At 39.4% G+C, this 72,089-nt stretch overlaps 1 protein-coding gene and 2 non-coding genes across 3 annotated transcripts; all 3 read right to left on the minus strand.

Annotated features, from left to right (window-relative positions):
• Nucleotides 1–13,925: 13,925 nt before the first annotated feature.
• LOC110899036 (phosphoglycerate kinase 3, cytosolic) lies at nt 13,926–18,021 on the minus strand. The gene is made up of 6 exons (XM_022145899.2): nt 17,293–18,021; nt 16,349–16,426; nt 15,931–16,191; nt 15,513–15,830; nt 14,880–15,038; nt 13,926–14,346 (listed from the first exon to the last, which is right to left on the minus strand). Exons 1-6 carry the CDS (start codon nt 17,707–17,709, stop codon nt 14,134–14,136), a joined length of 1,446 nt encoding a protein of 481 aa, XP_022001591.1. The 5' UTR covers nt 17,710–18,021; the 3' UTR covers nt 13,926–14,133.
• Nucleotides 18,022–44,985: 26,964 nt separating this feature from the next.
• On the minus strand, nt 44,986–45,092 carry LOC118486027. Its single transcript, XR_004877884.1, has one exon. It is a non-coding gene; the product is annotated as a small nucleolar RNA R71 (small nucleolar RNA).
• Nucleotides 45,093–54,810: 9,718 nt separating this feature from the next.
• LOC118485988 lies at nt 54,811–54,917 on the minus strand. The gene has a single exon (XR_004877845.1). It is a non-coding gene; the product is annotated as a small nucleolar RNA R71 (small nucleolar RNA).
• Between the last annotated feature and the right edge of the window lie 17,172 nt (nt 54,918–72,089).

Consider the following 72,089-nt stretch of genomic DNA (forward strand, 5'->3'; position numbering starts at 1 on the left):
GGGCTTAGTACCCGCAGTCGATCCACCCGCACCCTCAGAAGCACCTGGAACACCCAAACCCTCAAGGGTGTCAGACACTACTACGTAATCTTCATATTTGCATAAATGAGTATGAAGGATACCTGCCACCTCCGGCACCAAAGAAGGAACAGAAATCGCCTCGTGAGTCTTCTTCTTACGCTGACGCTTATCACTAAACTTTAGCACAGTCTCTTTGGGAACACCCGTTGCAGCAGGTTCTCTCAAGGCCCCAAGATGCCCTGCATTTTTTCATCATAAAACAATCATCAGGGACAAGTTGCTCAAAAACAATAAAAGAAGAATAAATTACTATACCTTTGCCTCCCGGCAATACCGCATTCAATGCGGCTTCAACAGGCATCTGGAAGTTGCCAATAATGGTGCGGTTCCATCCTTCCTCACCCGCGCCGCACTTCACTATATGAACCTTGCCCTCGAAGTCAGGGCAGACCATCCTCCACAAAGGAGCTTCAACTGCCAACCCATCTATAATGATTATTAATGCAAACAAGACGAAAAAATACACACAAATGCAAAGACACTTACCATCATTCTCCTCCCGCAGAACAAGCCTTGCTTTCCTATCCAGCCTGCCAATCATCATCCGCAGCACCCACAACTGCCTATTATCCAACTTAACAGACCCAATGATATGCAATTGTGGGAACCAATCCACCGTCTCCGCTTTGGGGACACTAATGTTCTCAGTTATAATCGTCTCCGTCACATTCCTAAACTGCAACTTTGTAGTAATCGCCGCAGCCTTGACATAGAAGAACTTGGTCTTCTATTTGGTCATACCCTTGGGTGGGAGCATCAACTTGGGAGCATGGTCCCGCTGGCGGAAAGAAAAAAAACCCAGTTGTACAGTTAACTGATAAAAACGCCGGAAATCTCCTACGGAAGGCTCTATGCCCATAGCACGAAATGTATACTCAAAATTTCGAACCCGGATCATTCCCAATGGACTGTGTTTAGAAATATGAAGTTTTTAATACTCCAAAACTTCAACCACAAAAACAGTCAAGGGCAACCGGAGATTACAGTCCCCAAAAAAGTCAGCAAACATGGTGACATATCCCGCCGGAGCATCACCAGCGGTGTCACCTTCCTGGGGATACATAGTCCCGTACTCTGCAGGCATTTGAGTGTTCCTAACAATGTTTGGAACGCCGACTCCGTCCATCGCAATTCTGGCAGACTCTTGCTAGGGGCATTCACTTCAGCCTCCTCCTCCACCGCCGTTGGGGACGACGGTTCAGGATTTTCAACGGCGGTAGACACAGGGTTGGAAGGTTCTGCCATTGAAAAAAGAAACAAACAGACGAGTGCAAGAAACTCTGAAAACTCTCACCGGAAAATCAAACTTTTGATCGGAGAAGACAAAGGAAATGGTTTTTCTCTCACCGGAAAATTTTTGAAATTTCGAAAAGTGAGGGGAAACCCTAAACGGTTTCCCCTTTTATACTCATCGCAATTAATGCGATCACAGAAACCGAACAAACGTGCAAATTCGGAGCCCGTCATGCGTCGCCACGTGTCGAGCGACGGTTTCTTTGACGGTTATCAGGCGCACGTGGCCGCCCACGCGCCTGACAGAAAGGACCTTTTACACTCCTGCTACAGTGCATTTATTACCTTGGGCAGTGCAAACGTCCTTTCATTTCAGCACATGCCAGCTGAATCTCACCAACTTCCACCAACACACACGTGCGGTCTACCACGTATACAAGAAGCAAAAAGCGACAACAACCTTCAGTTAAGCGTCATGCGGCTTCTCTGGTATTCCGCACCATAACCCATACCGCATGTCATTTTTTACATACCCCCTCAACAAAGAATATATATATATATATATATCATGTAAAGGGGGATAACCAACACCTTCATATCTCTACTACCACACGTGGAATATGTGGAGATGACACACACGAGCCCGCACAGGTGTGTCAGATACTCAGAACCAGCAATGTTCTTTGAACTGCGAAAACCGCTTCTCAGGAACAGGCAAACTGCATTGCTTTAAAGCTTCTTCAAGCTTCAAATACCTCGTGTTCGGTTCACAGCCACAGAGGGGACACAAATAGCTTCTCCATAGTGAAATGTTAGGTATGATGAGCCACCGCACATCAGCAACCCTGACTCCTGAACCTTCAAGAGCTACATCCAAGTATAACACTCTTTTAAAGCGAGTCTTCTGTTACAAACCGCAGACACTCATGAGTCGCTGTGGCTACATGTAACCACGCGAACGGTAGCTAAGGAAGAGCCACAACTAAGTCATCACACAGATGATCAAAGCTACTTCAAGGAAAACTGCTATACAGCTTCCCATGAAGGAAATGGCAACAGAACGAATGCGAACGAGTTTCACCCAGATTCCTATCTATCCGCGGTGATCTCATTGAGCAGCAAGCCAAACAATAGTGGTAACAAGTTTGCTTATGACTTTGTTTACCCACCAACGGGCCGCATAGAATAAACAATGGTGGGCACAAACATGCCTATGACCATGTTTATTTGCCCATAGTTTAACTGAACTATTCGCATTGTTCGACCAAACATGGCCAACAACGTTCAGGAACGAGGTAACCGCAAAGGACGTGCGGTTACTTGAGAGCTAACCTGGAAGAACACGAATACCCCATAGGATAAGGATCATCGTTTCATGTCCAGTTCACAAACATAAAGCGCCAGCAAGGCACTTACCGCATTGCATCCGTAACCGCAAAGGTTACAGCTAGAGTTGCGGATACTGACATCTTCAGTCACCGTCTTAAAGGTTGGTTCGGCACACCAACAGGCAGCAACCAAGCCTGATGACATCAGAAAAAGGTAGAGCACACTACCTAAGTCATCGGTTGATGTTCCAGCATCAGCCCGAACTTGCTCACCGGTACGGAAGAGATGTCACACGAATCTACCAGATCTCCGATTTGATTTACTTGAAGCAGGAGCAACCGACCGGGCCTAGAATCTTCTCTACTCCAACTCCAAAAGTACCCACTTGACCTAATAGTCCAGTATTCCTCCCACATGCAACTTGCATGAGGAAACAACACTGGACTGGGGGACTTGAAGGGGTATGGTCCCAAATCTCGCACCAACATGGTCGCGAGTGACCATTACCCTTATCAAATACTCCCACCGGTAAGAATTTATCTGCGTCCGTGGGGGCACACGCGAACGTATCGGTCGAATCTAATCTGTCAAGTGATGAGAAGACTTACCTTGTGCATGAAAATGGGTGTTGCACATAGTGATGCGGCTTAGCACCGCATCCTATGTACATTTTCGTCACGACAAGGGATAGAGAAAAAACAGTTACCAAGTATGGCGATGCGGCTTTGCACCGCATCCCATAAATATCTACGTCAAGCCAAAGGACGCGGAAACAACCGCGGTTACCACAGGCAGCGATGCGGCCTAGCACTGCATCCTATCGACAACGCAAGTGGGACTGACACTTTGACTCAGGTAGCCAAAACAGCAAGTGGCACTGGTGACAGTCATCTGTCAGCCCATACGTAAACGACACTGGCACACAGACTGACACCACAGTGGGACATGGCATCACCTCCATGACCGACAAGCCTGACACACCTGCAAGTAGCTGCGCGTTGTCAGTCTAGCCACTCAATTACCCTCCTTCACTCCTCGGCTATAAATACCCATTCCGGACCAGGTTTGAGGCATCGTTTATCAAACTCTCTCACTCTTACTACTATCACACACTTCGCTCTCAAGCAAATTACTGATTCTCACGCCGTAGAGTGGTAACAAGGAGCACCACCCACCCCATCCTCCTTGTTACGAGTCACGGTGTGTTTTCCTTGTGCAGGAGACAGATCAATGGACGATCCAGCCACTGATCCTCGGAAAGAAGGGATTAACCCTACTTGACGAGACCAGTGAATTAACCTCCCTTGGTTAACCACTGTTTCATCAACTGCCAACAAACTAAAATGAACCCTAACCCGACGGTGGTGGTTTCAGAAGTAGTGAAATTCAAATATTTGATATTCGTCAAAGTTTCAAGACACAATTTAGGAAATTACAGTAACACCATGCCAAATACAAATTCTTAAACAATGAGAATATCATAGATATCCCACCAAGTTCATAAATGAATCAGTCCAACTGTTTAAATTGACTTCTATTAATATGCTTTTCCTGATAATCATGTTATGGATAAGATAGAATGATAATAACCAACTTGACCGTCCTTATCCTCTGCCACCACCGCCGTAGTCTCCGATGCAACAGATTTACACTTCACCTAATCAAGCATACGCTTATTGATCTCATCGATGGGGGGTTGGATAAGGCGTTTGATGACGGCGTCTTGCACGGCGGTGTCTGAATCTTCTCCGGCGGTGACGGGGTGACGGTTACTGTTTGTTCTTCGGTTTTGGTCCGTCATTGTTGTTTGACGGAGTGAAAAGGGGATGTGGTAGTTGTTGGATAGTGGCGGTTTCAACAATGGTGGTTTTAGCAATAGTGGAGAGGTTGGTAGTGGTGGATTGGTGCCTTGGTGGTTGTGATGGTGGTGACTGGTTACAGACTTAGACAGAGAGAGATGGATGGTTGAGAGGTCTGGTATTTATTTATTTATAAAAACATATGTATTTTTTATTTTGGTCCAAAACTTGAAAGTAGTTACACAAATAGTCCCTATAATAAAAGCTTTAAATAAAATAAAAAGGAAATGACAAAATTACCCCTTGACTAATTGAGGAGCATGGATGGGGTTAAGTTAGTTGGACTAAAATGGCAACGATGAAACATTTTTGGACCCAAATGCGAAAAATGAAACCTTTGGACTAAACTGGCAAAACGACCCAAACCACAGGGACTAAAATGGCATTTAACTCTTTTATAAATGAAAAAACAACCCACACCCCACCCTCACCCACCATCTCCCTTTTACCATTGTTCTAGGGTTTCCCTTTTCACTTCCACCCAATCCTGGGTCTATTGCAGGCATGCGACGGCGGCACCACTGGATGTCTGGTCAATCATCACCTGAGTCCCCCTACACGCCTCTCAATCGCCCACAACTTCGCTGCCCCAAAAGTCGTTGACACTTCGATGCAATTCTTTGGCTTACGATGGAACGTCGAAGCTAGCCAACTTTGAAGTAATAGGAATTAGGTAAAAAGCAAGGACCGATTGAATAGCGAAAGCCAAGCCCAATGATTGTTTCCGATGCAATCACAAACAAAACCTTAATCAGACCCTTGGACCCCATACAATACTTAGATTGATTACATTGGTGATTTGGATGATCTGAACCGAATGAAAAGAAAAAGAAAGAGAATGAACGAGATTGGAGATAAAGATACAAGTGATGCGCGATTGGTGATGGTGGTTTGATTCGAGAAGAATTTGGTTCAATCGGTATTAGGTAATCTGTTGGAAATAATGTTGGTTATTTGATGATTTTGGAATTTGACGGCTGGAGAAGAAAGGTGGAGGGTGCTGGTTATGGTGACGGTGTTGTTACAGGTGGTGGTTTGGAGGCGGTATGGTTCAAGGTGGTGTTTATGGTGGCGAGTGGTTGTTATGATGACGGTGTTGTGGTTAGAATGACGATGTTGTTGTAGATGATGGTTTGGTGGCAATATGATTTTCAGGTCGTGGTGGTATATTTCTTTTATAGTGTTTATGGTTATTTTTTTAATAAAAAGGGTATTTTTGTCATTTCACAGCCATTTAACTGAAAAAACTAACATCCATTCATTTTATGGACTATCCGACTAACAAAAAACAAACCACAGAGAGCAAGAGTGTAATTTCCAAAAGTTGAGGATTATAGGTGCTATTTTACCAAACCACATGGAGTATCCGGGTATTTTACGTTTAATTTTATGTCTTTGTTTCGGCTCATCTAGATATAATCTCTCTAGAAGTTGTATTGAGTGATAGTTTTTTTTTCTTATTTTATGTTTTGAATATTTTAATTCCAATTACAGATGGTTCGGTTACTTGGTTATTGTTAAAAATGATTTGTTGAAGTCAGTTAAATATTGGCTACCACTAATTCTGGGTGTTAGATCAATTTAAGTCAGAGACGTCTCTGAGAATTTACGTACTCTGTTTGAACTCGAAAAAATGTACCCTCCCACAATGTTTTATTAGTATTTAAAAAAAAATCAAATTAGTATTGGGCTCAATAAACATAATGCTAAGTGGGCTAAATTCTAAACCATAAAAAATGATTTGTAGATGGGCCTATATTGGAATTTGTATGTGCTTGTTTACTATTTAAAAAAATAACATATATATATATATATATATATATATATATATATATATATATATATATATATATATAGGGGAAAGATAAATCGAAAACCCATGTGAGTTGAGAAAACCCAAATATACCCTATGTAACATTTTTATTTTTTTCTAAAAAAAATAGGAAATGTAATATAAATGTACACGGACCTATTTATGAAAAAAAATGAAAAAAACGCTTACTATTTTTTTTTTAAAAAATGTTGAAAATTTATATGTTACATTTTTTTTGGACATACATATTATGTAACCTGAAATTTTGTAACATTTTTTAAAAAAAAACTACTTGGTGTTTTTTTGTGTTTCTTTTTTTAAAATGTTCAAATATATGTATATTACATTTCCTATTTTTTTTAGAAATGTATCTTGAGTTTACATGGTTTTTTTACTTGGGTTTTCAGGGTTTAGTCAACTCAAGTGGGTTTTCGATTTATCCTTCCCCTATATATATATATATATATATATATATATATATATAGGGGAAAGATAAATCGAAAACCCATATGAGTTGAGAAAACCCAAATAAACCCTATGTAACATTTTTATTTTTTTCTAAAAAAAATAGGAAATTTAATATAAATGTACACGGACCTATTTATGAAAAAAAATGAAAAAAACGCTTATATTTTTTTTTAAAAAATGTTGAAAATTTATATGTTACATTTTTTTTGGACATACATATTATGTAACCTGAAATTTTGTAACATTTTTTAAAAAAAAACTAAACTTGGTGTTTTTTTGTGTTTCTTTTTTTAAAATGTTCAAATATATGTATATTACATTTCCTATTTTTTTTAGAAATGTATCTTGAGTTTACATGGTTTTTTTACAAAGGTTTTCTGAGTTATATATATATATATATATATATATATATATATATATATATATATATATATATATATATATATATATATATATATATATATATATATATATATATATATATATATATATATATATATATATATATATATATATATATATATATATATCGGATTTTTTTAAAATCGCGTGCCCCTAGAAATAACGGGCCTTGTGCGGAGGTCCTCCCCGCACACCATCATAGCTGCCCATGATTCAAGTAATTAAATTATTAACAAGTTTTACGTCAAATAGCACGGATCTGTTGATGTATAAAGGATTCGATATTTTTCCCAGTTTTGTTAAACTGAGAGATTCCTAGGAACCCCGAAAAACCCTCTGGATCCGCTCATGTATATTTGGTTACATGTAAACTGTGCAGGGAGAATGAAGAAAAATTGCGGATCATCTTTTTATTTCTTGCTTTTATGCTATTCGATTTTCTATCTCACTACTACTTATGGTGTGCTATCTTTCTTTTACATGTAGATTTAGATATTATCCATACATACTATAAAATACAACTTTGGAATATATTAATCAAAATAAAAGGTAAGCAACTAAAAGTATCCAGACTTTCTCCAGGAGATAAGTCTCGTTTGTAATAAAATATCATGCGTGAGTCAAGAGTTTTACTACAGTGAATCTTCGGACGGTGTGTTTTCTCAGGAATTGATGACGAACCGGATCATCAATGCTTTCTGTGATCGTGGGCTTAAGTAGCCTTTTGTTCATGGGTATACTCGAATGATCAGAATTGATTGCACGTTCAATAGGAATGATATGCAATGTTTGGAAATTATGTTTGGAAAATTATAGAAGGTAGAATATATATAAATAATAAGAAACTCAGTTTCAATAAAGAGTATATGATACACTCGGAAATTAAATGCTATGATATATGCAGCAACCAATAAGTCATTCATGACGTTCATAACATTTATTTTGTATCCCCCACATATCTTTAACACCTATAAATAGAATGTTTGGACAACACCGCCATTTATTTCTATACGGAAAACAATTTTTTGCTAATAAAATTGAAACGGTGGTAAAAGAATGACATCACCACCTCCTACAACTTTCCAAGTTTCAACAATGATCGACACAAAAATATTAAAAATAGGGTGTAAGTTGTTAAATGGTTGATGAAACATATTAAAAATATGTTTAGATTAAATACAAAGACTTCTAAAAATAAGAAGTCGTACAAAGGGTATTAAACGGATTCCGATTGATCTTATTCAAGCAGCATTGAAACCGTCTCATTAAACTATACGATGTGAGATTTTAGGTTTCCACTTTTGGAATTGTAGGTTGTAGATTTTAATTTTTTTTGTTTATTATCATTGTGTCTTTTATTTATCAGTGTGTTTTTTCTATATTTGTTTCATTGTGTCTTTTTTGCAACTCATTGTGTCTTTTTTTCCTCGGCATTGTGTTATATTTTCGGCATTGTGTTATATTTTGCTCGATAGTGTGTCATCTTGTGCGATCCATTATGTCTTTGTACACTTCTTATTTTTAGAAACCTTTATAGAATAACTTAACCCATTAAAAATAGGGTGTAAGAGATAAATAAATTAAAAATAGAGTGATTCTGTCTAGGAAGCCATGGGTTACTTCACTTGTTTCTTTAATCTTTTACTATTTATATATAAAATTTATTTTTATTTTACAACATATAACATATAATACTTAATTTAACATGTGTTCATTTTTTATTACGTTTTGATATATGTTTCAACAAAGTGAGTTATATAAATACGACATGTTGTATCTGTTATGAGTTATGACTTAGATTGTGATAATATTTTTATCAAAATATAGACTTAAAAGTGTATAAATCGAGTATAGTTGTAGATGGTGTTCTTATCAATGTTACTAATTAGGTCAGTGTTAAATTTTCAAATTAAAAAATAAATCCCCTTAAAACATTCCTTACCCTCATTTTTGGTTTTGGCGTTTTTTAGCCCACGTAAGAAGATAGTTACTCGTTCGGATGAGAGAGAAGAAACAAATGGACGTATCTATGGAGATGAACACCATGAACGCCAATTGTGAGAATGGGAGGAGAGGGGGAGGCATCCATTCCCACAAATGCTCTCGGATGCACGACGTAAGGGAGGAGCGGAAAGGGTTAGAGAAGGAAATGGTCATCATCATAAACTAGTGGTATTCGAAAAATGGCCCATTGAAACAAGAAACATCCTTTCTTTACTAAGGGGGTGTTTGGCCTAGCTTTTTTAACAAAGCTTATAACTTTTTTTAGCTTTTTTTTACAAAATAAGCTTTGTTTGGTGTTTGGTTTAGCTTTTTAAGCTTATGCTTATTAGCTTATATAAGCTAATTTGAATAAGCTTATTTGATGATGGTTTTTTAGCTTATTTGAAGAATCTTCTTTGTGTAAGGGGCAAATGATATAAAATAAGCTATAAGCTAATCCAAACACTTAAAAAGAGCTTATCAAATGATAGAAAATAAGCTATAAGCTAGTTTAAAATATAAGCATAAGCCAAAAAATAAAAGCTAGGCCAAACACCCCCTAAGTTGATAAATAACTTCCACAGCAAAAACATTTTTTCGTTTCACCCGGTATCTATAACATAAGTCCACCTCGCTTCTACCTATATAACTAAATATATGAGTCTCTTTATCTGCCAATGAGCTAGTGCTGGAGTGGTAAGTGAGAGACCTGATGTTCCAAGTGACCGAGGTTAAATTCCTGCCCCCAGCATTAAGTTTCTGCGGCACCTGATGATGATGGGAGACTAGGCGAGTAGACGGCGATTGCTAGTTCGATTCTTAAACTGAGCGGGTTTACTTCACCGCACTGTCGTGCCTTCGAGCGAGTGTTCACGGGCTTTTGCCCTAGGTGATGGTTTTCCCCGGTTCGGAAGACGAGTGTATCCCGGTGTGGTGAATTTCGCCAGTAGCCCATTTGGAGGATTAGTTGGCCGTTCAAAAAAATGAGTCTCTTTATCTGTATTGTTATTCATGTTAATATTTTCATACATAAAACCATGGTTGTAAAAATCCTGACTATGCACTGATTAATCCCCAATTAATCTCGATTAATTACAATTAATCCCGATTGTATCCGATTGATCCCCAGTTAATCCCGATTAATCGCTAGTCCCCACCCCACCGGTCAACTAGCGACTAGCAATTTCTATAACCATCCATAAAACTTTGTCAATTTAGAAATGAAGAAAAAGCATTGAAAGTCTCTTCATTAAATTTGTGATCCAAAGTCTGGGTTAGGAGAACCTAACACATAGAACCACTTCTACCATTGTACACCTACCTTTTGACATTGTCTTTAAAACTTTCAGCTAACCATGAAGTAAGGATAGATCATAATGGGTGGGGGTTTGGTATTTTCATCCTCATGATCATTTATTGTTATATTAAAAATGATATCTAAATTTGGTCCATCGGGCTCATCTATAATTCTCTATCCGTACATTGATCAATTGATGGGTTAATGGTTTCCTTGTTGGGTTTCAAGATCCTATGATTCAGTTCATCTCAGTTTTTTTTAGTTTTTAATCGCCTTAAGTTAAGTTAGGGGTATCAATTTTGTCGGGTTGAATTCTTCAACCTAACCCGAAGTTGTGTGTCATATCCACTAAAAATCGTGTTGTACTTCGTGTCGACCCGTTTTATTTTTAATAATGATTTAAATAATTAGTTACACATGATTGAGTGAAAACTTTTTGTAATTGGTGTCTTTTTAATTGCTTTTCTTTCTTTTTCACATTTCTATAGTTAACAAACTTGAGTTTATATATTTAGCTCAATATTAGAATAAGTGGAAATGATTCGAGAAAGGGTAATTAGAATTAATAAAATAACAATGTCGAAATCGAAGAGTTAATGAAAAGGGTAATTAGAAGATAACTGATAATTAAAGAAAAAGTTAAAAATCAAAATATCTAACCTTAAATTTGAACACTTTCACTATCTAACACTGCACGAAGTGGGGCTTGGGTTGAGAGCTTTGCTTGACACGTGGTGATAATGAGGTCCACCGGACCACCCAAAAAAAGTGGGGTGTGGAAGCGGCGTGGGTTAGCGGCGTTGGGCAGCCATATTGGCTGACTTTTTTTAAAATAGTTGAGATTATAAAATAAAATAAAATCAAACTTATATTATTTAAAAAAAATTACATAACATCCTAAAAAAACTACTTAATAAATCCTAAAAAAATAAAAAAAAAAGATTACTTATTAAATTCTCAAGAACAAAAAAAATGTAGTTAATAATTCTTAAAAAAAATTCTATAAATATTAAAGTGGGGAACCCACTTAAATTCTGGATTCCCGTCGTGCCTCCACTCGATCTTCGCGATCTCCATTCGATCGTCGTGGCTTAGGTTTCCCGCAGGGACACGATCGAAACAAATTTTAAACCGATCCAGCTTCGGTTTTAGTTTGTGCCACTTGTGTTGGCACGCATTTAGATTGTGGCGATTGTTACCAACATGTTGTTGGTATTGTTGGAACGCCTGTCCCCAGTACGCTGTGCGTCGATGATCGAAGTGACCAGTGGCGAAGCTTGAAATTTTTTACGGGGGGGTCGAAAACGTATATACCCAAAAATTTCTATAGAACCGGGGGGTCGAAAACGTTTATACCCAAAAATTTCTATACAAAAACTACATATATAACACTACTGGCCGAAAAGTTCGGGGGGTCGGGCGCCCCTCCCGGCCCCTTCAAAGCATCGCCCCTGGAAGTGACGAGAGCGATCTCCTCCTCCTCCGTCCAGTTCACCATTTTCGATTTTGTTGTTTGGTTGAAAAAAATTGAGAGTTTTGTGTGAGAGTGGGTTGAAGAATTTTGTAAAAAAATTGAAGGGGGAGGGGGGTATTTCTAGGTAAAAATGTGTAAGGTTTTTTGAAAAAAATTAATTTTTACCATTAAACCGCCATGCCAAACGGCTATGGCTAACGGTCAAAAGTGAAGCTCCAATCCTGGCTAGCCAGCTCACCCTCCCCCCCGCCCCCCTCCCCGCGCCAGGCTCCATAGCGACGCTGGCTGGACAACAGCAACACCAATGCTGGCACGGAGTGGCTTAGCCAGCGTTGGTTGGCTTCCCCCACCCAACCAACGCCACCACTCCCCGCAGTCTAAAATCTAAATGCTAACTTTTTCTACATAACTCTAAACCGGTTACTAAGTCAACTCACTTATTAAACGAGTCGTTTTCGAGTTAACCTATTTTAACAAGCAGGTCATGTTAACTGACCAGAACCTTATTTTTTCATGTCAAGTTTGAATCGTGTCAGAAATTACCACGTCTTCAGTGAATGTAAATATGATACATACCATTTATCATAAATTTACGGTAAACTATACAACCATATTATGTTAAGAGTCGAAACCCTAAGAACTAAAAAGACATATTTATATATGTATCAAAATTATTTATTATGGTTTCAATATTATATAATATATTAATATTAATATATCCGGTTTTAGTACAAATGGGCTTAGGAATCGTCTAATACTATTTCTAGACCCGAAATAATGGAAACATGTAAAAGTAATCACATGCTCAATTCGGTCTTCACAAAACCCAACCCGATTCAAGATCACAAGACAACACACCAAAATCCGTGCTGCGTTATCAGCATCGACAGTTAATTACTTTGGTGCAATGTAATTTATGACTCCAATCGTATAGCAAGCAGTGGCGGACCTACCCTTTGGCGAGGGTGGGTGGCCGCACCCCTTGAAAAAACAAATTTAGTGTATATTTTAGGCAAAAAACCTGACCGCACCCCTTGAAAATATGGTTGAACACCTCATCCGCGCCCCGCAGTAAATGATTTCTAGGTCCGCCACTGATAGCAAGTCAACTCAATCTGGTGTACGTTGTAAAAGAAAAATGCAAGAATTCGTTTTTGTTTCAAAATATACATATCCACACACTTAAACTTTCATGGACCATTAAGCAAATTAAACTACGTATATATTTAAAGATGAAACTTGATGGGATAACTTCCGCAATCGACCAGGAAACGTTAAGGGATAAGCCCCGGATTGCTAACTAATAATCGTCACATCTCTCGCTACAATATGTTCTGGATACCAAAGCGCTTGTAGCCTATCAGTTCCAGGAATGTAGCAAGGTGTTCCTCTCCAAGTGGTTGAAAGTTCTAGTCCAATGATGGTTATCAGTGTAGATTTACGAGTAGGTTTATTGGGTGTGTGAGTTAGCCGTTAAAATAAACACTATGTTCCGCATGGACAAGTCGTTAGGACGACCTAGTCCACCCACAGGAAAACCCGCTCAGACATGGATCAGGCGTCAATGGAACGAGACAACGTCGAACTAAGAAATTAAAGATAAGTGAACGAAGGAACAAATCAGGTTGGGCCTCATCAGCTTGCTCAGAAGAAAACTGAAAACTGATAACTCGCAAGTAATAGACCTTAGTGGTAACCCATACGGAACAATACCCAATGGATAATGGTTTCATCTCCCAAGTATTCATGTGAAGCATTTAAAGGGCATTCAATTCACAAACTACTCATTCTCTCTAGCAATTACTGTTTTCTACTTCCATCTCGATCCACACTTATTCTCAAGTTGAAAGGTAGTCATAACAAATATCTCCGAGTGCTAACTATGATGACTTCCAGTATATTACAAACGGCTTCTTGTTCTGCAATTAACAAGGACCCATACAAATTTTACAATTACAGTACTAACAATTTAATTTCATCTACTCATAATTCATCAGATATTTTAATTCATTCCGAAAAACCAATATATTAAGATCTTGAAACGCCCTTTGTTCTTGGGTACACAACAACAGGACCTTAAATTTATGATGAAACATCTACAACAAACTCGTCTTCTTGTTTACAGACTCACTTAACCATCAGCATGGTGAGTTAACATTAAAAAAAATATCAAATCACGATTTAGAACTACGTCTTACGCAGAGACAGTTGCGACCGCTTCATCAAGAGCATCGACACCCGGGAGAACCTTGCCTTCCAATAACTCCAAACTTGCCCCACCACCCGTTGAGATGTGACTCATCACATCCGCCACTCCAACCTTCTCTACTGCTGCCACGGAATCACCACCTCCGATGATTGTAGTCACCCCCTTTCCGCTAAGTTCAGCTAGCTTCTTTGCAACCGCCTGCAATTCGCAATCAAATGTATGGTTTCATCATTTGTAATTGAGTAAAATGCCATTTCGTCCCTGAGGTTTGGTCAGTTTTGCGACTTTCGTCCAAAGGTTTGTTTTATCCGCATTTTGATCCAAAAGGTTTAAAATCTTGCCAGTTCATCTGGCTCGTTAACTCCATCCATTTTTCTCCATTAAGTTAGGGGTATTTCCGTCCTTTTGTTAACTTAAAGGGCAATTTGGTCTAATGGATTCGGTCGGGGCTATTTTAAATGCTTGTACATAAAGTGAAAAAGACCGAATTCCCTTTAAGTTAACAAAAAAGACGAAAATACCCCTGACTTAACGGAGAAAAATGGATGGAGTTAACGAGCCGGATGAAAATGGCAAAATTTCAAACCTTTTGGATCCAGATGCGGAAAAAACAAACCTTTGGATGAAAGTCGCAAAACTAGCCAAACCTCAGGGACGAAAATGGCATTTTACTCTTTGTAGTTTTTCGTGATTTGAGAGATATAGAGTTAAATGAGATAAACGTTATGCACCTCAGTTCCAACTGCGAATTTGTCAAACTCAAACACTCCCATTGGTCCGTTCCAGATGACAGTTTTGGTGGTCTCCAAAGCTTCATTAAATGTCTTGACGGAATCCGGACCGATATCTAATCCCATCCATCCATCTGGGATAGCAGCTGCCGGCACAACCTGCGTAACCATAAACAAAATATTACATCTTCATTCGGTTTATAACGGGTATGATACTTTTATAACTAAAAAGAAAGAGTAAATAGCATTTTACGTCCTTAAACTTTGAGTCAAATCACAGGCATTGTCCTTTAACTAACAAAACTACAATGGATGTCCTTTATATTACTCTTTCTCATCAGGCAATGTCCTTTTGCCCTAACTCAGTTAACTTTTTATGTTAACTCTTAACACATGCCACTCACATGAAGGCATAATGGTCATTTTCATTTAATAACTAAAACAAAATTAAATAAAAAACAATATATATTAACAACAAAATAAGTGAAAGTGGCCATTATAACCTCATATGAGTGACACATATTAAAAGTTAACAGAAAAAAAACTAACTGAGTTAGTTAAAGGACACCGCCTGCAAATTGACTCAAACTTAAAGGATGTAAGATGCAGTTTACTCAAAAAGAAATAAGCAACCTTGCTGTTTGCATCCGGTGCAAACTTATCTGCGACCACCACATCGGTTGGTAACAACAGCGATACACCTTTTGCTTTGGCCTTTGCAAGGAGTGTGGTTGCAAGATCAAGTTTGTCTTCTTCGACCAACGAAGATCCGACGGATAAACCTTGTGCCTTGTAAAATGTGAAAATCATACCACCACCCAAAAGCAAAATGTCACACTTTTCCAAAAGGGATTCGATAACACCGATCTTGGATGACACCTTTGAACCACCAACAATGGCGGCAAACGGCCTCTTTGGGTTCGAAACGGCTCCATCAAGGTAATCCAATTCCTACATCAAATACAAACAAGTTGTAACTGTTACTTAGTTATTACAATGGTAAAAAAACTAAAAATGGTTAATAGGGTTAGTAAAAGATGAGCTATTAAACCTTTTGCAAAAGGAAACCGGCAACAGATGGTTTTAAGAATTTTGTGACTCCCTCAGTGGAGGCATGGGCTCTGTGTGCGGTTCCGAAAGCATCATTGACGTAAAGATCTGCGAGTGATGCAAGCTTTTCTGCAAACCCAGGATCGTTCTTTTCTTCCTCTTTGTAGAACCGCACGTTTTCAAGGAGAAGAACACCACCATCAGGAAGTGAAGCCACCAGCTTTTCAACGTCTGGACCAATACAGTCATCAGCCTTAACAACCTGTTTATCAGTAATATAATTAATACTCAGTTATTTCAAAACTCTAACAGGTAATTGTTATTTGAGATGATTTACATAGCAAAACAAAAGAACCGACTCTTATAAATTTCACATTATGAGCAAAAAGGTTCATTTAATCTGGAACAATAAGAAGTACCTCAACACCGATGAGTTCGGTTAGTCTGGGAACGAGAGGAGCCAGGCTGTACTTGGGAGTAACACCCTTTGGTCTACCCTGGAATTTTCAAAAAAGTAAGATATGAGAAAATATGCAAATTCAAAGTAGCCTTTATCAATATTCTTTGCAAGAAGAAAAGGTATACCCGAATAAAATATACATACACTTGAAATAAAATCCACTCAATGATCATCCGTCCCCATTACAATTTTCTTCAACAAGTTAATAATGATAACTAACAACAACCAAGCCTAGATGTAAAAACTCAAGAAACCAATATTTCTTTCAAATAAGATAATGATAATAACAAGCAAGCAACAAACAAACCTACAAGCAAAACGACGAACACCTTGTGTACAAAATCAAATGATCAGCTAAAGGGCGTCTTAAGTCACAATTTGTTAGAGGCAAAACGTCGAATACCTTGTGTGCAAAATCAAATTAAATAACAACAAACACACCTAGAATAAAACGCAAGAAACCAAATACACACAATAATTAACAACAAGCAACGCTAGAATAAGAACTGAACAGATCATCATATGGTGCACAATGCATGCTTCCTACTTTATGCTGCAAAAAGATAGATCCACATAACACAATAAAGGACGTCTTAAGTCAACACTTTCTTAGACACAAAAAATCAAACACCTTGCGTGCAATATCGAAAAATCATCCATTAATTCGTTAGAGGCAAACCGTCAAACACCTTATGTGCAAAATCAAACAATCAAAACATGCAGTCATCCATTAATTCGTTAATAGGCAAATCGTCAAACACCTTGCATGCAATAAAACAAACAATCAAAACAAAGAGTCATCCATTAATTTGTCAGAGGCAAAACGTCGAACACCTCATGTGCACAATCAAAACAAACAATCATCCAAACAAATGAACTTATAGACCAGAAAAACAAACATACCAGATGACTAGAAAGAATAACTTTAGCACCATTACTAATCAGATGCTTAATAGTAGGAACCGCAGCTCTAATTCTCGTATCATCAGTAATATTCTGGTTATCATCCAACGGCACATTCAAATCCGCCCGTACAAACACCTTCTTCCCCTTCAACTCCGCCGGAGACAGGTCACCAACACTCTTCTTCGCCGCAAAAACACCGCGCGAGATAGGCTTCACAGAAGTGGAGCACGATCGGAGCTTCGACGCCACGTGTGCGGAGAAAGCCGTATCAGCGGCAGCAAACCCTAGGCCACGGAGTGGAGATCGGAGGAAGCGAGAGTGGAGGCGGACGGTGGGGGTACGGGAAGTGGTGGTGGAGGAGGAGGAGATGGTGGGGAGGAAGGAGAGAGAGGCTGGTGATGGTGCAGACGCCATTGTTGGAAGATTTAGAGTTGCAGGTTTTTTGTTGGAGTGAGTGATGAGGAAGAAGATGTGGGGGTTGTTATTATTGTTGGTATGTGGAGGTGAGGGGATTTAGGGATTGGGTTTATCGTTGAGGAGAGGCCGAAGATGTTTGGCATTGGATATGCCTCCATATTGTTTTATTGAGTTTTTAGTGACGGATGGTACCGTCTCAAATGTATATTATGATCGTCACTAATATTTAGTTGTTGACTGACCAGCTGATCATGTGAGATTGTTTGTGAACCAATGAGATTGTGAGGTTCGAACAAAATGTGAAGTTGTGAACCAAAAATGTTGACTGGTATTTGTGTAAATTATAATGGTCACTAATGTTTTTGTCTCGGAAGGTATAGACGAAATGTGAATAAATCCTGATAGACGACTAGACTAGACGGTTTGATCACTAAAAAGGTGAATTCACACGAGTCTGGGGTGTTAGGCCAACTTAAGTCTGATGTATTTCTGTATGACTTCATAGTAGTTAAGGAGTGTAAACAAGCCGAGCCCGAGTTTGGCTTGTCATGCTTTTATGAAGCTTAAGCTGGGCTCAGTTCGAGCCTACTATTTTGAGATTGAGCTTGGCTCGAAAGTAAAACTCAAGAGCTCGAGTTCGGCTTGGCTTGGTTCGATGTAAATTGAGAACAACTTTAAACGAGCTAAAGCTTGGCATTGGCTCGCTTCAATAGCTTAAACGAACCAAAGCTTGGCTAGAACTCGGCTCGCCAATATTAAACAATAGGTATATTAGCATGCATGTCAGGTTGACAGATTGATGCTTGATAGGAAGTCCACGACGTTAATTGAAGGCTCCCCTAGCATGCATGTCAGGTTGACAGATTGATGCTTGATAGGAAGTCCACGGCGTTAATTGAAGGCTCCCCTACTCATCGAACTGACATCCTACTCATGGCCGGCCCTGGGGGTGGGCGGAGAGGACCACCGGCCAGGGCCTGATATTTCAAGGGGTACATTTTTTATGAAATAACCTGATATGTATATGTAAAATATTTTTTTAATCGGGTACATCCATACAAACACCAACATAGGCTCCCTTACAAAACTATTCTTATGGTTTAGATTAGTTATTAACCCCTTTGGCATTAGGTTTAGATCTTTAGTGAGCCAAATACCCAATTTCGTTAAGGCCTAAGGGCACATTTTTTCGAGCTCGAACAGGGTACATGAATTCTCAGGGCCGGCCCTGATCCTATTGCCCATACATGACCCTTTTATGTTGTTTAGATGTTTCTTTTGAACTTAACAAATTGATGCACTTGGTACTTGATAATTCTTTTGTTATTTGTGACATTTATCAGTTTAAGGATTATGTATTGTTTAAAAATTATGTATTGATGCAATAATACAACTTATAGACCCCTCGTGTTTGGGGGCTTACAATTTACATGTAATAAAATTTCTTAAGCTTTGTTAGTGATCTCACATATTGATATGGTAAACTGATTCGGTACATAGAAAATAAACAAATAAATATCAAATAATGCACATACCAGTTTAAAGGTAAAATACCTAAAATTAGTAACTACACAAGTAACAAGCAAGCGTACTAATCATTTGCATAGTATAGCTCAGGTAAGTTACCAATGATATATCATAGGACACGATAGCTTTTAATACTAAACCCTTAATTAATATCTAACCGTTGTATTAGTGAGTTTTAGGAAAAGAAAACTACTAAAAAGAAATACATGAAAATCTGTTTTTCGAAATCAAATATGTAAAAGATAACTAATTATTATCATAATCTTTCTAGCCATTTGAAAAGCTTGTCAGATTATATATATTTATGAAAAAAACTCAATTTGTTAGAAACCAAAATGATGTGTGAAGTGCTAATATACTGACCATATAATTTCGAATACCTAAGTTATAGACACACCTAGATTATTGAATTTTAAGTAGCTAAGTAATTTATCAATCCTTTGTGATTTAGAGCCTCTTAATTGTTTAAATGTATAGATTAACGAACAGAGTGAAGTATTATCTATACGACTCAATTTAAAGCAAACCCTAACTTGTTTCCAGGTCCATTCATTCCCATAGGTAGCCCATATACTTTACCAACCCTTGAATAAATTTATCCATAACTAGCTAAGTATCCACCCACTTGCCATCCGCGCATGGGAGCAACACTGGACTGGGGGACCTAAAAGGGTATGGTCCCAAATGCTGCCTAAGTTATACGCGCGTTGGGCCCTAACCACACTCAACCGCCAAAACTCAGCCTGTTCCAAAACTCATGCACGAGACCTAACACGTATGCGCAACCTTGACAAGCTCATGGTAATGCGCCAGTACAAATGACAACTTACTGCAACTAATCAGCGCGTGCCAGGTTTGCCCAACCAATTTCCATGATGAACAATCGTGGGATATTCACTGCTCCATTATCTCTACTCACAGCTAAAGACAGACGCAACAAGCGTGGCCAGCAACTTTTCTGCACCCGGGCGACAGGTAAGCCTAAAACTCAATCTTTACTTCCGAGCATTCCTAACAAGTCTAGTACTCCTCCCATGCTTACGCGGGAGCGGCACTAGACTGGGGACATGATGGGGTATGGTATTAGCCCGAACGATCGGATATATCCGTTACTTATCGCCATTTATTATAATATTTATTATTATTATTGCGTACTAACTCGCGAAGCCTAGCGCGTTGTAGTTTACACTACACTAGGTTGTGGGCTTGTAGAGATAACCCCTAATTGGGCCTGGCCCATTGAGGTTAGGGGAGGCCCATGTCTCCTATATAAAGAGGTGTTCACCTTATTATTAGGGCACAAGACATGGAGCTGCCACACTTTTGTTGCTAGAAATAAGAGATTCTTCTCTTACCGGCCATCTCTACATCCCCATGTTTCTCTCTTCCCCATTGCAGATCTAGGTTCAAGAGGAAGAGCAAGGTGTGATTCTCCATCCTCTCAGAGAAAGCGGTCCAATCATCCCGACGGTGATTCCGTGCTTCTTCGGATTGTTAACACCCAAACACCTATTAATTAGGTGTTTGAATGAGTAAAATTTAAGAAAAAAATCAAAAGATGAAGATGAAGATTCTTGTATGGATCAAACAACAAGTGTTGTTTATCTAATCGCAACTGATATAATCACTAAAAGCACCTGGATATTTTGATTTACCACAAGAAACAGAATCACAACACAAGAGTCCAAGAACCTTGGACTAGGGTTTTCCATTAAGCACATATATATACATGTCGGACTGTCTGGCATATATAATAAATACGCCAGATACTTAAATACGCCGTGTCTGACTATGTTTTACATATTGCACTTTTGACCCCTGAACTTTCTAGAACATTATAAACTATAACTAAACAATCTGAAACCTAATAAAACCAAGTACCAACAATCTCAAAAGCTTTAACAGGAAGTTCCAAGCAGTTTCTTTCGGTAATAAAACCAAGTACCAACAATCTCAAAAGCTTTAACAGGAAGTTCCAAGCAGTTTCTTTCGGTTAGGTTAGAATGGAGATGGTATAGCACTGCGATGGAATAGTCGATGGAGTTGTGGTGGCATACATTGGGTTCGGGAGCCACGGTTTAGCAAAAAAAAATTGAAGGCATTCGATATTTAAAAAAAATTAGTAGCCATGGTTTAGCAAAAAGATATTTAAAGGCATTCGATATTTAAAAAAAAATAGTAGCTACACATGTGCATTGTGGACAGAGGAAATCGAATGACAACATATAAATTCTTTCTTTTTTAAGCGGCTGAATACTAAATTTGGGAGATGATCAAATAGGAAGTTTATTTTCGCTAGGAATGATAGGAAGCAATAGGACTATGACATGTGGCAAAATCTAAAATAAAGAGGAAGGGTATTTTAGTCAGTTTTATCAAATTTTCTTCCTTCTTCTTATCACACCCCGATATTTCCACATATTACCCGTGGGCCCGGTGGGGAGTATCGTGACGTAGTTGATATCATCATAGTAAATATACACAATATTAGCACAGCGGAAGTCTTGGATTATAAGATATTATTACAAACCCAAATGTCTTAAAATATCAAAGTATTTATTATAGACGAGCCTGTAATATCAAATCCACGGGTGGATCTTTACAGAATGTATAAAATGAAGTTTAGCAGACTTTAAGGCATCTTTAAGGATTTGCAAGATCCTCTATTTCGACACCGAGCAACTTCCAGCCTATTACGAGTGGTACCTGCCACTTAGTCTTTTGAAAATACGTCAGTTTTCACTGGTAAATACAATTAACTTACTCTTTTGAAAAGAGTTTATGAAAATTTATTTAGGCGCACAAGGCACAAAACCATTTATAAATTGGGACAATCTTTATTAAAATCTTGTATACAGTTTTACATGTTTGTTATACATATGGGGCCGGTTTGGAAGCCGGTAATGATTAACCGACTCACCACTATAAAACCCACAAAGGAGTTATCCCCAACATGTGGGTTATTTAGCATTTGCATCTGTCAGGTGTATGCCTACACCCCGTGCATAGGTTGTGGTCATTTACAAATGAAATGAGCCAAGGATATCCAGGACACGGTCGTATTAACCCCCAATGTTTATGTTATCATACAAAACATATTAAAACGGGTTATGCAAATTTATTAATCACAATCCAATTAAATGATTTCATACCCGACCAAGCGGTATTATTATAATATCGTATCCCAAGCCCGTATAACGGAAAATAAGTTAAAAGTATTTACCTGAGCTAATACTTGATTCACAGCAAAATAACTCAGTCGTATCCAATCTATCTAAATGCAGGTAGCTTTTACCGGGTGGCTCTAGTCTGGAGTGATGGTAATATATAACCAATTCAGAATGCTAACGGTGTTATTTAGGTCGTAGACTTAGACCGGTTAGCTTAAAGTATCTAAAGCGGTACGATACGCTAGATTAAGCGATGACCGGTATAGAATGTTATTTAGACCCAAAAAGTATGATGACTTGTATAATATGGGTAAACTAAGTACATTCTGGATTTTGAAGCAAAAATGATAAGGTTAAACCCGTTTCGGCAAACTTACGTAAACTAGTTACATAAACCGATCCGAACGCGTAAATGCATAACGGGCAACCAAATGAACCATATACAAGTCCCTTATGTTATTATGCTTAAAATATGTTAATACATCAGTAGGATGTTAACATATATGCCCAAAAGGAATTAAAACCAAATTAAGTCCTGTAAGGGCATTTTGGTCATTTAATATTTATAAAAGAGATTTAATAGTAAACTGAGGTTCTGGTCTAAAACATTCAGTAAAAATATTCATTTTATCAAGTTACATCAGTAAGATATCATACATATGTAAGGGTTACCATTTATGGCCAAACTATGCACCGTAGGGGCATTTTGGTCATTTCACATATGTTTTAAAGACAAAATATGAAGTCTGAGTTCAAGACTTATACTTACTGTTATGTCACACCCCAACCGATGGCAGAATCATCGGGGCGCGACACTGACGAAACAGATTGTCCAGAAGTTTCCATAACAACTATAATTACCAGTTATTTAAAGCAACATGTCCCATACCATGTCATAAAAGATAACATAATTATTACAGACAAGATCTAGTCAAATTGTTATGTTCCGACAACTCAGATTTCAAAATACAGATAATTGTTTATTTGTTTCTAGACCTTTCCTAGCCTCGATTTCACAGCAAGCAAAGTATATAAGCATCCTAAGCACCTGTCACATACGTTAAAGTAAAAGTCAATACACAAAGTGTAAAGGTGAGCATACAAGTTTAATAGATATAATAGAGTTCGAAATCGTTACGCATAACCAGCACGTACACAGTGTAAAATGAGGCATGTTAGTTATCGACATGAACCTATCGATACCACCGAAGTCTATGACACAAGAGCGAAGCATGTCTTCCAAAGTACGGATCGTTCTTTCAGGCTGACCATCGGTTTGTGGATGGAATGCGGTACTCAGATTAAGCTCAGTACCGAGTGCAGCTTGAAACGTTTCCCACAAAGGCGAGGTAAATCGTCCATCACGGTCAGAGATGATGTCGCGAGGCATACCGTGTCGACAGATAACTTCGTTTATGTAGATTCGGGCTAATCTTTCTACCTTGTAGTCTTCTTGTATTGGCAGAAAGTGAGCTAATTTGGTCAAACGATCGACGATAACCCAGATGCTATTGTGACCAGCGGTTGTACCTTGGAGTTTGGTTATGAAGTCCATGGCTATGCTTTCCCATTTCCACATCGGGATCACGGGTTGTTCAAGTAAGCCAGAGGGTCTTTGATGCTCGGCCTTAACTTTCGAGCAAGTCAGGCACCTTCCAACGTAGAGGGCGATATCTCTCTTCATGCCCGGCCACCAGTACCTGTAGCGAAGGTACTGGTACATTTTATCGGGACCGGGATGAATAGAATACCGGGATTTGTGGGCTTCGTCCATCAGAATCTGTCGTAAATCGTTCCGCTTGGGAATCCAAATTCGGTCCAGATAATGGAATATCCCATTCGATTTATTCACTAACTGGGCTCCATCGTGATGAATTCTTTCTTTCTTCAAAGTACGCTCGGTAAAACATGCATGCTGGGCTTCATGAATGAGAGACTCGAGATGATGCTGGGCTGGAACATTGTGGGTACTATGCAAATAACTTCGTCTGCTGAGAGCGTCGGCAACGACATTTGCTTTGCCAGGATGATAACGAATCTCACAGTCGTAATCATTGAGAAGTTCTACCCATCGGCGTTGACGCATATTAAGTTCTTTCTGGCTGAAGATGTGTTGTAGACTCCTATGGTCGGTGAAGACCGTACACTTTGTACCGTAAAGGTAGTGTCGCCAAATCTTCAATGCAAAAACAACTGCACCTAGCTCGAGGTCATGGGTTGTATAGTTCTTCTGGTGGATCTTGAGCTTACGAGACGCGTAAGCGATAAGCTTGTCCCGTTGCATGAGAACACAACCAAGACCAAGGTTCGAGGCATCGCAATAGATAATGAAGTCATCGTTTTCGTCGGGCAGAGCGAGAATGGAAGCATTGCAAAGCATGTGCTTGAGGGTTTGGAAGGCAGTTTCTTGTTCAGTTCCCCAAACAAAGGATCTGTCTTTATGCGTGAGAGAGGTAAGCGGCACGGCGATCTTAGAGAATCCTTCGATAAATCGACGATAATAGCCCGCTAGTCTGAGAAAAGAATGGACTTCAGACGGGTTCTTAGGTGTAACCCAACTCTTAACTGCTTCAATCTTCGCGGGATCGACATAAATACCTTGACTATTGACAATGTGACCGAGGAATTGAACCTCCTCCAGCCAGAATTCACACTTGGAGAACTTGGCATAGAGTCGATTTCCCTGGAGTAGCTCGAGAACCAAACGTAGATGCTGCACGTGTTCGGCTTTCGACTTGGAATAGATCAGGATATCATCGAAGAACACAATGACGAAGCGGTCGAGAAATGGTTTACACACGCGATTCATCAGATCCATGAAAACCGCGGGTGCGTTGGTTAAACCAAAAGGCATAACCACGAACTCATAGTGGCCGTAACGGGTACGAAAAGCGGTTTTGGGTATATCCTCCTCTTGAATGCGAAGTTGGTGATAGCCTGAGCGTAGATCGATCTTCGAGAAACATGAGGCACCTTGTAGCTGATCAAATAAGTCATCGATTCAGGGCAGGGGATAGCGATTTTTGATGGTAAGCTTATTCAGTTCCCTGTAGTAGATGCACATCCTGAAGGACCATCCTTCTTTTTGACGAAAAGAACTGGCGTGCCCCAAGGAGAGGTGCTCGGGCAAATGAAGGCTTTATCAAGTAATTCCTAGAGCTGGCTTGAGAGTTTACGCATTTCGGATGGAGCGAGACGATAAGGTGCTTTTGCAACAGGGTTGGCTCCAGGAATGAGGTCGATACGAAAATCGATATCACGACTTCGCGAAAGACCAGGAAGATCATCAGGAAACACATTAGGAAATTCACGAACCACAGGGACGTCTTTCACTTCTGTCTTTCCTTTCTTTTCCTTCTCCGCTACTACAATGTTAGCCAAGAAAGCTCTGTATTTGTAACACCCCGAAATTTTAAAACCTTATATTTCCAATATAAAGTATTAATCAACAAGAACCAACTAACTAGGAATTTGTAACCCAGTTAGTTATGAGTCTTGAAGTGACTTAAAATAAGGTTAAACACCTAAACTATAGCAAAAGAAAAGTGAGGGGACCAAACTTGTAAAAAAATTGAAACTCTAGTGTTTAAAGTAACAAATAACACACCAAACACACACACATGTGTGTGTCTTGTCGAACAAGAACCCAGGGGCGATCAGGGGTTTCTTTTCAAACCCTAATTTTCACCAAATCTCACAAATTGGAAGCCTAAATCAAGTCTGAATAAAAAATTGAATACATATTAGCGATCACCTCGACGAAGGGATCGTAAGGTATGGGAAATTTTGATATTTGGTTCTTCTTCAAATTTTAGATGAACTCATGAGTTTTGAACTTGAACTTGCATGATTGTTGTTTAGTTGAAATTAGAGGTGATATGATGTCTAGGGATAAACCCTAGATGATTTCTTGTAAAAACCTTGCATCATACTTGTAGGGTTTATAATCACCATTGTAGGTGATCAATGGGTTTGTAGAAATTAGATGAACATTAGGATGGATTATGTATGGATTTTGTATGAACACTAGGATGGGTTTGTAAGGTTTAATCACCATTAAAATCAAGTGTTGATGTGCTTAATTGAAGTTGATAGCAATGGAAATAACAAGACATGAACTTAGTATGGATTATGTAAATTCTGAACCACTAGGTGTTTGTTAAAACGCCTAAATGAGGATTAAAATGTTAAAGAACGGACAAAAACGCAGATTCGAATATCATAATGAATTGTGCGTTATTAATTATGAAAGAGTTCTAAATTGGTTGTGAATGGAACTCTTTAGGTAAAGAATCCGGATCGTCAAGCGGACAAGACGGAGGTGATACACGTTTGAAGGGAGTGCTTTAAAGGTACGTGACTTGTTGTCTCGTTACATTTATATAGATAAACTTAGTCGTAGAATATGTTTAATATTGATATGGCGAAAATGATGGCATGAAGTGGTGTAACTCACTCGACAACCAAACGGGTCAAACTAGTTAAATAAGTATGTTGTTAATGTCATTGTTTAAAATAGCCGTGTTGGAATGTCAATGAAGCGATGTAACTCACTCGACAAAAACCCAACGGGTTAAATAATGGTCGAATTGTTAGTGCTTGAAGCAATTTAAAAATCATTCGTTAAGTTTGGGTTATAAAGTTTAAACCTTGGAATGGAAGTGATACACTAAGGTTGACAAGCCCGGGAATGGGTAATTATGTTAAGAAACCAACATTAATGAATTATGTAAGTACACGACTTATAATTTCGCTACATCATGATTAATTGTTGGTCTTACTTTGGTATATTGAAATTTGGTAAACAAGGAAAACCGTTAAGTCACGGGAGTGACAAAGTGACTTAGACAAGTAACGGGTCAAAACAAGTTGAGTTGTAAAAACATGAACCTTTGTAGAAGGATCAAAGTTCAGAATATTTGCTTGTCAAATGATTTCGAGAAGCATGGTTAAATCCTTGGAATTAAGCATGATAGTTATTAAATAAGCACCCTTGGGAGGGGAGCGAAAAGCCATAATTGGTAAACACGAAAACGGGTGAAGTGGCCTAAAACAAGAGATGTCAATAATACAAGTTGTGGAACTTGTAAACAAATGGGTCGAATAAACAAGAGACAAATTATAGGACAACTGTTTTTTAAATGATATTTTTATGCAAAACATGTTGACAAACGCGTCCGTAATTAAATTACGATCGCGTAGGAAAAAGAATCGGCTAAAACGGATGCCCGAGTCAAAAGTTATGTCGATTTAAAGTTTGGAATTGAGAAAAAGGGTGCTGGGCTGAATTGCAGCTCCAACAAACAAACAATCTGTCAAAATCAGACCGTGGTGCTACGCCATGGCCAAACATAAAACCTGTCGCGTAGCGCGACGGGTGGTGGCGTCACGCGACCATCGGTGGTGGTCTTCGTCGCGTAGCGCGACGGTCCCAAACGCATGGAAATTGTTGTTTTTGCATTATTTTAAGCATGGAACCTAACTAGACTTTATTTAAGATGTCAAAACTAATAATTTTCATGGTTTTGACCGTAGGTGAGGTCGGATGAAGTCCGGATGGTGATCAAGCAAATGTCAAGAACCGAACGCAGCAGTTAAAGCTTCCGCACTTGATCTATTTTGTTTTTAAGTAATACTAGGTTAATGTCCACGCGATGCGCGGCTTCATCCAAAACCGTATTATTTACTTATAATATTTCAACAACAACTTCAGCATTTTAATATAAAACACAAAAGATTTCAATAAAGCACTCCATAACCCTTCGAGAGGATGCAAGTGACCGTCTATTCAATTGAAAGGAATCATTTCATTACATCCCTGCACGAAAAACAAAATCGATAAATTTAGGGAAAATGGGATTGAAAGATGATAACCCAACAGTGAAGGATCTCATTTTACAGCTCCGATAAATGCAGGCGTGTTTTCAAATAATGCTTCCGAAATGTTTGAAGACCGACAAATGTCCAAATAAGTGGCACTGTGAACATTTGTCGTGCTTTGGACAAATGTCCACAGTGTTGCTTCTTTGGACATTTGTCGGTCTTCAAACATCTAGTAAGCATTATTTGAAAAAAAACCCTAATTTATCGAAGTTGTAGAATGAGATCCTTAACTGTTGGGTTATCATCTTTCAACCACATTTTCCCTAAATATATCAATTCTGTTGTTCATACCTCCCAAAGCCACTTATCTGCCTCCAAAGAGATCAAGACAGCTTGAAGCATAATCTGTACTTGCAAGTAGACAGGTATGCCACTCTACCCATTCACTGTCACCATGATAAAAAGGAATCATTTTGAGATTTAACCAAATGCTATGATTTATTTCAAAAACATGAATGATAAGTGAAAATGTCAAAAAAAAAAAACAAAGAAATAGAAATACCTGCAAATATGACACTATATAAGTGATAATAGCCCCATGTTCAATAAGTTTGTTTGCTATACATGTCATGTGCCAACATTACCTATCCTAGGTGGCATTCTTCCTTCTGCAGGGAGTATCGGCTGCAACATTCACTGAAGTTGATTAACTACGGACTAATATTATTCCCTTCAAGCATCATGAACATTTATAAAAACAAAACAAAAAATGATAATTTTAGAAATATGCAAAACAAAAAAACTACCTCCTCTAATCCAATTTACCACAACATAAAGTGCTCTAACCTAAATATCTAACAAAGCCAATACACAATATAGAAATTATCAATAAGATACCTTAAAAACAACTTCCATCGCATCCGATACTATCTTATAATAATAACAACACTATAGTAAAAGAGATATATCAATTAAGGATTTATATAATTTAATAAATGACTACTTAACATATAGATTAAACTTTCAACTAATAACAAATGAGCGGTTAAAAGCACAATTAAGAGATGCAAAAAATGTAATAAATTGAAATTGAAAACCATAACGAATGTCATAAACCAACAAAACCATATAAAATGTTGATATCTACCATATGAAAGGCAAAAAACATGACCTAAATGTCATATAACTAATGACTACACCTAACGTAAGGTACAACCAGTTCAACACTCAACACCTGCTCATTTTCATCAAAAGAATAATGAACCCTGTCACGGACGTTAATTCAAGCTGTTTTCATAAACTTCTTCCACCTGGTTAACGCGTATCGAAAACCTCCGTCGGTTTTTCTTTCACGTCTGGTACCGTTAGTAAATTGTTGTGGGGGATCTAGATGCATAAGCCTAACGGTGATATCTTTCAAACCTTCATCAAGTCTAGCCATCCGTGATACAGGATCAGGAATCCTCTGTATTGTTGTAAAAATAAAATTAATAATAAATATGAAACTAAAAGAAGAATGTTTATTAAGTAACAAAAAATAGTAACACTTGTTTTTTAGTGGTTTGTAAAATGATATTAAAACTTACAAAATAACGTTCACAAGCAGTACGAACAAAACGACGAACACCACCAGGTATTTGTTCATCAACTTCATTTTCAGCATCGATAGGTGCAACGTCAGCCTGCAAATTAAATATATAACATGTATTAAATTAACATATATAAAATATATATTTAAGTACCAAAATGTAACTTACCTCATCGACATCTACATCAGGAAAATTCATTTCAACACCATTTTTTCCAAAAATTTTTAAATGGAAAAAATTACCAAAAGGTTTTGTAAATAACAAAAAACAACCAGCCTTCAACTGTAACTGATTGACAATTACGTCAATACCAACAGTAAAACCGACTTTACCGTCAGACGTTTCAATGACAACGTTAAACGTTTTGTTATCTAAAAGTACAGTAGAGATTACGTCATTTGATGAATAATCATAATATTTTGGCAGGATACATTCAGGAATGACCTGTGAGAATAATAAAAAAAAAGAAAAAAACAAATTAGTTTTAATATAAGTAAATTAATACATCAACACATTAAGAAAAATAAAAAATAGAATTTATCTTACATAAAAATTAGATGATGGAGGAGCAGATACGTCCAGAAAGAGCCACGACTAACCCCATCAACGAAATATGTTAATTTAAACGTAGTACAATCTAGAGGATTAAATACTACCAAACAGCCTTTGATTAGTCGCAAATGTTCTACAACATTGGACCAACCATGAAAAAAGAATAACTTTCCTTTAGCAGCGCTTAAAGATAAATTAAATAATCGACCATCTTCAATGTGTATAATAACATTTGTAGGGCCTTTATCTACACCCCATAATTTGACCGCAGCATCATCTGGAATGGACTAATAAAACAAAAAATTGCAAAGTTAATTATAATTACAATGAAAATATATAAACTATTCAATAATAATAAACTGTATTTAATAATAAGAAAAATAAAATAACAAAAATAACTTATGTAATCATTTATCATTTACCAGAATAACTTCATCTGCTACATTCATTAGCCTACAGAACCAGGGTCCTCTGAAACTGACTAAAAAAATTTCGATGTTAATAAAGTGTAACATGTTAATGTTAGTGTGATAAAAAAAAAACAAAAAAACATGAAAAAAAACACAGATACTACATATGAAATGTTACATAAACTAACAAAATGAACAAAAAATACCTTGATGAACTTTCTGCCATATGAAATACCTAAAAAAACAGGTTACATAAACAAACCACATCAGATGAATGATTTAAAAAATTATAAATAACAACATAAAAAACAATGTGAACGACATGTTATAATAACAATCTATATATAACAAACCTCATCAAAAGTATCTTTTATTAAAAAATCTATATTAAATGGAGGCAACCGATGATATAACCATTATGATACATCATAATAAAAAATCGTGTAGAGGGATACCATTATTAAAGAAGGAATTTAAGAAAAACAACTTACAGATTTGTAGAGGGATATGTGAAATTCAGAAATCGAATCAATAAGTTCCAAATGTAGATGAAGACGGTAAAGAATGTAAAAGCATCTATATATGTAGATCCACTAAAGAACATCATTGTTATATGGAAACCGATGGTATTCTTGGAAGAAGATTGGAGTGAAGATCAAGAGTTATTTGGAACCATACCTACAAAGGAAGTAACTATATTTTTTAAATAATATAACGGCAACCTAATTATAGAAAAAATGTCTAATTAAAGAAACATATTTATATTATCAAATTCATAAATTAAGCATAAAAACATTACTCTGTTCATAGAAAAAAACAGTTTTAAAAAAGAAATTAAATTTCATAAATTAAGTAAACTGCAATAAAAATCAATATCAATTAAAATAAATTAAATAAATTATTAATTAAAAAAACCATAACACAAAAAACAATCAGAATATATTATTAATTAAAAAATCTGAACAGAAAGCATAAATATAAAATTATATATAATAAACTTTAAAAAAATAATATGGTGGGATTAAAAGTATAAGATTTAACTAACCTCTGTTGCTTGACGAATGGTGGGATTCAGCTCGTTATGACGGAGTTAGGGATTCACATGAAAAAAAAATCAACAAAAATTAGTAACTTCGATAAATATGATCGGATCTACAGAAATCAATAAAAATCAAAAAGTTTATTTTGTTTGAAAGAAAAATCAACAAAAACCTCTGATCAACAAAGAACAATAACTTAGACAACATCACTGATAGCTCGACAACATTACATACACTCCATCAGCAAAACCATTGACTATTACAGACCATATGAAAGAAAAAGTACAAAGGAATTAAACACCTAATAGGCTACAAACAACAGTAACATCAATAAATAACAATACATGAACAAATATTTTAATACCCTAAATAACAGAAAAAAAAAATAAACCAAACATCAAAATGGACAATTAGAGACCATGAAAAAGAAACTGTACAATTGAGTTAAAACCCTAATCGGCTATGAAAATCAGTAACATCAACAACTCACAATAAATGGACAAAGAATTTAAAACCAAAACACACAAAAAAAAATTTGTTCAACATCGAACACATACACAACTCTAAGAAACGAACAATCTAACAAAACCATTGAAACTGAAAATCAAATAAAAAAAAGAAATAGTATATAACTGATGGGTTTATCGGAATCAAGCATAAATACCGTCTATGAATACCAGCACGGTAAGGCTCAAACAAAGGTCTCAAGCTATCATAGCTGCACCATAGGTTGCAAGCATATAAAAATGCACCTGCCATCCTCTATGATGCCACGTCAAACAATGATCAGACCTAGAACATCATCGCCAACTAAAATAGCGAAGGCAACAGTCAACGGTTTAATCAGTTTAAGAGAAAAAGAAAGGACCAAGCCAGAAGCCACAAAGCTGCAATAGGGGTTGTAGGTGCTAACCTGCCATCCTCCATATCTGCCATGCCATGGCGACGTATTGGCTTTATTTTGTTCAACATCAACGACATACACATCTCTAAGAAACGAACAATCTAGCAAATACATTGAAACTGAAAATCAAATAAAAAAACGAAATAGTATATAACTAATGTGTTTATCGGAATCAAGATTGAATATCGTCGATGAATACCAGCACGGTAAGGCTCAGACAAAGGTCTAAAGTATCATGGCTGCACCATAGGTTGCAAGCATATAAAAATGCACCTGCCATCCTCTATGATCCAACGTCAAACAATGATCTGACCTACAACATCATCGCCAACTAAAATAGCAAAGGCAACAGTCAACAGATTAATCAGGTTAAGAGAAAATGAAAGGACCAAGTCAGAAGCCACCAAGGCTGCAATAGGGGTTGTAGGTGCTTGCACCTGCCATCCTCCATATATGCCACGCCGTGGCGACAGATTGGCTTTATTTTGATAATTCATCACAGCCTCCGTGTAACAACCGTCCATATAAACCAACCACAGCCAAACAGAATTTTCCGATTAAAGCCTTCAATAACCTTTTATATCCTCCCAAATCTTAAAATCTGCATATTCGGAACCAGATCAAAAGTTAAACCTGATCTAATAACTTGTAATGCACATTTTATTTTTTAAAACCGCGTTTAACACGAGACCAGCCAGTGATGTGATCCTTCATGTTCACAACATCCAAAAACTGGCCATAGATACTGAAATACTCTTTTAGACGCGCTTCATTTGTCTCCCATTATATCCCACAAAAAAACTTGAACTTGCCCATATCAGATTGCATTTTGTAAACCCCAAATTAAACCAGAATTACAAACAATATTCACGTTTCATTCAGTTCAAATGTGGATCAAGATAATCAACATTATTAAACCGATATACCCCTGATTATAATTTGTGAGATAGATTTAGAGATTATCGAATAAAAAAAAACGAAATCTTATGTAACTGATGGGGTTATCGGAATGAAGCATGAATAACGTCGATGAAGAAAGTTAACTAAATAGATTGGTTATACCTCTTCACAAAATCACCGATTTGATGCGGCCGATGTGATTTCCGGCAAAATTAGCCATATGAAAACATATAATCGATCATGAAATACTATAATTAAATAGTACCGTATACGATCTGACTTCAAATCCGATGAGTCTAGAACAAAATTATTGGATCGATTATAGTTCCTGTGTTCGACGTCTTCGTTCAGAGAGGAAAAAGAGAGAGAGTCCGATTTAGGGTTTTGAGATCAGAGAAGGTTTAAGCGTAAATGAGAAGACTTGGTTCAATCCTCAACTATGAGGTGTGCCACATAGATGCTGACATGGCTTGCTGAGTTGGCTTGCACCATTGGGTGACATGTGTCCCCCAATGGTTTGCTTTATTATATATATAGATGTAAACACTTGAAGTCATATTTTGAATGTTTAATTAGTAGGGTTATAACTTGAATAGTATAATCATATATGGTCTTAAAACTAGAACATTTTGTAAACTCGGAATTTTTGTACTAAATGCATGTTATCTATCTTTAATCCTGTGATTCTAAGTTGGGTCTTACAAGTTGGTAATCAGAGCTAAGGGTTGTCAATAAAGTGTGTTCGGTTCAAGCTTGATCAAGCATCCGGTAAGAGCTAATTGTTGTGAGTAGACTTAGTAAATATAGAAAATGAATACGATTAGATGTGCATAGGAAAAGTGTGTAATACACTCAAACCCGGAAAGTGCACCAAACATGAATGGTTTAAGAAAGTTGTGAACTTGGTTAAACCAAAGCGAAAGATGCAAATGATACAAAATGAAATGTTTAACAATTAATTCAAACATCCAGATTCAAGATGACTAATGAAGGCAACAATGATGATACGGTGCCGAAAGTCACCGAACAAATGAAAGAAATGTCCGGTGTAACCGGGGGCGAATTAGCATCTCAATTAACTGAAGAGATGGAAGCTAAAATTTCTGAGGAAGTCGGAAAGGCAATACAAGCCAGTCTACCGTAGTTCGCCGAGAGATTTCAACATCGAACGTTGAGGGGAGATGGGAGCGCTTACGATTAAGGAGCTTTTCGAACTCAAACGATATGAAACAGTTATCGGCTCCAGTATCAAACAAACACGAAGCATAAATACCAAACGTACCATTGACCACCTTGTTGTCAGCCTGGGTTTGGCGCACATTGATGTTGAAAGTTCTAGCGCGGGAGGCTTGTTGCTGTTGCTGTTGAGGCTGTTGTTGCTGCTGTTGTTGAGGCTGCTGCTGCTGGGGCTCTTGTTTCACCACCCTGTTCGGGCTTACGTTTGCGAAGTGGTTAGGATCACCACACGCAAAGCAGACTCTGGCGTTGATCGCGGGTGCCTGAGCCGCTTGTTGGCCTTGAGGAGCAGTGAGTAGAGCTTGTTGAGCAGCAACAGGAGCTGTGGTGTTGCGGGGGCCGGTTCGACAATTGGCGGTGAAATGGTCATACATATTGCAGTGTACGCAAAATCTGCAAGCAATACCCACCGGGTGATGGTAAGTGCATGTCGGGCAGGCAGGGTGAGGACCGGTATACGCGCGCTTTGCAGGCGGCTCATAGGTAACTGGTGCGGCTTGGCGGTGTTGCTGGTGTTGCGGTTGCTGAGCTGGTACCGCTTGGAGAAGAGCAGCGGTAGTGACAGCACAGTTCTTTTTGCTGGAGTTGCTGTTGTTGTTCTTCCTCTTGCGATGAGAGGACTTTGACAATTGCGGGGCAGCGGTGGCGGTTTCAGCAGATGCGGCGGTGGTAGCTTGGCGCAAGTTCTTCGAAGCTTTATCCCAAAAACCAGCTTTGACACGCTTGTCATTGATTTCAGCGGCAAGCAGGTAGGTTTCCTTGATTGTTGCTGGCTTTGAAGCATGCACAAAATCTGCGACATAGTCCGGCAGAGCTCGAATGTACTTCTTGATCGTCATGTCAGTAGTCTTTACTTGATCAGGACAGATAATACTGAGCTGCTTGAAGCGAGCAGTGAGAGCGGCGTTTTCACCATTTTTCTGCTTAATATGTCAGAATTCGTCCTCCAACTTTTGGCGCTCATGGGGAGGGCAGAACTCTTCGAGCATGACGTTCTTAAACTCATCCCACGACAGACCATAAGCTGCATCATTTTTGCATTTGTTCTTCTCGGCCGTCCACCAGTCTAATGCGCGGGACTGAAAGACACAGGTAGCATTCAGAGTGCGGAGATTGTCAGGACATCCACTCTGACGTAGGGTGACCTCGATCGAATCGAACCATTGAAACAAAGCCGTAGGGCCTTCTTCGCCAGTGAATTCTTTCGGTCCGCATGCCTTAAACTGCTTGAAGCTAAACCCAAACTTTGGCGAGTCTGTCCTTGACTCTTCAGACGATTTGCTCATGTTTTCGTACAGTTCACTGACAACTTGAGGTACGTCCTTCGCCATTTGCTTGGCAAACATAGCGGCGAGGCGTTTATCTGCCTGCTTTCGGCGAGCAGCTTGAGTAGCGCGAGATCCAGATGATGACATTGTCTGCAACAGACATCGCCATAGGACTCAACACAATATAATCGAATCTCACCTCACACGCCTAATTACTAAAGCTCAGGAACACGTATAATCATGTAAACACATAGGCATATTTCACATAAGCAAAGAAGCACATAAGCACATAACACGTATGCACATAGGACACGTAGGGCACATATAGCACATAGAGGCAGTCAGAATATAGAAACCTATCATTCAAAGTCCGCGAGCGTTCGAGATTAGCGATTTCGAGTAACATATCGGTTAGTATAGTATGAGCGTGTAATATAGCATGCGATTATCCACAAATAGCGATTTGTTGGCGTTTTGAGATTGAGGTGCAGTGCGAGTCGTGTGTGTTGATCAATAGAAATCGAAATTCATAACGGATAACATCATATAAACACATAAAATCCATGTAAATCGATAAATATCAGAGTCGGCAGCAGCGAGTTCAGAATCGAAATGCATAAAAATCGAGAATTAGATTGTCTGCGGCTGATAGACATTGACTACCCAAGGTGATTCGACTATTCACAAGAACTTTTGGTACACACTTTGGCCTTCGGGACTGTGCACTCGCCTCGAATTTGGGCGAATGGCACGCATCCTTCCAGTTACGGTGCGACTTCAAGTCGTTGGAGTCCGTCGAGACCTTGGTGAGGGTTTTGTAAAACGAAATATGGCAGAATAGGTTGTCAAGGTTCGGGTTTTACACCTAACTTTATAACTTTGTTCCTGTTTTGGTGAGAAAATAGGGACGAAAATCCACGTTAAAGTACGGATTTCACTCCTGATTCAACGCAAATTCTCTTGTTTTATAGATAAATACAGATCAAATAAGTGATTTAATCGAGAGTTTGCGGTTTTCCCACCTAATCTCAACCAAATCACTTGTTTATTTTCGAATAATAATGTGCAGTGATAGTGTAGAGCGGGCGAGAATAGCGAGATATAGCAAGTAAGCTCGTACCAAACCCCTAGGGATTTGTACAAGTCGGTCTGTTGGTACTTAAACTATAGACTAGGTCGTTTCTAAGACATCGACCCGGACTAGGTCGAGTCTGGCCTAATTCCCTATAGTTATGGCTCTGATACCAATCTGTCACACCCCAACCGATGGCGGAATCATCGGGGCGCGGCACTGAGTGAAACAGATTGTCTAGAAGTTTCCATAACAACTATAATTACCAGTTATTTAAAGCAACATGTCCCATACCATGTCATAAAAGATAACATAATTATTACAGACAAGGTCTAGTCAAATTGTTCTATTCTGACAACTCAGATTTCAAAATACAGACAATTGTTTATTTGTTTCTAGACCTTTCCTAGCCTTGATTTCACAACAAGCAAAGTATATAAGCATCCTAAGCACCTGTCACATACGTTAAAGTAAAAGTCAATACACAAAGTGTAAAGATGAGCATACAAGTTTAATAGATATAATAGAGTTCGAAATCGTTACGCATAACCAGCACGTACACAGTGTAAAATGAGGCATGGTAGTTATCGACATGAACCTATCGATACCAATGACTGCAGGTTGACTGCCCAAGGCAGTTCGTAATACACACTCACCACTGTGAGCCATGTAACAATTCGTCCTTAACAACCCCTGAGTGAACAGGTGCTGAGTCTAAACAAATAGTACTATCGTTGCTAAGGCAGGTAGACATCATTCCATGTGTAAACATAACAAACAAGTATTCATTAAGTCACGTATAACATGCGGTAACGGTTAGCGTTAAAGTGTTGCGTAGTGTGTTCGATGTGATTTAGAATAAGTAACGTATGTAACACCCAAAAGTGCGTAAAGCAAAAAGGGATCGAGTATACTCACAGTGATGATGGATTGAATGGAGCGCTTAGAGTGAGATTAGCCTGATCAGAACGATAACATAACGATAAGCGATACGTAAATGGGTGAGAGGTGTCAAGGATCGGACGGTACTCCGATTGGATGGCAGTCCGATCGGGTAGCCGGTCGATCGGGTGACAATCCGCTCAGATGGTCATCCGATCGGGTGACCTTTCGAGTGGATTGTTTCTTCGTTTGGGAAGGATGTGTTTGTGTATGATGGCTTGACTTTTGAGGTTTTTGTTGTAGCATTTTGAAATCATAGAAGTGTCTCTATCCTTCAGGTCGATCGATCGAATGACCATTCGATCGAGCGACAATCCGGTAGGTTGGACACTTAGTGAGAACAAGTTCACAGCAGTTTGTCACTCGATCGGATTATAGTCCGATCGGGTGGCACTCTGTTTGTATTGAACATGTTTGAAAATTGGTTAAGTGTTGAAGTTCCAAACATCACATAGTCGAGTGGTAGTCCGATCGGGCAGCAGTTCGTTCGATGCTCAGACCTCAATCATGAAGACAAAGTAAAAGTTGAGCGTAGGACCCAAGGTGCAAGCCGATCGGGTGGCAACCCGGTCGGGCGGCAATCCGATCGGACGACAGTCCGATCGGGCGACACTCCGTTCTGGCTGATCGTCTTCTTCCTTGGTTGTTTTGGTAGTTTTGCAGTTTTATCGAGACGGTGTGACAACGTGCTAATCAACATAACCCCATCTTGACCCCAGTAGCCGAATCGAATAGGAATCACCCAAGTTCAACCAGTTAACCGGTTCAAGACGGTTGTACTTGGTTAACCCGAAATCGGTGGTCTCGTGGATAGAATCCAGATCTTTGAACCAACACAACACTAAGAACGAGTAGAGGTCAGAACGAGATCCGATTCCATCAGTTTTGAGTGCATCGAGTGTAAAAGAGTTGAAAGAAAGTTAGAAACCATCTTTCAATCCTTTTTCACCATGAATATGTTTAGATCTATGCAAGATCTTTGTTTATTTGTGTGAAAATCGATTAGATCTAAGTTGTTCTTGGTGGATTGAAGTCAAAACATGAAGTTCATAAGAACACCATGATGACATCATCCTAGAACACCTCAAATCTAGTGATTTCATGGTTAAAAGATAAGATTAAAAAGACAGAAAGGTGTAGGAGTGCGTGTAGATTAAGAAAGTACAAGATTTAGGATGAGATCTTACCGGAATCGCGAGAAATCGAAGAAAAGGTGAGCAAAAGTGTTGGTTGGACGAGGGAGTGTAGAAAAGGTAAGTTTGTGATGTTGACAGGGGTATTTATAGGGTTTCCATAAAAGGAAGGGGAGAAAGGAGCCGGTCGATCGAGTTGGCAGACCTGGTCGGGTGGCAGCTCGATCGAGCGGCACCTCGATCGGGTGGCAGCTCGGTCGGCTGGCCACTCGATCCGAGTGCACGGTGCGACGATTTTTGCAGTTTCGTTTCGCGTGAAGAGCGTTGCGATGTGATGGGGTTTTCTATTCAAATTACTTTTAATCCCAACTACTATATCTAACATACAATCATCCTAATTAACTTGCGTTTAGCGTTTGCGATTCGATTGCGATAGTGTTTCGATTAATCACCACAACATAAACATAAATAACCATGCACAAGTAACACATAAGAGGTACACACACGTAAAACAATAACCAGAACACATACTTCGAGTTGCGAGCGCGATTGCGATAAGCGATAAAACATGCGATAAACATCGATAAATAGCGAGTAAACCTCGATTATTAATAAATACTCCACATAATACAACTAACGCAACAATTAATTAGACAAACTACAAGTCAAAGAAGTCAAAACAGGAATTGAGCATGGAGTGACAGATCGCAATTAGCAATCTTTTCTTCCTTTGACTTCATTCTTGACTATGACTTTGACTTTCGAAACATGGGGTGTTACATGTTAAAATGTTAAAATTCATTAATAAAATCAATAGGTATCAAGTCTTAGGTGTTAAATATGGTTTTAAACCATACTATGCGCCTATTTTGCGAAAAAGTCGATAATTGACGATATTTGAGGTGTTTATGGAAATCTGAGATTTTGATAAGCCTTTAAGGTTTAAAATATTTTATTTAGCATATAACATCAGTAGGAAAAGGTTTGGCATGTTAATCATGCGTAAATCTCATTTTATGAATGAAAAGGGTATTATCGTCATTTATCGAATTATACGAGAACTCAATGATATGGTTAGTTTATAATCTGACCAGAAATTTTGAAAAATCTCTAAAATAATATCAAAACAGTAGGTAATGGGTTTGGTGCTAAAATTTGGGTTTAAACATGATTTATGCTAAAAATGTAATTTAATTAACAAAAAGTTTCGTTTTACGATATCTTGCATAACTTTAGTTTGAGACCTGAAACTGATGTCAAATTTATTTGACATAATTATATACAGTAATAAAGCTTTTTGTCCTCTCACATTTTCAAAAATCTCATTTATATAACATAAGGGCATAACGGGCATTTATAAGCATAATAACGGAAACAAGCATATAATTCAATATATAAATGACCAGGTAATATAACCACGGAGGGTTATCCTACAACATAATATGGTCCTAATGGAAGCTTAAAACATAAAGGATTTAAGCTTAATCGGGTCAGAACTGAAAGTCAAAGCAAAAGTCAAGCTTTTGCGACTTTCGGTTGCGAACCGACCCTAAACTCAGAATTGTCGGGTTGAACATTCTTAGACATGTTCTAATAATATTTACCAAGTTATTTAAGTGACAAAACATGGTTCATAACTTCTACATTATCAGTTTTAATTATCTTATGAAAATAGGACTAGTTTGACTTTTAGACTAGTTTCTTTGACCCGACAATTAACTAAGTAAACGTGATAATTAGGAGGTGCCCTTTTGAGGGTTCAACACCTACCTAATTACGATCACGTAGCCATGTTCGTTGCGTACAATGGCTTGATCGTTTACGGTCTAACTAAAAGTCAAAGCATTTATCGTAAACGATTGACTTTTCGGTTTTAAGAGCCAAATAAAAATAACTAGCCATGAAAGGAACACTTACAAGTGTTCTAAGGGCTGAAGAGAACTTATTGGTATGCTCCAAAAGCTCAGGAGCTCCCAAATGAGAAGTATAGAAGGATTTCAAGGAATGGTGTAAGTTGAACAATGAAACCATACACCTATTTATAGTGCTTGAGAGCTTCCTAGGATCATGCCAAGTGTTTAGGGGCTCTCTAAGATCATTCCAAATGTATTACCAGATGTTTAAAACCATTAACAAGCACCAGGTTTCGAATTATGAGTGTTAGAGTGGTTTGATTGGGCTGCAAGGAAGAAGAAGGACAGCTGCAAGGAGAATCTGTTCAGATCAAGTGCTCGCGTCGCGCGACCGAGAGGGAGGGGGGCTGTCGCGCAGCGTGACCCCTTAAGGTTTCAGCAAAACAAGTTTTAAACTTGGCACATTCAGTCCCTGCACCTTTATATGTAATGCATCTTTCATATTTAGCACATTTGGCCCTTCAAGTTGATATGTAGGTGACCTAGGGAGTATCACCAAACCCCGTTAGGTCCGGTTTCGTTAAACGGTCACCAAAAACACCAGTTTCATCAAGTTGACGCTTTTAACCCTTATTCTTGGGAATTTGCGTAAACAACACATAACGATATCGAAACCTCGTGAAATTGTTATCACTTATTCTTGAGAGTATTATCGAACATTACGAAGCCTCGGGTTCGTTAAAAGGTCACTTTATGGTATAGTTTCGCTAGTTGACGTTTTTAGTCCTTTTAATGCACAAAGGTGTGCATAATATCGTTTAACGACATGAAAGCCTTCCTTGGCCCATATTAAGCATTCCTGAGTGTATGATTGCATATCTTAATGCTTCGGGTTCGTTAAAAGGTCATTCTAAGGTATAATTAAACATGTTGATGCTTTTAACCCCTTTAACTCGCAAACTTGCGCGTAACTTCACTTATTGGCATAATGGCTTTGAATAGCCAATATTAGGCATTCCCGAGAATATGATCAAACATTATGAAGCTCTCGGTTTGTTAAAAGGTCACTCAGAGGTAAGAATTAACATGTTGACACTTTTAACACTTCGACGCGCAAACTTTCACAGAATTACGCAAACGGCTCCTCTCGTCCAACAAGTGGCTCATTTGAGAATACGGACACCGTATAAGGTCACTCGAAGGACTAGTGATGTGCACAAAATGCAACATATAAATTACATTAATTGTGGCATAAAACTAACCCTTTTTTAGTACTAATGTTAGAAAAAGTGTGTTTTTGTCTTCCTTTTGTATTTTCAGGATTAAATGAGCTCACATTAACAAAAGAAGCAAAAAGGCAGCTAAATCTAACATAAATACAAGAAAAGGAATAAACGTGGCATGCTTGACCTCCCCGACAGCATCTTCCCAAGCAAAACAAGAGAACAGAAGGCTGAACACGCCCTGTGCTCAATGAGCACGGGGGCTTGCCCAAGTGTCAGCAGAAAAGACAAAGTTGTAGAAGCTTCTATCGCCCACCACTGGACACGGGGTCGTGGTCAACTCTAAGATTCGCAGAATCTAGGGAAATCTTGATAGTACAGATACGCTTCTGCACACGGGGTCGTGCTCAGCGAACACGGGGGCGTGGTCAACTAATGCAGACAAACTGCAATTAATGAAGAAAGAGAAGGAGTATGGACACGGAGTCGTGCCCAATGGAGATGGGGCCGTGCCCGAGTTGCTGTTCAGGCTATAAATAGGGGTGCTTGGCTCATTTGCAAACCATCCCTTGGCACACCACCTCTCTCACACTTCACCCACCACCCACCACCATCACAACACCATCATCCACCACCATCATCCATCATAGAGTGTGTGAGTCATCTCGGGATCCAAGATTGATCGTAAGAGTTCTTGATAATCAAAGGCCATGTTTGCCTAAGTCTCTTACATCACTTGGTGAAGACAAGTGTTTAGTGTAATATTTTTTATTTTTAATCTTTTCGCACTTTTTATTTGGTTATGTATTAATGACTTTAAGAACTAGTTTCTTATGTTGAAGGTGATTCTTCCTTATCGTTTGTCCGTGGTGTCTTGGCATTATTTTACTGTCTATATAAAATAAAAGATTTTCACCATTCGTATCTCCACGGTCTATATGGAGATATGTTGGCTACCTGGTCGGGGGTTAAGGGAACGGTTTGGTAAGAGTCTTGCCATTGTTCAGTGTATAGATCCTGCAAAGGACTTGGGTCAAATTTAGTAGGACCTCCTTCAATACCCACCGGTATTGGATGGCGGGGGTCCAAACTCTTTGATCCCCTCATAAGTAAGCTACTATTAAAACTTTAACCCGGCTACTTAGGACTGTATCCCTGCTGACTCAGACTACTTAGCCAAGGGTAACGTCACCTTCAAAAGAGGGGCCTACCACATTATGCATTAATAACTTAATTAATTATCTTTCAATAATCCGACCCTTTAGGATTGTATCCTTGCTGACTCAAACTACTGGGTTGAGGGTAACGTCCCCTTCAAAGGAGGGGCCTACTACAATAACTAAGATAATCTCTTAAAAAGTGCAAAAGTGCGGAAATAATCAAAGGTTACACTACACACGAGTCGGATCCAAGTGATTCATCTTGTCTATCTTTTTTTACTTTTATTTTATTTTTCAGCATTTTAGTTAGTTTTATTTTTCTAGTTTAAAAACCTTTTTCTAACTTTTGATTTGATTAGACGTTGAGGATAAACCGGTACTAAAAGCTTTTGTGTCATTGGACGACCTCGGTATCTTACCAACACTATACTACGTCAACGATGGGTGCACTTGCCCATATGTGTGTTTACTGTTAGTAAATATCGTGTTTTATAAATTTAAAACTTGTCTAAAAAGTGTAAAAGGGCTTAAAATATACATTAAAAATCTATTACACTACACGCACATAAAGTTTTTGGCGCCGCTGCCAGGGACACAAGGATTTTAAGAAAGTTAGGAATCAACGGCCTAATCGTTTTTTTTTCTAATTTTTCTGTTTTTTTTAGGATTTTATTAGCTTTTCAATTTCTGCAAAGCTCAGCACGGGCCGTGCCTGGTCGGACACGGGCCGTGCCCAGCATTGTTACTGGCAGTTTTTATTTTCCGAGTTACAGAGAGTTGAGCACGGGGCCGTGTCGGTGCAACATGGGGCCGTGTCGAACTCCCCAGTAACACGGATCCGGAAAACAATCACTGTATTTCCAACCACGGGCCGTGTTCATCTGAGCACGAGGCCGTGGTGAAGCTTCTGACCAACGTTCTTCTTTGTTTTTATTGCAGGACTTGGAACTCAGGCGCCAAATTTTCATTTTCCACGTAGTGTATGAGCTCCAGTTCTAGTAGAGACAAAAAGAACCCCTAGACGAACCCGAACGCTTTCTACGAAAGAGATTTAAAGCTAAAAACCAAGAGAAAGTTTCGGGGACCCACTTCCAATGGCGGACCAACGTACCCTCATGGATTACCTACGACCCACCGTAGATAATCTCGGCGTCGCTATCAATGCACCGAATGTCGAAGCCAACAACTTCGAACTTCGGCCACATTTGATACAAATGCTTCAAAACTCCGCAACCTTCCATGGGCTTGCGGACAAGGATCCTCATCTACATATTACTAATTTCTTAGAAATATGTGATACCTTTAGGATCAATGGAGCATCAAACGACGCCATCCGCCTTCGAATGTTTCCATCTCACTAAAAGACCGAGCTAAGGCTTGGCTCAACGCCCTCCCAGTTGGCTCGGTAAACACCTGGGATGAACTAGCCCAAAAGTTTCTATATAAGTATTTCCCTCCTGCTAAAACGGCTAAATTAATGACTGAAATTAATACATATTCACAAGAGGATGGGGAATCCTTATATGAAACTTAGGAAAGGTTCAAGGAGCTACTAAGAAAGTGTCCTCATCACGGTCTTGCGGTATGGCAACAAGTATCCACTTTCTACAATGGGTTGTTGCCACACACAAGACAAACACTTGACTCTAGCTCCGGGGGACTCTTAGGTAATCGTCACCCAAATGAAATATATAATCAAATTGAAGAAATTGCTCAAACCAATTTTCAGTGGCACACTCCCCGAGGCAATAAATCTATTGCCCCGGGCACCCATAAGGTTGATGAAAGCACTTCTTTACAAGCCCAAATCGAGGCCCTTTCTTCAAAAATCAAAAAGCTAGAAATGGCAAAGACAGCCTCGATCATGGCTTGTGAAGGGTGTGGTGAGCCACATGAAAATTGGAGTTGTATGAAAGAAGTAGATGATCAAATAGAAACGGTAAACTACATTGATAATAGACCTAGGCCGTCGGGTCCTCCAACGAGTACCTACAACCAAGGATGGCGTAACCACCCTAACCTTGGTTGGAGAGAACCCGGCAACAGTAGTAACCAACAAAATCTAAACCAAAGAACAAACTTTCAACAACCAAGAGTCGAGTCACAAAATTTCTCTCAACAACAAGGTGGAAGAGAAAGGCTTGAAGATACTGTATCTCGCCTCATCTCCGACACCGAAAAGAAAAACTAGGATAGATTTCAACAATTGGAATCGAATTTTAGAAATCAACAAGCTAGTATACAAAACATTGAAAAGCAATTAAATCAAATAGCTCAGAATTTCTCCGAGAGACCACAAGGCGCGTTACCAAGTAATACCGAAACCAACCCAAAAGCGCAAGTTCATCTCATAACATTGAGAAACCGTACCGTGGGTTTCGAAGAGGCTCCATTACCACCAACTGAAAGAAGCCAAACCACAACTCCGCCCTAACAAGAGAAGGCTTCTCCACCAATTCAAGAGCCTACTAAGACTCCTCCGGTTCCATACCCCGGTCGGTTAATTCGTTAAAAGACCGATGAGCAATTAGCAAAGTTCAAAAATTTACTAAAACAATTGCATGTTAATATTCCATTTATCGAAGTCCTAATTCAAATGCCTAAATATTCAAAATTCATGAGGGACTTCCTCACTCATAAAAGGAAAATTGAATCATTGCAATTAGTTAATTTAGGCGAAGAATGCTCCGCCTTACTACTCAACAAACTCCCGCAAAAGAAGCTTGACCCCGGAAGCTTCACAATTCCTTGCTCGATTGGGGAATCCCCCATTCGTAATGCGCTAGCCGATCTCGTGGCAAGCATCAACCTTATGCCCTCTTCAATGTTCAACCGAATCGGCTTAGGGAAAACAAGCCCTACAAAAATAAGCATACAACTCGTCGATAGATCCGTCAAATATCCACAAGGTGTCGCTGAAAATCTATTGGTCAAAGTAGGCGAATATGTCTTTCCGGCCGACTTTGTCATACTAGATATGGAGGAAGATGCTGAAGTACCACTCATCCTAGGGAGGCCATTCCTAGCTATGTCCCAAGCAGTGGTAGATATGAACAACGGAACATTAACATTGCGGATTGGGGACGAGGAAATGAAGTTTGGAGTTGGAAAAAGAGTAGAAGACGAAGACCCGGTCAACTACGTGAAGGTCATCGACTCAAGTTTGGATGATGCTCTCCGACGGTGTAGCATGGGATGCAAAACATCCTACTTGGGTAACATATGACCAGGCTTTGGGTCTAGCCAAGGTCCCTTATAAACGTGGCGCACCACGGAGGCATTCCGCGGAACTATCCTTAGTTTAGATTAATTTTTATGTTTTCTAGTTTAGTTTTAATTTTCAGGAATAAAACACACTCAGGATGATGAAGGATACAAGGGAAACTTGAACCAGCACCCCATGCACAAAAACAGAGCCATCTGACAAAATTTTCTTCATTACAGCAAGTTCAGTACGGGCTGTGCCCGCCCAACACGGCCCCGTGCTACACAATCTGCAGAAAATGCCCAGTTCAGGTAACTGGACACAGGGCGTGCTCGCTGAACACGCCCCCGTGTCCAGGCTTCTGTTTCTTTTTAACAATTTCTGTTACTGGCAATCTGAACACGGGGCCGTGCCCGGACACCACGGGGCCGTGTCCAGACGCCCAGTAACATAAATTTTGCTTTTTCACACCTTTTTACACATTCAATCAACCTAAAAACTTATTTTTGGGACACATTGAGGACAATGTGTAATTTAAGTGTGGGGGGGGGGATGCTAAAACCTTGAATCTTGCAAGTCCTAATTAACAAGTCTTACACAAAACTCTATTGGAACCGCTAATCACCCCAAATTTTTTCAAAAATTTTTCATTTTTTTTACTTGTCTAGGTTTAATTTGGGAATTTCAAGTTCTAAAAAAATGTTATATTTTTACAAATTTACAAACGATAGCGTCGTGATAAAAAGAACCAACATAAGAAAATTATGAAACGGCATGACAAGTTTAGTTAAAATTTGATTAAATATACTTGATCATATAAAAACCCATTCCCACAAAAAGTGAGTTTTGAGCAATTATTGAGCATACAAATACATATCTTTAAACTAATTGCTCATTTTTCGTTTCTTATGTGAATAGCCGCTTGGTTCTTACGACCATAGAACTTGCCACGACAATACGTTCCCGGTCCTTACCAACTTAAACCCGAGTAAGTAAATGATGGAGGCATTAGGACTAACCCTTTTTATTTCTACACCATTATTTTTCTTTTTTTTTTACCACCTACCCAAAATCCCCCTAGTTAACCCATTTGAGCCTAAACATTTTCATTTCTTAACCCAAAACAAACACTCTTTACCCACCAAAACCCTTTTTCATTTTAAACCCTTTATTTTAGTAACAAGGCTCGGTTTTCTTATGACTTGCTTATGAAAAAAAAATTATGATGATGAAGCCCAAAGAAATAAACAAACAAGTTTATCAAAAAAATAACTTTGTTTGAAAGAAATGCTTCATCAAAATAAGAAGTTATGAAAAATAAAAAGTCTTCCAAAAAACCGATGCTTTTTATGCCTTTCGCCCTTTTTTTCTAACCACTAACCCAACCACCCACCTTTAGCCCAAGCCTAACCCTTCACCCCAAAAGTCCTCTTGATATTTACAGAGGTGTATAGTTAAAAAGGAGGAGGATTGATTGCTTGGCAAACTTATGGTAGGAGTAAGTTCCATGCCGCTCTCGAGTGATTCACTAAAAATATATCTTCGGCCGAGTGTTGAGTGATCCCCCGTGAGGTATGTGAACTTGTATATAAATGGAATTTTAAAAAGGCATGTTATGCCCTTATAAGTAATTTATCTTATGAAATGTTTTAAATAAATCATGATGAATAGGATTGTAAATAAATAAAAATAAAACTTAATAAAGAATCTTGGAAATCCCGACACTCTATGACAAGCCCAAAACACCTTCTCTTCTACCCATTCCATTTGGGAGTGTAAAGCCACATTATAAAGAGTTTTGCTTGAGGACAAGCAAAGATTCAAGTGTGGGGGTATTTGATGTGCACAAAATGCAACATATAAATTACATCAATTATGGCATAAAACTAACCCTTTTTTTAGTAATAATGTTGGAAAAAGTGTGTTTTTGTCTTCCTTTTGTATTTTCAGGATTAAATGAGCTCAAATGAACAAAAGAAGCAAAAAGGCAGCTAAATCTAACATAAATACAAAAAAAGGAACAAACGTGGCATGCCCGACCTCCCCGACCTCCCCGACAACATCTTCCCAAGCAAAACAAGAGAACAGAAGGCTGAACACGCCCCGTGCTCGATGAGCACGGGGGCGTCCCCAAGTGTCAGCAGAAAAGACAAAGTTGTAGAAGCTTCTATCGCCCACCACGGGGGCGTGCCCACTAGACACGGGGCCGTGGTCAACTCTAAGATTCACAAAATCCAGGGAAATCTTGATAGTACAGATACGCTTCTGCACACACGGTCGTGCTCAGCGGACACGGGGGCGTGGTCAACTAATGCAGAAAAACTGCAATTAATGAAGAAAGATAAGGAGGATGGACACGGGGCCGTGCCCAATGGATACGGGGCCGTGCCCAATGGACACGGGGCCGTGCCCAAGCTGCTGTTCAGGCTATAAATAGGGGTGCTTGGCTCATTTGCAAACCATCCCTTGGCACACCACCTCTCTCACACTTCACCCACCACCCACCACCATCACAACACCATCATCCCCCGCCATCATCCATCATCCATCATAGAGTGTGTGAGTTATCTCGGGATCCAAGATTGATCGTAAGAGTTCTTGACAATCAAAGGCCATGTTTGCCTAAGTCTCTTACATCACTTGGTGAAGACAAATGCTTAGTGTAATACTTTTTATTTTTAATCTTTTTGCACTTTTTATTTGGTTATGTATTAATGACTTTAACAACTAGTTTCTTATGTTGAAGATGATTCTTCCTTATCGTTTGTCCGTGGTGTCTTGGCATTATTTTACTGTCTATATAAAATAAAAGATTTTCACCATTCATATCTCCACGGTCTATATGGAGATATGTTGGCTACCTGGTCGGGGGTTAAGGGAATGGTTTGGTAAGAGTCTTGCCATTGTTCATTGTATAGATCCTGCAAAGGACCTGGGTCAAATTTAGTAGGACCTCCTTCAACACCCACCGGTATTGGATGGCGGGGGTCCAAACTCTTTGATCCCCTCATAAGTAAGCTACTCTTAAAACTTTAACCCGGCTACTTAGGACTGTATCCCTGCTGACTCAGACTACTTAGCTGAGGGTAACGTCACCTTCAAAAGAGGGGCCTACCACATTATGCATTAATAACTTAATTAATTATCTTTCAATAATCCGACCCTTTAGGATTGTATCCTTGCTGACTCAAACTACTGGGTTGAGGGTAACGTCAACTTAAAAAGAGGGGCCTACTACAATAACTAAGATAATCTCTTAAAAAGTGCAAAAGTGCAGAAATAATGAAAGGTTAGACTACACACGAGTCGGATCCAAGTGATTCATCTTGTCTATCTGTTTTTACTTTTATTTTGTTTTTCAGCATTCTAGTTAGTTTTATTTTTCTAGTTTAAAAACCTTTTTCTAACTTTTGATTTGATTAGATGTTGAGGATAAACCGGTACTAAAAGCTCTTGTGTCCTTGGACGACCTCGGTATCTTACCAACACTATACTACGTCCACGATGGGTGCACTTGCCCATATGTGTGTTTAATGTTAGTAAATATCGTGTTTTATAAATTTAAAACTTGGCTAAAAAGTGTAAAAGGGCTTAAAATATACATTAAAAATCTATTACACTACACGCACATCAACTAGTTTAGGCATGTTGACACTTTCAATCCTTCTATATTCAAGGTTTTCGATTTTTGACGAAATTAGTCACTCATAGTCCACGTTTGACTTTCTTAGGGTTTATTACACGTGTCAATACATTGTTGGACACGATTTTACGAGGTGTTACATCCTCACCCCCTTAAAAGAAATCTCGACCTCGAGGTTTGCTAAAAAAGATGGAAGTACTTTTTGTCGTGTAATGCACTTAACTTCCACAGTATATCAGGGGCCTCTACGGGCATCCCAATTGACCTATACAATAGGTACATGATTCCTTCGGAGCTTTTTAACCTGTCGATCCTTGATCGATATAGATCCTTCAATAAACCTCAGGCTTTCATCAATCTGTACGTCTTTATGAGACATTGCTAGCGGTTTATCAGCTAGACATTTCTTTAAATTACAGATGTGGAACATATTGTGAATTTTACTAAGCTCCTCAGGCAATTTTAGCTTATAAGCTATACTGCCGACACATTCGATGATTTCGAATGGTCCTAAACATCCAGGGCTCGACTTGCCCTTTATACTGAAACGTATCGTACCCTTCCATGTTGGTATTTTTTTAATAGTGTCTTGTTCCCTACTTGGGACTTTAAGAGATTTGCGCCTCTTGTTCGCATTGCTAATCTGCTAATTATTGACAGCTTTCAGACGATTACGGATTCATATTATTATATTCGTCCTTTTTAGGACAATCTCAGATTCTAATAATTGGATTTTTCCAACTCCTGCCCAACAAACGGGCGTGAATTTTGCAAAGCTCCTCAGGCAATTTTAGCTTATAAGCTATACTGCCGACACATTCGATGATTTCGAATGGTCCTAAACATCCAGGGCTCGACTTGCCCTTTATACTGAAACGTATCGTACCCTTCCATGTTGGTAATTTTTTAATAGAGTCTTGTTCCCTACTTGGGACTTTAAGAGATTTGCGCCTCTTGTTCGCATTGCTCTTCTGCTAATTACTGACAACTTTTAGACGATTACGGATTCATATTATCATATTCGTCCTTTTAAGGACAATCTCAGATTCTAATAATTGGATTTTTCCAACTCCTGCCCAACAAACGGGCGTTGACACTTTCTACCATACAAGGTCTCTAATAGAGCAGCCTTGATGCTTATATAATGCTATTGGTTAAAGGAGAACTTAATTAGGGTGAGATAGTCATTCCAACTACTTCCCAAATCAATCTTAAGGAATTAACTACCCTCATGGTTAGTCGAACAAATCGACGATCCTGGGCAGCTAATAACGATTCTTAATCGTTTCCTAGTTAGGTTGCAGTAATCAATGCACAAGCTTATTGCATCGTGCTTTCCTTTATCAACAATAATCGGAGCTCCTAAGATGATGAGCTAGGCTATGCAAGCCTTTCTCTATAACCCTTCTGATTGGCACTCAGTTCTTCCATTTCCGTTGGTGCTAACCGATATAGAGCTTCTGTAACAGATACAGCCCTTAATAGGATGTCAATCCTAACTCCGCTTTGCCTCTCAGGAGGTAAACAGGGTTGTTCATCACTTGTGCCATGCAAATGACACATCTGTTTTATGAGTGCATGGATGTCTTAAGCAGAGACGCCTACTTAGGCATTTTTATAATGGATATCTTCTTTGAATACCACTAGCTGACTTTAGTACAATATAACCATTAGAATATCTTAGTGGTTCCATGCATTAAACTTCCATACTGATTAGGCGTGGACGCAATCTATGGAACACATTGGGATACGCCAATCCTCATATGGTGCTTTTATCAATCATAGTTGGCACTCGCAGTTAAGAGAAATCAATGAGAAAATAATTAAAATAACGTATATTGTCGTACTCTATTCGAAGAAAGAGTACTTGATATGCACAAAATGCAACATATAAATTATATCAATTGTGGCATAAAACTAACCCTTTTTAGTACTAATGTTGGAAAAAGTGTGCTTTTGTCTTCCTTTTGTATTTTCAGGATTAAATGAGCTCAAATTAACAAAGAAGCAAAAAGACAGCAAAATCTAACATAAATACAAGAAAAGGAACGAAAGTGGAATGCCCGACCCCCCGACAGCATCTTCCCAAGCAAAACTGAGAAAACAGAAGACTGAACAAGCCCCGTGCTCAGTGAGCACGGGGCCGTGCCCAAGTAGCAGCAGAAAAGACAAACCCATAGAAGCTTCTACTGCCCACCACGGGGCCGTGCCCAGCGGACACGGGGGCGTGGTCAACTTCCTGCAGGCGCATTTATCGTAATTGCGAATTGCAATTAATGAAGAGAGAGACGTGGATGGACACGGGGCCGTGCCCAGCGGACACGGGGCCGTGCCCGAGCTTCTGTTCAGCCTATAAATAGGAGTGTTTGGAGCTCTTGCAACTCATCCCTTGGCACACCACCTCTCTCACACTTCACCCACCACCCACCACCATCATCCACCACCATCATCCATTATCCATCATAGAGTGTGTGAGTCGTCTCGGGATCCAAGATTGATCGTAAGAGTTCTTGACAATCAAAGGCCATGTTTGCCTAAGTCTCTTACATCACTTGGTGAAGACAAGTGTTTAGTGTAATACTTTTTATTTTTAATCTTTTGCACTTTTTAATTGGTTTTGTATTAATGACTTTAATTACTAGTTTCTTATGTTGAAGGTGATTCTTCCTTATCGTTTGTCCGTGGTGTCTTGGCATTATTTTACTGTCTATATAAAATAAAAGATTTTCACCATTCATATCTCCACGGTCTATATGGAGGTATATTGGCTACCTAGTCGGGGGATAAGGGAATGGTTTGGTAAGAGTCTTGCCATTGTTCAGTGTATAGATCATGCAAATGACCTGGGTCAAATTTAGTAGGACCTCCTTCAATACCCAAAGGTATTGGATGGCGGGGGTCCAAACTCTTTGATCCCCTCATAAGTTAAACTACTATTAAAACTTTAACCCAACTACTTAGGACTGTATCCCTGCTGACTCAGACTACTTAGCTGAGGGTAACGTCGCCTTCAAAAGAGAGGCCTACCACATTATGCATTAATAACTTAATTAATTATCTTTCAATAATCCGACCCTTTAGGATTGTATCCTTGCTGACTCAAACTACTGGGTTGAGGGTAACGTCGCCTTCAAAAGAGGGGCGTACTACAATAACTAAGATAATCTCTTAAACAAGTGCAAAAGTGCGAAAATAATCAAAGGTTACACTAACACACGAGTCGGATCCAAGTGATTCATCTTGTCTATCTGTTTTTATTTTTATTTTATTTTTCAGCATTTTAGTTAGTTTTATTTTCTTAGTTTAAAAATCTTTTTTCTAACATTTTGATTTGATTAGACGTTGAGGATAAACCGGTACTAAAAGCTCTTGTGTTCTTGGATGACTTCGGTATCTTACCAACACTATACTACGTCCATGATGGGTGCACTTGCCCATATGTGTGTTTAGTGTTAGTGAATATCGTGTTTTATAAATTTAAAACTTGGCAAAAAAAAAGTGTAAAAAGGGCTTAAAATATATACCTAAAACATATTACACCTAACGCACATCAAGTTTTTGGCGCCGTTGCCGGGGACACAAGTATTTTAAGAAAGTTAGAAATCAACGGCCTAATCATTTTTTTATATTTTCTTTTTTTTAGGATTTTCTTACTTTTCCGCTTCTGCAGGGCTCAGCACGGGCCATGCCTGGTCGGACACGGGCCGTGCCCAGCAGTGTTACTGGCAGTTCTTTATTTTCCGAGTTACAGAGGGCTGAGCACGGGGCCGTGTCGGTGCAACATGGGGCCGTGTCAACTTTCCAGTAATAGGGATCCAGAAAACAATTACTGTAACTCCGACCACGGGCCGTGTTCACTGAGCACGGGGCCGTGGTGAACTTTCTGACCAACATTCTTTTCTGTTTTTGTTGCAGGACTTGGAACCAGACACCACCTCTGAACCTTCTACGTAGTGTATGAGCTCCAGTTCTAATAAAGACATAAAAGAACCTCTAGAAGAACCCGAACGCTTTCTCAGAAAAAGACTTAAAGCTAAAAACCAAGAGAAGGTTTCGGGGGACCCACTTCCAATGGCGGACCAACGTACCCTCATGGATTACCTACGACCAATCGCAGGTAATCTCGGCACCGCTATCAATGCACCGAATGTCGAAGCCAACAACTTCGAACTTCAGCCACATTTGATAGAAATGCTTCAAAACTCCGCAACCTTTCATGGGCTCGCGGACGAGGATCCCCATCTACATATTACTAATTTCTTAGAAATATGTGATACCTTTAGGATCAATGGAGCATCAAACGACGCCATCCGCCTTCGAATGTTTCCATCTCACTAAAAGACCGAGCTAAGGCTTGGCTCAACGCCCTCCCAGTTGGCTCGGTAAACTCCTGGGATGAACTAGCCCAAAAGTTTCTATATAAGTATTTCCCTCCTGCTAAAACGGCTAAATTAATGACTGAAATTAATACATATTCACAAGAGGATGGGGAATCCTTATATGAAACTTGGGAAAGGTTCAAGGAGCTACTAAGAAAGTGTCCTCATCACGGTCTTGCGGTATGGCAACAAGTATCCACTTTCTACAATGGGTTGTTGCCACACACAAGACAAACACTTGACTCTAGCTCCGGGGGACTTTTAGGTAATCGCCGTCCGCATGAAATATATAATCAAATCGAGGAAATTGCTCAAACCAATTTTCAATGGCACACTCCTAAGGCAATAAATCTATTGCCCCGGGCGCCCATAAGGTTGATGAAAGCACTTCTTTACAAGCCCAAATCGAGGCCCTTTATTCTAAAATTAAAAAGTTAGATATGACAAAAACGGTCTCGATTATGGCTTGTGAAGGGTGTGGTGGGCCACATGAAAATTGGAGTTGTATGAAAGAAACAAATGATCAACCAGAATCGGTAAACTACATTGATAATAGACATAGGCCGTCGGGTCCTCCAACGGGCACCTACAACCAAGGATGGCATAACCACCCTAACCTTGGTTGGAGAGAACCCGGCAATAGTAGTAACCAACAAAGCCTAAATCAACGAACAAACTTTCAACAACCAAGAAATGAGTCACAAAATTTCCCTCAACAACAAGATGGACGAGAAAGGCTTGAAGATACTATATCCCGCCTCATCTCCGACACTGAAAAGAAAAACTCGGATCGGTCTCTAGAGTTAGAATCGAATTTCAGAAATCAACAAGCTAGTATACAAAACATCGAAAAACAAATAAGTCAACTAGCTCAAAATTTCTCCGAGAGACCACAAGGCGCGTTACCAAGTAATACCGAAACAAACCTAAAAGCACAAGTTCATCTCATAACATTACGAAACCGTACCGTGGGTCCCGCGGAAAGTCCACTACCAACTGAGGAGATCGCAACACCGCCCCAACAAGAGAAGGTTTCTCCTCCACTACAAGAGCCCACCAAGGCATCTCCGGTTCTGTACCCCGGTAGGTTAATTCGTCAAAAGACCAATGAGCAATTCGCAAAATTCGAAAGTCTACTAAAACAATTGTATGTCAATATTCCTTTCATCGATGTCCTAACTCAAATGCCTAAATACTTGAAATTCATGAGGGACTTCCTCACTCATAAAAGGAAAATTGAATCATTGCAATTAGTTAACCTAGGCGAAGAATGCTCCGCCCTCGTAGTCAACAAACTCCCCCAAAAGAAGATTGATCCCGGAAGCTTCACAATTCCTTGCTCGATTGGGGACTCCCCCATTCGAAATGCACTAGCCGACCTTGGGGCTAGCATTAACCTCATGCCCGCATCAATGTTCAAACGACTCGGCTTAGGAAAAACGATCCCTACCAAGATGAGTATACAGCTTGCCGATAGATCCATCAAATACCCACAAGGTTTCGCTGAAAATCTATTGGTCAAATTGACAATTTCGTCTACCCGGCCGACTTTGTCATACTAGATATGGAAGAAGACACCGAAGCCCCCTCATACTAGGAATACCATTTCTAGCTACCGCACAAGCGGTGGTAGATATGAATGACGGAACACTCACTTTGAAGTATGGGGATCAGGAAGTGAAGTTTGGAGTTGGGAAGAGAGTAGAGGACGATGATCCGGTCAATTACATGAAGGTTATTGATTCGAGTTTGGATGATGCTCTCCGGCGGTGCAACATGGGATGCAAAGCATCTGGCTCGGAAAACATATAACCTCACTTTGGGTCTAGCCAAGGACCCTTATAAACGTGGCGCACCACGGAGGCATTCCGCGGAACTATCCTTAGTTTAGTTTAATCTTTTAGTTTAATTTTAATTTGCGGAAATAAAACGCACTCGGGATGGTGAAGGATAACAAGGGAAATGAGAAACATCGCCCCATGCACAAAAACAGGGCAATCCGACAATGATTTCTTCATTACAGTAAGCTCAGCACGGGCCGTGTTCGCCAAACACGGCCCCGTGCTGCACATTCTGCAGAAAATCGCCTAGTTCAGGTAACTGGACACGGGCCGTGTTCGCTGAACACGCCCCCGTGCCCAGGCTTTTGTTCCTTTTCTTTAATTTTTGTCGTTGGCACCTGAACACGGGGCCGTGCCCGGTCCCCACGGGGCCGTGTCCAGGCTGCCAGTAACATAAAATTTTGCTTTTAACACCATTTTACGCATTCAATCAACCTAAAAACTTATTTTTGGGACACATTGAGGACAATGTGTAATTTAAGTGTGGGGTGGATGCTAAAACCTTGAATTTTGCAAGTCCTAATAACAAGCCTTACACAAAACTCTATTGGAACCGCTAATCACCCCAATTTTTTTCCAAAAATTTTCAATTTTTTACTTGTCTAAGTTTAAGTTGGGAATTCAAGTCTTAACAAGGTTATATTTTTATAAGTTTACAACCGATAGCGTTGTGATAAAAAGAACCAACATAAGAAAATTATGAAAAGGCATGACAAACTTAGTTAAAATCTGATTATATATACTTGATCACATAAAAACCCTTTTCCCACAAAAGTGAGTTTTGAGCCTTTAACGAGCATACAAATATATATCTTTACACTAAATGCTCATTTTTCGTTTCTTGTGTGATTAGCCGCTTGGTTCGTACGACTCTAGAACTTGCCACAACAATACATTCCCGGTCCTTACCAACTTAAACCCGAGTAAGTAAATGATGGAGGCATTAGGACTAACCCTTTTTCATTCTACACCATTATTTTTCAATTTTTTTTACCACCTACCCAAAATCCCCCTAGTTAACCCCTTTGAGCCTAAACCTTTTCATTTCTTAACCCAAAACAATTACCCTTTTTACCCACCTAAACCTTTTTATTTTTAACCCTTTTCTTTTAGTAACGATGTTCGGTTTTCTTATGACTTGTTGAAAATTTTTTTATATATTTTATATATTTTGATGAAACCAAACAAACAAACAAGTTTATCAAAAGTAACTTTGTTTGAATAGTTCATCAAAATAAAATAAAAATATGAAAAATAAAAGTCTTCCAAACCCACGTTTGTTACGCCTTTCGCACTTTTTACTAACCACTAACCCAACCACCCACCTTTAGCCCAAGCCTAACCCTTCACCCAAAAAGTCCTCTTGATATTTACAAAGGTATATAGTTAAAAAGGAGGAGGATTGATTTCTTGGCAAGCTTATGGTAGGAGTAAGTTCCATGCCGCTCTCGAGTGATTCACTAAAAATACACCTTTGGCCAAGTGTTGAGTGATCCCCCGTGAGGTATGTGAACTTGTATATAAATGAAATTTTAAAAAGGTATGTTATGCCCTAATAAGTAATTTATCTTAAGAAACGTTTTTAATAAATCATGACGAATAGGATTGTAAATAAATAAAGATAAAACCTAAATAAAGAATCTTGGAAATCCCAACACTCTATGACAAGCCCAAAAACCTTCTCTTATACCCATTCCATTTGGGAGTGAATAAAGCCACATTATAAAGAGTTTTGCTTGAGGACAAGCAAAAATTCAAGTGTGGGGGTATTTGATATGCACAAAATGCCACATATAAATTATATCAATTGTGGAATAAAACTAACCCTTTTTTAGTACTAATGTTGGAAAAAGTGTGCTTTTGTCTTCCTTTTGTATTTTCAGGATTAAATGAGCTCAAATTAATAAAAGACAGCAAAAAGACAGCAAAATCTAACATAAATACAAGAAAAGGAATGAAAGTGGAATGCCCAACCCCCCGACAGCATCTTCCCAAGCAAAACTGAGAAAACAGAAGACTGAACACGCCCCGTGCTCAGCGAGCACGGGGCCGTGCCCAAGTAGCAGCAGAAAAGACAAACCCATAGAAGCTTCTACTGCCCACCACGGGGCCGTGCCCAGCGGACACGGGGGCGTGGTCAACTTCCTGCAGGCGCATTTATTGTAATTGCAAATTGCAATTAATGAAGAGAGAGACGCGGATGGACACGGGGCCGTGCCCAGCGGACACGGGGCCGTGCCCGAGCTTCTGTTCAGCCTATAAATAGGAGTGTTTGGAGCTCTTGCAACTCAACCCTTGGCACACCACCTCTCTCACACTTCACCCACCACCCACCACCACCATAACACCATCATCCACCACCATCATCCATTATCCATCATAGAGTGTGTGAGTCGTCTCGGGATCCAAGATTGATCGTAAGAGTTCTTGACAATCAAAGGCCATGTTTGCCTAAGTCTCTTACATCACTTGGTGAAGACAAGTGTTTAGTGTAATACTTTTTATTTTTAATCTTTTGCACTTTTTAATTGGTTTTGTATTAATGACTTTAATTACTAGTTTCTTATGTTGAAGGTGATTCTTCCTTATCGTTTGTCCGTGGTGTCTTGGCATTATTTTACTGTCTATATAAAATAAAAGATTTTCACCATTCATATCTCCATGGTCTATATGGAGGTATGTTGGCTACCTGGTCGGGGGTTAAGGGAATGGTTTGGTAAGAGTCTTGACATTGTTCAGTGTATAGATCCTGCAAAGGACCTAGGTCAAATTTAGTAGGACCTCCTTTAATACCCAAAGGTATTGGATGGCGGGGGTCCAAACTCTTTGATCCCCTCATAAGTTAAACTACTATTAAAACTTTAACCCAGCTACTTAGGACTGTATCCCTGCTGACTCAGACTACTTAGCTGAGGGTAACGTCGCCTTCAAAAGAGAGGCCTACCACATTATGCATTAATAACTTAATTAATTATCTTTCAATAATCCGACCCTTTAGGATTGTATCCTTGCTGACTCAAACTACTGGGTTGAGGGTAACGTCGCCTTCAAAAGAGGGGCGTACTACAATAACTAAGATAATCTCTTAAACAAGTGCAAAAGTGCGAAAATAATCAAAGGTTACACTAACACACGAGTCGGATCCAAGTGATACATCTTGTCTATCTGTTTTTATTTTTATTTTATTTTTCAGCATTTTAGTTAGTTTTGTTTTCTTAGTTTAAAAATCTTTTTCTAACATTTTGATTTGATTAGATGTTGAGGATAAACGGTACTAAAAGCTCTTGTGTCCTTGGACGACCTCGGTATCTTACCAACACTATACTACGTCCACGATGGGTGCACTTGCCCATATGTGTGTTTAGTGTTAGTGAATATCGTGTTTTATAAATTTAAAACTTGGCAAAAAAAAGTGTAAAAAGGGCTTAAAATATATACCTAAAACATATTACACCTAACGCACATCAGTACTCTTAGATTTTACAGAAGGATCATTGACGAAAATAGAAGAAATGGTTTCTATAGTTTCATTGGTAGGTTCTACCTTACTTAGTATCTGGAGTTCTTATGAGTATCATCAAAAGATTGCTAAGCTTATGGTCTATGAAAGACTTATTATTGCATGTAATAAAAACAGGAAACTTAACAGAAGTTATCATTAATAAATGATAAGGAAAGTACCCGATGATATTATTAATATGTACTGCCTCTGGCATTCATCATGTAGTTCATGCATTTCCCTTCTTAGCCTCTCCAGGCTTAGCTGCACCTTCTTTGGCAGCTTTATGGCATCTTGTTCTGATGTGGCCTTTCTCACCACAGCCATAACAGGCTGCATTGTTTATGTCCCTACATTCTTGGGACTGATGACCAATTCCTTTGCAAATGCCACATTGCTTTGGTCTTTGTTCTATTCGACACTGTCCCTAGTGTCTTTTATAGCAGTTCTTACTTACAGGCTTCTTACTGAACTTTTGTTGGTTCTTATTAAGCCCGTACTTGCTCTTTTTCTTATATTTCTGGGAGTTATCCTCCTCCTTTGGTTCATCCTTCACATTTGAAGTGTGAACAAAGCTCTTTTCATGAGCAATTGAATGTGGTTTTGAATGGGATTTAGAGCGAGTAGCACTCGGCTCTTTGAACTGTTTCATGACCTTTTCCATGGCCTTTCCTACAGCTGCGCCAATCACAGCTTGGAGATTAACTCCATTAATATTGAGGTTTATGTTTGTAGCATCATTAGCTTTCGTCGCATCATTAGTATCGCGACTGTTGTCTACCTCATCCGAGTTTGCCATACTCAAAGCTTGGTACTAACCACCAAATTATACAATTGTTAGTCATCATCCTGACGACCTGACATAGATTAGCCACGGCATCAATAAACCGTATAGGCTATTATGTTCCGAACATTCCTAATGAATGTTATTTAGAAGAATATCAAATATCGTTTTTGCCTAGGTCACAAGAGAACCATCAACGACATTTAAGGTTTGGACCGAGTCCATTACCTGTTTGACAGGAGATCACAATGTCACAACTGTCTTTGTCATAAGGACAATTATGAATAGCTCGAAGGCTAGCCTTAAAGGACTTCTAATATACATGGCACAGAGGCCCGTCACTAGGGACATAAATAATATGGCATAGAGCCTAGTCATGAAGGACATAAATAATCATATGGTGCGAAGGCCTAGTCGCAAAGGACAATTAGATATGGCACAATTGGCCTCGTCACAAGGATTTTATAAAAATATCTGGCACAAAAGGCTTGTCATCAGGAATGTTAACATTTAGTATGTTAACTTGTCACGAACGACAATTTATAGCACATTGGCTTGTCATGAATGACTTAAAAATATAACTTGTTGGTTTGTCACAAGGACATTAATTTATAAGCCGCAATCTTATTAGATCAGGGGCTTTAAGAATTGAATATAGTTCTTCATCTTTGGACAGGGAGTCATAGACTACAACTGTCATCGTCTTGAAAGACGATTCACTTTGGCACAAAGGTAAACCAATTGACATCACTAATGGATGTTTATATATAATCATCGTATTTGATGATATTAGTCATGATCACATTGATCATATAGACTATTAGGTTTGGGTATAACCCACCACTTTGAACAGGGGATCACAAACACCACCACTATCTTTGTCTTATCGGCAATAGAGTAAAGTATAGCCCGTAGGCATTTCATCACTAGGGATGTTAATATTACGATCATCATACTGATGATATTAGTCAGGATCGCAATGATCATATAGACTATGAGATTTGAGCATAGCTCACCCCCTTGGGCAAAGAATCATAAAAGATTACAATTGTCTTGTCACAATTGGACAATATAATATTGGCCGTAGGCAAAACATCAATAAGGATGTTAAATTTAATCATCACATTGATGATTTTAGTCATGATCGCATTGATCATATAGACTATTAGGCTTGAGAATAGCTCACTACCTTGGACAGGGGATCATAAAGATCACAATGTCAATGTCACAAATGGACAATATAACAGGGCCCGTAGGCTAAACATCACTTACGGATGTTAAATAATATGATCATCATATCAGATGATATTAGTCATGATCGCATTGATCATATAGACTATTATGCTTGGACATAGTCCAATATCTATAGACAGGGGGTCGTAGACCACAACTGTCGTTGTCTTATTAGACAACTGTAACACCTCGGAAATTCCTGTCCATTGAAATAAAGACACGTGTCATGAGAGACAGACGTGTCAGGAAAACCGGATCAAATAAAAAGATGTATGGTAGGATTTTTAATAAAAAGGGCGTCATGTTATTTAAAATACCTCTGAACGACCCAAGGGCGACATGTTATTAAATCACCTCTGAGCGACCCGAATTTTATAAATCCCAAGATCCTTAAATCATTTGATAAACATCCTACATGATAACCGGTTGGTTCCAAATAAATAAAGTTCCATCTTTATTATGGACTTCGGATTAGTAAGGTTTGTTACTACTGAAAATACTAAATAAAATCCTTGTAAATGGAATCAAGAATAATTATGAAGCTTGTTAACTATAATGGGAATCCAAGACTTGTTCTTGGTGTTTCCGTCACTTTACAAGTCCCATAAAAGGTCACATGAAGGAGGAAACATGTAAGACCTATCCAAGCATGCAATGGCTGAGCCAATGGCCCAACTACTGAAAAAGATGGACTGAATTCGGAAATGGTTTGATTGCATGGTCAAGACTTAAAAGTTTACAAATTTTTGTCCTCTGACCAACGGTTACGGACCGCAAGGCTCAAGGCTTACGGTCCGTAAGGAGGGTACCTGGGCGATTTCAGCAAAGGTCGGTTACGGACCGTAACCATTTCAGCATACGGTCCGCAAGAGATGCTTACGGACCGCAAGGCCTTAAGCTTACGGTCCGTAAGGCTGTCGGTGGCAGCAGGTTTTGGACAGCTGCCTGTTCAGCCTGTTGCACCGACTTAAATGGTGGTTTTTCGAAACATGGGACTTGCTAGGCAGTTTTTAGCCACATAGGGACACCTGGGGTGATCACACATCAATTGTAGACTTGCATGTCTTGATCTTGAGCTCATGGGTGCACTATATAAGGGTCAAGAGTTGTGACCATTTGATCATTCATTTGCATCTTCACTTCTGGAGCTCCTGGACAGCTATCAAGTTTTCTTAGGCTCCATAATCCTTCTTAGGACTCTTGTAAGTGTCCTTAACCTCCCTTAATCCATTTTAGCTTAATTAATTAGCTAAAAGTCAAACCATCGTAATTAAGGTTTGACTTCGAGATTAGTCCATAATTACTCAGTAATATCTCGAATTAAAAGTACCTTTAAGTAGGTAATTATGTGGGTAACAAACCCTTAAAAGGGTATTTCCAGATTCCCACTTTAAGCATGTCAATTGTCGAGTCAAAGCTAACTATAAAAAGTCAACAGAACGCTTAACTTCAAATTAACTTATAATTAGCAATGTAGGATGCATGCAACCTGTTTTAACATTAATGTCACTTGGTAAGTAATGTAAGAACATGTTCCACTCGACAATTTTCTGCTTAGACCCGGTTTGGAACCGAAAGTCGCATAGTTTGACTTTCACTTTGACTTTCAGTTATGACCCGTTTTAGTCTAGATTAAGATTTCCTTAGAGCTTCTTTTGGACCTAATAACATGTTAGTATATCCTCCTGTGATTATACAACTTGGTTCATTAGATATCTTGATTGTATGCACGTTTCCGTTAAATGCCCATATGTTGACCATTATGCCCAAATGTCCATAAATCATGATTTTTGAGAATAAAAAGGGTAGACATCTTAGTTACTGAATTATAGACTTGTCCCCAAAATTTGACATCAATTTGAGGTCTAGGTTAGGAGTTATGCTCATTAGCGCAAATATAAGCTTTCTTAGTAAATAGTTAGCGTAATTAGCATGTAACTTATCTAGACTCAAATTTTATATCAAAACTTTATACCCACTATTATATAATAATATTTTGGGAATTTTAAAGATTTTTATTTATTTTTAGGCTGAGCATAACATAAGGTTTTAAGCTTAATTCGGCTTATGCCGGTTTCGCCCTTTTAGACCATAAAATGAGTTTTTCAAAACCTTTTGACCCCAAACCTTTTTCTACTGATTTGTTATGTTAAATATATTATTTTGAGCCTTCTGGAATTATAAAAATATCAGCTTTTCTTTTAAAACCCGGAAATGGCTCCAAATCGCCTTTTAGGCATTTTTACGACATAGTATATGTCAAAACTAGTTTTTATACATAAGGTCTAATACCTACTGATATAATTTGTGAAATTTCATATTATAACAGTAAACTAAAGTTGAGAACTCAGATTCCCGGTTTTGACCTTTTAAGCTTATGTAAAATTACCAAAATACCCTTATGGGGCGTAATTGGAGTTCAAAATCATTTGGGGCATAATAGGACTTATCTTACTGAAATTACAACATATTTGGTGCATATAATCTCAGGAAACTTGTATATGATTTATATGGTTGCCCGTTATGCACTTTCGCGTTCGGATCGGCTTATGTAACTAGTTTACGCACATTAGCCGAAACGGGCCAAACCGTATCATCTTAGTCTCTAAATTCAGAATGTATTTAGTTTACCCATATTATACAAGTCTCCAGACTTTTCGGGTCTAAGTCACATTCCTTCTCGGTTTTCGCTTCCTCGCGATTAAACCATGTTTATCCTTCGAAACTAACCGGTCTAAGCTTAGGCTATGTTAAAAGACCCGTTAGGATTCTAATAGGTTATTATAAACCTTCGTTCCAGAATAGGAGCCCAGTAAAAGACACTTGCATTTTGCTTTTATGGTTTATACTTGCTCAGGTAAATACTTTTAACTTATTTTCCGTTATACGGGCTTGGGGGTACGGTATATAAAATACCGCTTGGTCGGGCAATTGACCCTAACTCATTAGTAGTTGGGTATTATCAATGTGACCCGTTTGAAAACTGGTTTTGTTTGTTTTACGCCTTTGGGAGCTTAATGACCATGTCCCGGATATCCTTGGCATCATTTTAAGAAATGGCCACGACCTTGACACCCGGGTGTAGGCGTACACCCGGTAATGTGTCCATTTATTAAGGTATAAACGTTGGCTTCCCGCCGCGGACTTATACTGAGTGGTGTGTCAATTAACCTTAAACCCGGCACGACCCGGGCGACTAAACGCATAACAAACATGTAATTCTTTTACAAGTTTAACTTTGATTAATCATTCCCAAGTTATAAAATGTTTTGTGCCTTGTGCATTCAAATCAATTTTTAACCCTTTTCAAAATGAGTCGGTTAAATTGTATTTACCTGTGCAAACTGACGTATTTTCCCCAAAAAGATTAAGTGCAGGATCTACACGGAATAGGCTGGTTTCTCCTTAGCATCATAGAGTCTCGCAAACTTTGGGATGCAGTTATCTATTGAACAATTTTCTCCTTTTTATTTCGATCCGCCTGTGGATCTATTTCGACTATTTGTGATACTTAGATATTACATTTAATGGTTGAAGTAAATTTATTTTTATTGCTTCCGCTGTGCATTATAATTTGCGTTGTTTGACAATGATGATATCAACTACGTCACGATACTCCCCCACCGGGCCCACCGGTGACACGTGGAAATCCGGGGTGTGACAGGTTGGTATCAGAGCCAACACTGAGTGAATTAAACACTAGCCTTTTGTGTTTAATCTCAGTGCACAAATTGCACATTCTTCGAGTTCCGAGTCTAGACAAAGAACATAGGGCAATCTCTGTTTCGTTTCATTTTATTTTGGGTTTATTTTATATATGTTGTTGTTGTTATCTAAAACTTGTATGCAGGTCAACATGCCACCAAGATTTCTTCGCGGTCGAGGCAAAGGACCAGTCACGGGTCACGATCACGAAGTCGGGCCTTCGCACCGGCGTACCCCGTCCATCACCATGAGCATTAGTCCACAGGAGCCGTGGAGGCTCTATGTTGAACCCGGGAGACGGTCAGTTTCCCTCAGCTCTTCACCTTCTTACCAGCACTCATTTGGGCCCCAATCAGAAAACGAGCCCAACGAACAACCACCCTCTTTCATACCTTTGCAGAGATCCAACTCTCACCACTCCTTTGGTGACCCCACCCCAGTTTTCCAAAGCCGATTCAAACCGGCCAACATGCTTCCAGAACCCATGGGTTTTAACCCACTCGGACCGGAAGACCACTTCTCCGGGGAAAATGACATGGACGAGGATACTGATCCAATGGAGCCTGCTACAGGAACGCCGAACCACCCCATCAAAATCTCGGATGGGTCATCTTTCCACGGATCACCGTACCGCGGTCCGGATAGTTATCAAGAGAGGTTCAAGCAGTGGGACTGGTACTTCACGCCCTCTGAGCACTCGTCCCCGTATCAGCAACAGCAGCAACAGCAACAGCAAGATCCTTCTGAGGATCAACGATTTGTGGCAGTCACTCCGCCACCACCACCACCAGTGGAACAGCAGCCGCCTCCGGAGCCACCGAGGCGGAGAAGGTCGAACGCACGGATGTCCGTGCGAGGAGGAGTTCGAATCAGTACTCCCCAGCCCTCAAGTGGTAGTCATTATCCGCCACTCCAGGAGGAAGAGGAAGTCCCACAGATGGGAGGTCCATCCAGCCCCATTCCAGAAATCAACTCGGTACCTGCGGCACCACCGTTGGGTTTCGATAACCCAATCCTTGCCTACGCCGGTTCAGCGGCGTATAATCCCTTTGAGCAGCCGGCGCATACCCACTACAACTACAACTACGCTAGTGTGGATCCATATCAGGAAGCATGGGATTACAACGCTAGTCACCCAGAGGGGCCTTATGGTGGCCTATGGACTACTGGCTACCCGACTTTTGGATACCAGCATCCGCCGCCTCCTCCACCGGTGTACCAGCCGCTGCAGCCACAGCTAATTCCACCAGAGCGCCAGCAGGAAGTCCTTGAGAGGCTAGACCGTTGTGAACGGGAAATTCAGACTGAGCGCAGACACAACAGAGGATTCTTCAAAGGATTATCAGATCTGATCAAGGGAAAGTCCAAAAGGAGAGACTATTGAAGATCCTTGTTATTTTTATTTAGTTGTAATTCAGTCCCTGCGTGGACTTTTCACTTCAGTATTCAGCTCATGCGTGAGCTTGTCATTTTGTATACTGCTCCTGCGTGAGCATGTTTGGTTAGTTAACCCCTGCGTGGGTTTGTTCTTGATTTCTGCCCCTGCGTGGGCATTTATTTTTCGTAGAAGTCCCGTTTGGGCAAATGTTGTACTTGTTTGAAACAATTTATGAGATGTTTTAGTTAAGTTTTCATTTTATTTATTATATGCATAAAACATGAAGATAAATGAGAATTTAAAAAGGATCTGCTATTATATTAAATTGGTAAAATCTAAAGAGAATAGAGACCTAGCCTTTTGATTTATAAAACAAGGCCAAAATGGTAGCTCCATAATTAGGTTAAGATCCATAATTAACATCTCAATTTAGGACTATTCGGCGTTAATTATTAAAAGAATCTTAGAGGTAAGACCTAGCCTTAGCATTGTTGCAAACATGGCCAAGATGGTATAACCCACATAATAGATTCCAATTATTGTTAACATCTGTTAGTATGTTAACCTTTTAGGCAAACTGTGAATCAGTAAAGTCACATAGGCCATCCTTATTAAAGGGTTAATTTTAAATTCCCTTAATTATTTAACCACTTCTTCGAGGCGAAGTGCCTGTGGGCAATAATTAAATGTCCTCCGTAACTAAGGACAGTGGTGGCTTATAACTCCCTGTTAATAAATGGTAATGAACTATGATTCAAACCTAAAACACCTAGATACTATAAAATCCTGGTTTATTAAAAACTGTCCCTGTGACTAGGCCTTATGTGCTAATAATAAGATATCATAGGATGATAAAATCCTAAGATTCTAACAAATTAACCTGAAATGGCAATTTAAAACCTTGGTTAATAAAACATAAAATACTATAAGAGCCTTTAAGTAAAAACCTTGTCCATCATTTATATGTAGCAATTGAAGCTACATGGCTGGATCGGAGGAAGTCAATAGCCATCCGATAGGAAACCGTGATGATGCTAAATTCTTAGTAACGGGTGCTGAACTGAAAGCAATTGTGAATGATGCGGTTGCGAAAGCCTTGGAACGACAGTACAGTGAGTACAGTGAGACCCGTAGTAGAACCCTACCTACACCGCATGCTAAACCAAAGGATCATTCTGAGGCTCACAACAAACCACCACCTACTCCACCCAAATCTAAGAAAGATGATGACCGACTTTCCTCAAATGAAAACAGTGTTCACCCCAAGAAGATTGTGTATGACGATGCTCCGCGTGCTAAGGGTTGCACGTATAAATATTTTGTGTCTTGTAAACCCCGGGATTTTACTGGGGAAAAAGGAGCAGTAGACTATATGACATGGCTTGATGAAATAGAGACAGTTGTCGACATCAGTGGTTGCGCTGAAAGGGATATGGTTAAGTTTGCATCCCAGTCTTTCAAGGGTGAGGCTCTAGCTTGGTGGGGGGCGTTGATCCAGGCTTCTGGAAAGGTTGCCTTGTACAATATGTCATGGAAGCAATTTGTTGCTCTTGTCAAGGATAACTACTGCCCTCAGCATGAGGTTGAACGAATAGAATCTGACTTCCTATCTCTGGTTATGAAAAACCTAGACTGCCAGGCATACCTCACCAATTTCAACACCTTGTCCAGAATGGTTCCTTACCTAGTAACCCCGGAACCCAAGAGAATCGCGCGCTTCATTGGGGGTTTGGCCCCAGAAATCAAGGCCAGCATGAAAGCCTCCCGACCTATCACATTTAGATCTGTAACCGATTTGTCTCTGTCCCTCACTCAAGATGCAGTGAGACAGAGATCATTAAGAAATGCGCACTCTGAAAAGAGGAAACGTGAAGATGAAAGTTCACGTCAGTCAGGCAAGAAGCATAAGGGGAACCGTGACAGTAAAAAGGGGTCTGAAGCCAGGAGGAACGATCAACAATCGGGCGATAGGCCCAAGTGCAAGGTTTGCAAGAAGCACCACTTCGGAAGGTGCAGGTATGAGCAGAAATCCCAACCTAAGGCATGTGGGATATGCAAGTCCACTGAGCACCGAACTCTTGAGTGCAAAAAGTTGAAGGATGCAACTTGTTACAGTTGCAATGAGAAAGGGCACATCAAGACCAATTGCCCAAAGATAGTAAAGAAGGCTGAGGAGGGGAAGAAGACCAACGCTAGGGTCTTCCAGATGAATGTGCAGGAGGCCATCCAGAATGATAACGTCATAACTGGTACGTTTCTCATTAATGACGTTTACGTGAGAGTATTGTTTGATTCTGGAGCAGATAAATCCTTTGTAGATGATAAATTCTGTGAATTATTAATATTGCCTGTTAAAGCCTTGAAGGTAAATTATGAGGTAGAGTTAGCAGATGGGACTTTAGAAATCGTCTCGACTATGATAGATGGATGTGCCATATCCATTAGGAACCACTCTTTTCCTCTGTCCCTCCTCCCGTTCAAATTAGCAGGCTTTGATATAGTAATAGGAATGGATTGGTTATCGCGTAACCAAGCCCAGATAGTGTGCAACAAGAAGCAGGTAGTAATCAAGACCCCATCTGGTGAGCCACTCACTATTCAAGGAGATACTCAACACGGATTGTCAAAAAAACTAGCCATGCTTAAGACATCCGGATGCACGAGTAGGGGTTGTGTCATTTATATGGCACAAGTAACTATTGGCGAGAAGAAGCCCAGGATCGAAGACGTACCGATCATTTCTGACTATCCCGATGTTTTTCCAGAGGAACTACCTGGTTTGCCACCAGACAGACAGGTGGAATTCAAGATTGACATCATTCCCGGAGCTGCACCAGTAGCCAGGGCACCATATAGATTAGCCCCAACGGAGATGATGGAATTAAGGACACAGCTAGATGATTTACTGGCTAAAGGCTTTATTAGGCCGAGTTCATCTCCATGGGGAGCGCCAATTTTGTTTGTTAAGAAGAAGGATGGATCAATGCGTCTATGCATTGATTACCGTGAGCTAAACAAGGTTACTATCAAGAACAGATATCCTCTGCCTAGGATCAATGATCTATTCGACCAGCTACAGGGAGCGAGTTACTTCTCTAAGATAGATCTCAGGTCAGGCTATCATCAATTGAAAGTTAAGGAGGAGGATGTACATAAGACCGCGTTTAGGACTCGTTATGGTCACTACGAGTTCCTGGTGATGCCTTTTGGGCTCACTAACGCACCTGCCGCATTCATGGATCTCATGAATCGCGTATGCAAGCCTTATCTGGATAAATTTGTCATCGTCTTCATTGACGACATCCTCATCTACTCAAAGAACCGAGCTGACCATGAGAGGCATCTTCGGTGCATTCTTAAGCTGCTCCATCAAGAGAAGCTCTATGCTAAGTTTTCAAAGTGTGAATTTTGGCTTCGCGAAGTCCAGTTCCTTGGACACGTTGTGAGTGAGCGTGGAATTCAAGTGGATCCCGCAAAGATAGAAGCTATCATGAACTGGCAGGAGCCAAAGACACCTTCAGAGATTCGTAGCTTCCTAGGTTTGGCTGGATACTATAGGCGTTTTATTGAAAACTTCTCAAGAATTGCTGCACCCTTAACGTCATTAACACGTAAGAACATTAAGTTTAATTGGGGACCTAAGGAGCAAGAATCTTTTGATATCTTGAAGCAGAAGTTGAGTAACGCACCAGTGTTAACACTATCTGAAGGCATTGAAGAATTTGTGGTGTATTGTGATGCATCACACACCGGAATGGGTTGTGTGTTAATGAAAAAGGGCAAGGTCATTGCCTACGCTTCACGTCAACTAAAGGTGCACGAAAAGAATTACACCACCCATGACTTGGAATTGGGTGCCGTTGTATTTGCACTTAAGCTTTGGAGGCATTATCTGTATGGGACGAAATGTGTAATCTACTTTGACCACAAGAGCCTTCAACACCTGTTCAATCAGAAGGATTTGAACATGAGGCAGCGACGGTGGATGGAAACCTTAAACGATTATGATTGTGAAATAAGATACCATCCAGGCAAGGCCAATGTAGTCGCAGATGCCTTGAGCAGGAAGGAGAGAGTGAAACCAATAAGGATCAATGCCAAGAGCATTGAAATTAAGAATAGTTTGAATGAAAGGTTGTTGGCTGCACAAAAGGAAGCTGTGATGGAAGCCAACTACCCTGAGGAAAAGCTAGGAGTAACTGAAGAACAGTTGTCCTACGATAAGAACGGAATGTTGAGATTGAACGGACGAATATGGGTCCCTGTATACGGAGGACTTCGAGATGTTATCCTCAAGGAAGCCCACAGTTCCAAATATTCCGTCCATCCTGGAGCTGATAAGATGTACCAGGATTTAAAGGCGAACTATTGGTGGATAGGCTTGAAAAAGTCTATAGCTGCTTATGTAGCTAAATGCTTGACGTGTGCTAAAGTCAAAGCTGAACATCAGAAGCCATCAGGTTTACTGCAACAGCCTGAAATTCCCACGTGGAAATGGGAAATGGTGACGATGGACTTCATCACCAAATTGCCTAAGACGCCGAAGGGAAATGATACAATATGGGTCATAGTTGATAGACTGACTAAGTCAGCACATTTCCTGCCCATTAAAGAAACCTTCAGCTCTGACATGCTAGCCCAACTGTATGTGGACAAGATTGTGGCCTTGCATGGCATACCAGTATCTATTATCTCAGATCGGGATACTAGATACACATCACATTTCTAGAAGAGTTTCCAACAGTCTCTGGGCACTCAATTGAATTTCAGTACGGCTTACCATCCTCAGACGGATGGGCAAAGTGAGCGTACTATACAAACATTGGAAGACATGCTGCGTGCATGTGTGATTGATCTAGGAGGAAGTTGGGACATGCATTTACCGTTAGTCGAGTTCTCCTACAATAA

The sequence above is a fragment of the Helianthus annuus genome, chromosome 13 (assembly GCF_002127325.2).
Source record: "Helianthus annuus cultivar XRQ/B chromosome 13, HanXRQr2.0-SUNRISE, whole genome shotgun sequence".
Taxonomy (NCBI): Eukaryota; Viridiplantae; Streptophyta; class Magnoliopsida; order Asterales; family Asteraceae; genus Helianthus; species Helianthus annuus.

Bases quoted from the DNA above. Each gene is read 5' to 3' on its own strand.
- LOC110899036 (XM_022145899.2), bottom strand. From the start codon at position 17,709: ATGGCGTCTGCACCATCACCAGCCTCTCTCTCCTTCCTCCCCACCATC. The intron at 16,192-16,348 runs GTACTTCTTATT...ACTGATAAACAG, and splicing joins CCGAACTCATCGGTGTTGAG to GTTGTTAAGGCTGATGACTG. The intron at 14,347-14,879 runs GTGCATAACGTT...TGCGAATTGCAG, and splicing joins AATTCGCAGTTGGAACTGAG to GCGGTTGCAAAGAAGCTAGC.